We start from the raw sequence: 71,093 nt of genomic DNA on the forward strand, positions 1-71,093 counted from the left end.
CTATCTAATTTAATTTTTATTACATATTTTAAAAATATTTTATTTTATCAAAAAGTTATCAAACTGCATATATAAAACCAATTACTAGCATTATTAATTTTCATGAATAATTTTAGAAATATTTTACTTAGGACCACTGCACTGTATCAAAATCAATCACGCAACTTGACTATCAGAACACAGTACTCCTGACAATCACAGCATAGTAAATTAACACTACTCCCAAATGGGAAGGATCTTGTCTACCCTTGGCTGAGCCTAAAAAAAAAGAAAGAGTTCTGCTATTTACCCCGGGTCAAACCCCGAAATTAATGCAAACGACACCGTTTCGTGAATTTTTATTTTTATTTTTTATCTCCATCAAACGACGTCGTTTGCTATGCTTTTCATCTCCGCATCAGCACTGCATCAATTGAATTTGCTAAGTACTTCTCGGTCCCTTAAGCCAACAAGAAGCTTGAATGAACACTGTACCACAATTTACAGGCCGCGAGAGAGAAAATGAAAAGAGATATATTTCTTTTGCCATTTGCATCTCATATTTACAGAATAATGCCCTCAACTTCCCCTACAAAAATTCTTGATCATCTTTCCCACCCCCTTTGCTATTACACACTACACAGATATAATCATGCGATTTCCTTGAACTTTTCCATTTTTATCTTTGTTTAAGGATGAATCCCCGAGTTCAAGCTTAATCTGCAACCATTCATCTGACGCTGACCAGAGACCAAAAATGGATAGGACAAATTTTTACAATATTTTCTCGTCCACCTTGACAACCTCGAGGACTGTGGTGTTGCAAAAGAAGCATCTCAAGCAATTTAGAAGATGCCGACTTATGCAGCCATGACATGACCGATGGGAACACGGCACAAATTGTGCCTCTGCTTCACTTGCATAACAGATGCAACACATGCCAAGAAAGAGGAATGGGATTTTAAGACTGTTGCGCCAAGACGGGAAGAGAAGCTCGGGTAAAACGAAGAAAGAGGTTTGTGAACGACAGAGAAGAGGGTTTTTTGCAGAGGGGTAAAACGAAGAGGAAGACAGCGCGCTGGGATCTCGTTGCTTTGGCCTTTTTTCTAAACCAAACGGAAGAGAAAGAGAAAGTAATGGTTTTGCCTTAGCCAAAACGGCGTCGTTTAGGGAGAATGAAAGAGGAAAAAAAAAAAAAGATGAAACGGTATCGTTTGGATGAGTTTCGGGGTTTGACCCGGGGAAAGTAGCATTTTCCAAAAAAGAAATGAGGGCATAAGCAGTTACCTGTTACCCTATTAGTTGTCACATCCTCATCACATCAGAGCTAAATCAACCTTGTTAACGCACACATACGCGCGACTATTCATTCAAGGCTGTGGTTATTTTCGAGTTGATTTAAGGCGGTTCCAACATAATCGAACATTTCATTTAATGTTCTCTTACCATTCAAGTTTAGCAGTAAGCGAAGGAAATTAATCAATTCATTTTTCTTTATACCTAAAAAAAAGGAAATTCGAAAAGTCAGAAGGCACGTATTACCTTCTAATTTAATGACAATGTAACATCATCTGAGATATAGACTGTAAAAAATATTAGAAAGTTGAAGGGATAGTAAAGTCAACGGTTGAAAGAGCATTGGTTGCAGTTGCATGCTCCATGGACCTCTCTAGTCTGTAGATGAGAAGATTTGCAAGATTTAAAGCCGAAGCCTACTGAATGATGTAGAAACCGCCCATTTATGTTTGATAAGATAGATTAACGGTCCAATGAATACGCAAATGAGTGAGCTTTGGTGCAATTTTTCCAACCACCACCGCCGACTGCATTGTAAAGCTAACTCTACATCTATGGTATCTGATCTCCTCAATTTTCATGACAACGAATTTGACAAACTTCATTATTATTGTCCACGCAATATAGATTTATTTCAATATAGGTATGCCGTATGCCAGCTGCCCAGTTTGAAGTAAACGCTTTGAATTCAAAAAACTCCAACGAGCTCCAACCCCCATTATAAAAAATTATTGGTAAAACCTCCATCATCCTTCAGGGAAATGGCCAAGAATAAGCTAAAAAATTCAAAGTTGGCATTCAAAAAATATATAAAGCACCAAGGCATACGTTTTTATATACATTTATGTCTACAGACAGTAACATACCTCTTCTGTCTTCTACATTTTTCTAATATAATAAGTATGTCTCAATCTCAAGCTCTTGGTCTTAGGCAGCCTTCTCCTGAAGACCAATCTGCTGAATCCCCGAGCTTACTTATTTCTAGAAATAATGAACCGTCCACAAGACCAAACATGATTATCAGATGAAATCATTCGGCTTGCCTACTTTGATATTCTGCTCACTTAGAAACCCAATAATGGCATTCTTCTGCCAGCCCTTAAAACTCCTGCAACCAGTGATTTGCGTAAGCAGTTGACAAACTAAAGCGTGCTTGGACAAAATTACATCAGTCATGAAAAATCAACATCTAAAGCAAGCAAGATATAACAAATGATGCATTGAATTATTTCAGGAAACCAAAACTCTTAAATGCTAAATTCAACATCAGTTACCACCTTTTCCTTTTTGCTTTCTCTTTCTAAAATTGTTAAATGCCTCACTCAATTCAAGAAATGGCATGAAAAATCAAGAATTTGTTTTGATAATCACTTTGGCTTTCTGTTTTATCCTGAAATTCAGCATTCCATTGTAAATGACTAGCATGAGTCTAAGATAGATTCTAAAGATTGTAAATTGCATAATTTTTTATAGTCTTTATGAGAAACAATCAGATCATTGGAAAACAAAAATGTGTTCCAAAATTTTTTGCCACATCCTAAGCATAATGTGACCCTTAGCCTATCAAGTCGGAGGTGCATATGCAATCTTCTTCCTCATTGTTCAAGTATAAATGGAAATTTTCACACTATTTTAACGAGACTCCGAGGTATCATTCCAGAATAGACAGTATGTGTCTATAAATGTTTTCTAATCTTACTAGAAAAGAATGAAGGTGCCATTAAACTGCTTCTAAACATTATTTTCAATCTCGTTATTCAAGTTCCCTATAATGACCAAAATAGAATTGATTTCACATGTTTTAACATGCAAATGGCAGGTTGAGTTGCATTTAAAGTATTCTTTATAGCTGACTCACTTGTGATCAAGATGTGCCAGAATCTCCCCACCGGGAAAAGCTGATCTGGTAGCCTCGTATGCAGCTTTAATTGCTTCTTTCCAAGTTCCACCAATTTCTTTCGATTCTGAATCCACTTTTGACTGGCTTGGATCTTCCATAGGCAAGGAATATCCAGAAAGTAGGTGAGCTACCCAAACATCATCTTTCCTACGTTTATGTAAACGAATGGTCCATTAAAAAACAAATAAAACTTATTCACTTCTGATCCTTCAAAATTTGGTGAGGAGAGCATCTTTTGGCAAACACAACTTCCTGAGTATAAGATGCTGTGATGCTGAAAGTTAATTATTTGTTGTCCATTAACAGTGTCATGGACACTTATACACACAAATAGAGAACAAGCAATGGATCCAGTATATTTGAGTTCCTCATGGAAGATAATTCTAGAAGCAAATCCCAACACTTTTTGGTAGCGTTGAGAAATGAAAAATGGTGTATATGAGGCAATTGCACTATTGTATAAGTTTTCACTTACCAAGTAAAGTAGAAAATATACATACTCATGTAAATTTAGATGTTTTTGCTTAATCTTAAAATTTAGTAGAACCCAAAATACTATAACATTGTTGGCCAAGCTGGCACATAAAATTTTTTATAAATCAAGTTATCAACTATAGTCATATGTGATAAGAAAGCCGATAGATGACAATCACTTACAGAACTATGTCCATATGCCGAGGTGCATAATGTCCTCCTCCGATTCCAAGAAGAACCTTGTTCTTGTCACTCTCCCTTGGATAACAATAAATCAAGAACCAAGTCAGAAAATCGCCATAAGGTAACTGTAAATATCTGATTACTGCTGGAAGGAGATAAACTTACATGAAAATTAGTTTCTCTGTCAGGTGCAGTGGCTCACAAGCATGGAATTATCAACATTAAAAAAACATCAACAGAAAATGCAGCCAAAAACATAATGAAGAACTTCACATGGTAATGGAGCAAGCATTTAGTGAACATGCTATCTCATGGAAAAATGCAAATTTCATATGAAATAGCCAGGGCACCACAAAAAAGCATATAAACATGCTGGTTTATCAACTTTATTCTGAAATAAGTCTACTTGGGCAGAGAAACAGAGTTTTTCTCTATCAGAGCAAATAGAAACATTGAGCAATGCAGCAATACTACTTGAGAAAATCTTTTGTAAATACATTAGATTAACAATTAATGTCTCAGTTATCATGCTGGTACCTATTCCAGTTTCCTACAGCATCGCCTCCTCCAAGTCCAAGTCCATCCCAAATTAACTGCAAACACAAATACAAAAAGGAAGTTAGAGAACAAAATCACTCATGAGAACCTTCTTAATATACAAATATTTAACCAATAAGTTATCCATATTCAGTTTAAAAAATTGGTGTTTCGTATTAGCAAAGCAGTAGAAGAAACCAACACCAGAAAGGTTAACCCCAGAAGCCAAAATAAAATGAACTTTTATCCTCATACAAATATAGGGAAGCCAAAAAGTTAAGCAAGAACAATAATAATAACAGGGACATGGAATGACTGCTGCAGAATAACAAAAGCATGAAGTTTTACTCAACTAGAGCAATGACTTGAGCAGCGTCCTGTCTCTTCCAGTATTCTTCTGTACTACCTGAAGCAAGCAGAACATTCGCTCAAGTATAAAGAGAAGTTTCAAATACATATTGCCATACAATAAAGACTTTAAGGAGACTCAACATGATGCACTACCAGAGACCAATTTAAAAGATAAAAAGGTATGAAAGTTATTTTTACAGGCAACATTAATTAACCCAATTAATCAAGTCAATTCAAAGCAGTGGAAGCAACATCATAGTGAGATAATTGAACAGAATGGCTATGCCATGTTATCTTATATCTTCTTTATTTCTCTCCAAGAATCATAATCAGAATGGTCTTATCAAAGGATTAACAGTAGCTGCTTCCCAAACTCAAATCTCCTCTTTCCTCTATATTTGCCTATGGTCATATTTGATATTTCAAGATGAGCAAAACTGAATATCAGGACCCGTGTCCTGATATAACCATAAGCAAACTGGAAGGGATGAAATGATTTGTCACTATGAGCCGACAAAGGGTCCCCCCCTTTTCACTTTCAATTACTAATTCTTAAGAAAAAAAAAACTATATATTCGCACGGATGTTGCCATAACAGTAATAGTAGAATGATCAAATATTTGTCAGTCTTGAGAAATAAAGTCAACTTCAGTATTGCTGCTGAAATGAAGCTATTTTGATGAACAATAATTCAAGAAAAAAGAAGTTGATGCAAACTTAGCTTCTAAGACACAACTTCAACTAAGATGTGAATTTCTAATCCCATGATAATATTACCAATACCATGTTTGCAAATCAGAAATAACCATTTAGCTGTAAATCCAAAAACAGTCGTTAAGCATGCAAAGTGAACACGAGGATTGAAATCTGAGTGATATATTTAAAGTCATAAACTTACCAATCTCTAGGAACATAGTTGGCTTACTAGTCACAGGTCCATGGTGAGTACCCTCTAATGTAATCTACATTCATGTAAAACAATTAAAAATAAAAAAAATGCAACTTCACATTACTAAAAGAAATAAAAATATTCCATTTGTTTTTAATCTAGTGAATAAAAAGTTAATTATACCTCAAATTCAGGAACTAAATTATGAGAGAGAGCAATTTTCTTTAAAAGTCTGAGCCACGGGCCTATCCTAGGATTAGGCGGCGCGGCCCAGCCTGGCCTCCCACCTTGTGGCAGCGGCTCTCCTTCACGCAAATGAGGCACTCCTGCCAAATAATAAAGAATAAATGATTAAAGTATATTATTAATATTAAAAAGAGGAAGTTAAAGAAATTAACTAAAGCACGTAAACTGTACCGATTGGATGAACTGTAAGCGCGGGGCGATTCGAAACGGCAGTGTGTTTGCTCAAAAATATAACTTCGCCAACGACTTCGCCGGTAGCCTCCTGCCAACGCTTGTCTAGATCGTCCTCTTCTATGATGCTTTTGTTGTGTTGTAACACTCTCACTTCTTGATTCACGAAGCTCTTCATATCGTCCTGTTGTATGTAGTATTATTATTATATAGATATGATTAAAAATATTAAATAATTAATAATAAATAAAGTTATTATAAGAAAGAATAAGAGTGAAGATCAAATTGGTCGGGTGCTTGCTGGATGAAAGACAATAAATGAGAGACCTGGAAGAAGGGACCGGGTTTCCAGCCGGGCATGGCCAAAAGGGCGTTGGCCGGGTTAATGGAGGCCGGATCGATCGTTGTGGCTACTATTAGGATCACCATTTCGCGTTTCTGCTTTCTGTTGATTTGCTTGTTCGAGTTTAAATCAATAAGGCTTACACAAGTCAGTCGTTCAAATACCAGTGGCGGCAGCCAAGGCTTGTAATATTATATATATATATATATTGTTTGAGGGAAATACTTCGACGAGACCAGACGTGATGAGTAGATATTGGGTAGCAGAGTTCTATGAACATGTGTGTTCTGTAAGAGTTTGGTAGCAGAGGAGCAGCAGCAAGAATATTCTGCTCGTCCACGAATATGCTATTCATGAGGATGAACTCCCGTTAGAGGCATAAGGCCATTCCTGGTAGGAGTCGAGACGAGGAGATCCGGTCAATGACAGTTGGCAAGACGTGCGTTCCTATCCGAGAATCAAGGCACGAAGTCCATCTCCATTCGCCCACAATGAATATAATGGGGCATCCACATCCGAGGGTGGGGAGAATAATGGGCGTGGACTACGGAAGACCGGGATTCAGAGGAAGCCTCTAAAAAGGTAGCCGGCGAAGGTAAAAGGGTTAGACTTTTTGCTATTATAACTAAGAAAAGAAAGTTCCGAGAACGGAGATTAAAAAAAAGTCATAAGATTCGTGGCAAACATTCCCAGAACCCCTATTTCTGACTTGAGCGTCAGAGGGTTTGCGTCGGGAAAACAACCGGCGTATTCTGACCTGTCTATGTGCGCATGAATCTCTGGAGAAAAAGCTTTACAAGGAGAGATCCTGATCGTAGTGAAGTTGATCGAGCAGAAATCCTAATCGTAGAACGAGGACAACCAGAATCTCGCATCAACATATATTTGTCAGAAAAATAAAAAAGGCGTTAAGCGGTTTTGATCCTAGCCGCAGGAATTTGATGCTGCCCAGGATCGAACTGGGGACCTTTAGACTAGCGTGATGACCACAACACCGGAAAGGGCAAAACGGATAAACGGTAAGAAAATATTAACTCAAGAAGAATAAGATAATACAACAAGCTTAAGGGTAGGTGGCAAACGGATAGATGTTTCACGCACCGGCATTGAGGAGCTGGATTTCATCTTCGCGGTCACCCATAATCATGGCTTCCAAATCCAAAACCCACCGCCTCCATCAATGTAAGTGTAAACAAACTTTCTCATCTTTAATTTAATTATTTTAATCAAAGCCAAAAACCCTACCTTAGTCACTAGTCACTAGTACTGAATCAATGAAAACGATAGTGTCAGGGACAGCTCTTCAGAGCATAGCCAAAAGGCCGAGGACTATAACCACTGAATCCTACATGAAGGACGCCTTTGCTAATTATGCCGGCTACCTAAACGAACTCGTATTTTCTCCCTTTCTTTGAATACTTTTTTCTTTTTTAACTATAATGTGGACAGTATAATGAATTTCAGCATGTCTTCACTGTTATGATCATCATCATCATCATCATCACACACACACACACACACACACACACTATGTTAATGTGCTGAAGATTAATGTGCTGAAGATGCTTGGAATAGGATTTGAAATAGTCTTATGCATACCTTTTATTTCTTTTTAATGAATTTTTCAAATCCATCTGTGTGTTTAACTGAAGGCAACGTTATTTTGGGTGCTTGAAGATTATGAGCTTCAGAATCTGCTACTTGATGGATTATTTTTGCTAAGAGACATATACTGTCTGAAGAATTCAACAAACACCTTATGTGAAGTTTATGCAAGGAGAGAGAGAGAGAGAGAGAGAGAGAGATGAAAAGTGAAATATTTTTCACAATCCCCAAACTTGATTGAAAATGGGAACTACTTACAGAGTAATATCAATTTTTTGAAACAGCATATTAGTGCATTCTAGAAGTGGAGCTGGATGTTTAGGTGCTCAAACTTTTACTGACATATTGAATATTGATCTATATACAATGCTTGTTTGTTTGCACGTGTTTGAAATATTTTGCAATTTTTTTTTAATTTCTAGTTATGCACTAACCTACCTGGCATCATTTGTTCCTATCCATGGCTTTGCTTTACATCAATTGAAACTTACTTTCGTCTAATTACCCTTTAAACATTTTTGTGTTTGTAGAATGAAAAGCGGGAAAGAGTGGTGAAAGCAAGTCGAGATATCACAATTAATAGCAAAAAAGTCATTTTCCAGGTGCACAGGTAAAAAGATTTTGCAATTTCTTTTCCTGCTGTCTCGTCTTCTGCTTCTTTTTCTGTTACATGCTTTTTTAGGTTTTCTAGGAGGTCTTTATGGGAAAAATTTTAATGTACTTTTAAAATTTCTCAGTTTCTGTGTAAATGAACGGTGAAGTTTTTTTACTTCGTGCATCTTTTGAATATTGATTTTATTGCAAGGTAATTTGTTGGTTATAAGTGACGATTCTGTATTTTATGCAAATTTAGTACAACTTAGTTCTTTGGCTTTACTTTTAGGATTCTTATATTCCTCATTTTGCTGGTAGGAATTGAAATACAGGAGTTATAATTTCATTTTGATGACAGAATCAGTAGGGACAACAAAGAGGAAGTTTTGAAAAAGGCAGAGGCCGATTTAGTAGCAGTGAAGGATCAGTATATTTCCCGATTGGTGAAAGAACTGCAGGGGACTGATTTTTGGAAACTAAGACGAGCCTACTCTCCTGGGGTAAAGTCCTTTTCACCCGCCCTTTGAGACTATCAACATTCTGTCTAGTTGGCTTATTTATTCTTGTGTTCTTTCAGGTGCAAGAGTATGTTGAAGCTGCAACATTCTGTAAATTCTGCAGGACTGGAACTCTTTTGGATCTTGAAGAGCTAAATGCTGGTTTACTACCACTCAGTGATCCAGCTATCGAGCCTTTGCAAATCAATGTCCTCGACTATCTCCTGGGGGTAATTGCTTAACTTTATTCTAATTTATTGCATGTCAAACAGCTTCATTATTATACTTCCAAAGGAAAGGTGGCAATTGGACTTGACAGATTCCTTGCACATGAAGTCAAATTCTTTTGATATTAGAATGATCTATTTGATCCCAGTTTTTCCATTCTATTGTTTTCACTGACAAGATTAGATGCTACAGTTGAACTGAATGCGCACAGTTGCATGCACAAAATGTGCACTTGTTTATATGTATATGTTTGAGGTGCTTACTTTTCTTTGGATAGCTTGCGGACTTGACAGGAGAACTGATGCGGTTGGCAATTGGTCGAATATCAGACGGGGAGCTTGATTTTGCTGAGAAGATATGCAGGTTTTCACGTGACATCTATAGGGAGCTGACACTTGTTGTTCCACTTATGGATAATAATTCTGACATGAAGACAAAGATGGATACAATGCTTCAGAGTGTGTTGAAAATAGAGAATGGTATGGCATTACTAGTTTCCTCAACCAAAGTTGTGTGCAACATCATGTCTTTTAACTAAAGGATATTTATTGCTAGACTTGAACCTTATAACAAAAATATCTGAACTCTGAGCGGTAGCTATTTCTTTGGTAAATTCTCTTGGGTTGATATGAGAGGTCAGGGGTTTGAACCCCACTCACCTGGGTGAGGAGGGGATTTCATTACCAGTCATGATGAGGGGATTTCATTGCCAGTCATGATACGCTTAGAAAAGAAAGCTAAAATATCTGGACTTTTTTTATCTTTTTCTTGGGAGCTTGTGGAATGGATTGATGCGGTTTTTTCACTTTAATTTTGTCAAATGAAGACAATCTCATAATTTTGAATTTGAGCACCATGCTCATGGACATGTAAAGGTGATCCTTGATTTTTTTGGTGTCTCTTAGTCACTTAGTGGTTGCATGTAGGGGTGGGCAAACTGATGTGGTTTGGGTTGAAGAAACTCAAACCATATGCATTCACGTCACTTAATTCCATTAGTTGGCTGCCTTCTTTTGAAGTTCCATATGGTGAATCAGTGGATTATTAGTAATGTTACATACACACTGCAGCAGCCATGAGGTTGTCCTCAATCTAAAAAGAGCCTCATGGAATGAAAACAACTTCTGTGTCTTGCTTCGAGAATGTTTTTGTGTTTTTGTTTGTAAACTCTGTAATCCTATATCCAAGCAAATATGTAATAAATGAAGGATAAATGTTTTCCAGGTATTGTTGAGGGAGTTAGAGAGCTTATGTTTAATAAATCATATTCTGTTTAACTTGATCTTTCAGACCAATCTTTTTATCTGCAATATTTGTATTCTTTTGGTTGCAAAACTATAAGTTAAATGTAAAATTATTGCTTTATTTTCCTTCTTACATCTGCATAAAAGGATATAATTCCCTGAACGTTTTTCATATTGGATGCCCTAATTGAGTTTCTGGTGCAGCTTGCTTGAGTGTGCATGTGAGAGGATCAGAGTATACACTGCTTGGATCCAGTGATCCAAGTTTCCTAATGGGGGTGCCTGACATGCAGTCATGAGGTACTTTCTATTTCACCCTAGTCATTTTTTGTCACTGGTTCATCAGTATCACTCTAACCCCCTTGTTCTCCCTACAGCTGTTATGTCTGGATACAATTGGAGGATAGATTTACTTGTTTTGTGAAGAGAAGACATTTGCCGACAAAAGAAGTCCATTTGTCTACTGAAGATTCTAGGTGGATATTCTTTCTATGGTTTATTGTAGGCAATACTTTGTAATAGCTGTGCATGCGCAAGAGGTTTTGCTTACTTTTTCCTAGATGGGTCATGTACAGTTCATTTCCTGTAGAAAGCATCAACAGGCCAAAGTAGAATTTGGTGCTACTAACATTCTTAGTGTTAAGACTTTTATGTATTAATATATATTATACAGGTGTTTGGCAACTTGTCAAAATTTTGAACGTGAAGTTTGGTTGTGGGCTTGTAGCGGCACTGGACTGTGAAAGTATTGTACTAGTTTATTAAAACACAAGATTAAATGATACTCTTCAGTGAGCAGAGCAGGTGTTGTTATTTGCCAATGACACGGGAAAATAGCTTACAGAGGCATTGCTTTTTGTTTCTTTGGTGTTTGGTGTGTGTGTGGGTGGGGGGGGGGGGCGGTGTGGGGATGTTGGGAACTTACAGAAGCATTTGATATTTTGCTGTTTGGTTGGTCATGTGTGTGGATTTTTCTACTACTTGGGCAGTAGAACTAGTTGCCATTGTTGTTCTCATTCTTGCATCAACAATTTTTATTTAATCTGTAAATTTATCACCTTTCTTGGTCCATGTTTTGATAGTGTCTTGATCATTTCGATGTGTTTCTTGTTGAAAGCTGTAAGGAGAGGCCTATTAGACAATGTTGATAGACATTTAGATATATTTATAGCATTATTCAATAATATATTATATAAGCGATATGGGTTGGTTTAGTTAATTTTGTAAAATACGCTCGAGAGTTGATACAAAACACAAGGGGCAAGAAACGCCTGTACTCAGCGCACAACTCGGATCTCAATAACATTGTTTTGTGCAATGATAAAAGCCTTGACATTTGCCTTCTAGCCAACCGTTTGCTTTGCGCCATGCCGATCTGCTCACCGACAATCCTCACGAGCTTGTACCCTTCTTGGAGATGAAACTCTTACCTTGAGAATGAGGTTCCTGACCTCACCGCCTTCACCTCTTCAGGGCTCTTTGCAACTCACTTGCCCTTAGTCTCATTGCCTACATCAAGCTTGCAAACTTGTGTGTTCGTTCATGAACCCTATGGGCACTTTTGTGTCACGCTGCTGCCGTCTTACCAACAGCTTAGACCAAAAGAAAATGGTCCAAATTCTCTAGAAGAAACTTTTGTTCAAGTTTTGCAGGGGAATGAATGTATATGGGCCCTTTTGGGATCATGTTTCGGGATACTGGAAGTGGAAAGCAAGCTTGGAAACACCGGACCTGACGAAGTGATTTTCTTTTGAGTGTGAGGAAATGAAAGATCAGCCCGCAATATAATTCATTTGAAGTTGAAGAGGCTAGCACATGACTTCTCGGGGCGCCTATTTTCACCAGGAGGAATTTAGAGAATAATGGCATGGTGGATTATGTTGTTAAATTATGTGGCTTTGATAATTTGAGCGATTTGGAGGTCACCGAAAGTGGAATACTGATCACCTGAGAGGCCGGCGATTGGATGCATCATCTCACACCTGAAAAGTTGCAATGTCTGGACAAATTGCATGGCAGTGGATTGAAGTTCTAATTGTCGTTCTTCTTGTTGTTTATTTGACTTCATTATCATGTTTGTGTGCTTAATGTCTGCATCATGCCTCTTCTTAATGTAATAATTAAGACTGCTAAAATAACCATAAATAATAAATATAACTAAACTGATGAAAATTATAACTAAACTGATTAAATTTCCCAAACCCTCTACTCGAGAATGGATGTGAATTAGAGATGCAATGGATTTACCCGTTCAATCAATCAGTCAAATAAATCATAATGACATCGAGACACTCCCAATATATATATATATATATATATATATATATATTTTAAGTCATTTGGTATCCGGCGACCCCATTGAGTTCCAATTAATCTAAATTCAGAATGTAGTCACAATTAAAGTTCTTTACCCCTTCCAAATAACGTATTTAGTGGAGATCGAACCCGAGAGTTCTTCCCACAAACTCAACCTACGCTACCAACTAAGCCACAACCATTTGGTACTCTTAATTTTTTCAACACAACAGATTCTCAGTATCTTCCGGCTAATAAGCAGCACTTCCTATAATATCAACTATTCTAAATACCGAAAACTTTCGGGAAATTTACGAAAATAACCATAAATATTTTGTTATTTTTGCAACTAATCCTCTGAACTTTTTTCTATCAACATTAGCCAAACACAAGCCTTTCTCCCTAAATTACCCTTCTTTACAGACCAAAACTAATCGGCATCGTGGCATGAGTTATTTTCAAACTTATTGATCTGAGTCGGAGGATGGATCTGATGACAGGGTGCCTGTCGCACCAAAACTTGAAGTTGTTCATGATGATGTTTGTGATTCGTCGGAAACGGTGGCGTTTTGGCCGGAAATTTGAGATAAGTTGTAACTGTTTGGTGATGCTTAGATTCCGGCGATGGGTTGGTCGATCGGAGGTGGGGAATAACGAAAGAGGTTGAGCTCGTGGAGAGGAGTGGATTGATTACGGTGGTGCTGGCTAAATCGCGGCGGAAACCGGTGAATGACGGCACGGTTGGCGCGGCTGTTTTGGTTGTTTTTCCGGCGATCTGTGGCTAATCAACGGTGTTCGATGCTTGGGGTTTGATGGCCGGCGATTTATGATCCGTTTAGTGGTGGTTGCGTCCGAATCGGTGACGGAAAACGAAAGCCGGCAGCCTTGGACGGTGGCCGCGGGCTGAAGCTTTTGTTTCTGTTCTGTTTCGGTTTTTTTTTTTTTAAATAATGAAGCTAAACGGAAGAAAACAAAAAGGTGAAAGGAAAAGCAATCTCTCACCCGCGTCGAAGTCGAGAAAAGTTAGAAGCAATTTGGGCACGAAGATTATGGAAGGGGGAATGAATATCAATGGATTTGCAGGTGAAAGCATTAATAATAATAATGCTGATAGAATACAACTTGACAAATTTTCCATCTTAAAATCATGCAACAAGCCGCAAAAGATTAGATTTTTTTTTTTTAAAAAAAATCAAGCTTTTTGGCCACAGAACAAGTTTTTTGAGGGAGAGATGAAGGAGGGGTATTTTGGTCTCAAAAGTTGTTTTATGGCTAATGTTGATAGAAATATTTTTGAGGGGTTAAGATGAAAAAAATCAAAACTTTAATGGTTATTACTGTAAATTTCCGTAAAACTCACTTTGTTTTCATAATGAATTGTTTTGTCTACAAATGGATATAATCACGTGTCAAAGTTTACCATAGATCGTGACGTGACGATCAAAGATTTTTACATAAAAAATCGTGCATCTCGTGGATTTTTATTCCCCCCCCCTTGTTGTACTTATTTAATAATTAGTATTTGCTTAAACATCACTGAGTCATCATTTGTGAAAGTTTTGGGAAATTTACACTAATAACCAAAAAAACTTTGCTTTTTTTCATCTTAACCCCCCAAAAATATTTCTATCAACATTAGCCATTAAACAACATTTGAGTCCAAAATACCCCTTCCTCATCTCTTCCCCAACACTCCCTTTCTCTCATCTCTCCCAAACCGATCCAACTCCCATCATCGGCGGCGACATCAACCCTCGTCGGCGGCGGCTTCATTTCTCACCGGCATCCGATCTACGATCCACAACCTTCAACAAAACCTAGGTTAGTCATTTTTCTTATTTTCATTAATTTAAAATGAGATTTTAGAATAATAATAGTTATAGCTTGAGATTGATAATGGTGGTTGTTGTGCAAATTTTAATGTACTCGCAAGCGCACGAATCTATTGTAGTATAGATCAATGGTGACGAGTGTCGATCCCACGAGGAGGTGGATTTTAATTGTGTATAGAATTAATTTTGCAAATGGTTGATTGGATCTGTGGTGGAAGTGATTTAAAATATGCTAAAATTGGAATTGCAATGATGAGAATAAATTGTAGAGAAAATCGATTAAATTGACTTACTTGGGTATCTGGATCCGTATCAACATGCATCATGGGCTAAATAATCCGTATTAATGCCAATTAAATCATGAGGGGGGAATCCACACCTCATGAACCACGCTCTAATCAATATGGTGCTAAGGGCTTATCGTGCCAAATAATAATAACCTTGTACTAGAGGGCCGGTGAAACCAAGGCGGTACTAGACAAGATTAGTATTATTTGTCGACGAGAAGTCAAAACATCCACAAAAACTAGAGGGGAAGAGAAAATAAATTTACCAAATTAAGCCCATGACACATGTTGAGACTTCACCTTCAACCCAAGCTTGAAAGAAAATTAGCCACTCATAATTGAACTAGGGATAAAATGAGAATTTATTAAAATACGTAGAAAATACAAGATGGAGAGGGAATTACAGAAAACAGAGTCCAAAAATGGATTTAGAGATATCAAATTAGGGGGGGGGAGGCCCCCTTTTTATAGATACATGGAGTAAATCATGGCCATCGGATTAAAAACAGTTTGGACGCTCAGGATTGCGCCACGTCATCAGTCAACAGTCCACGGTTTGACCACGCGGATGAACAGTAACACGGTTTGACCCGACTTTGAACAGTAACGCGGTTTGACCCGGATGAACAGTAACGCGGTTTGGTTGAAAATAATCCTGTGTGATGCATGCACCGTACGCGCGATTTTTCGTCCACTGATATGCTGCCACGTCACCATCAACAGTACATAAGAATTTTAGTCCAACAGGATCGTGACACCTCATCAGTCAATGCCACATCATCGGTCAATGTCACGTCATCATCCGTCTATGTGAATAGTATCATGAACAGTAGCGTATACAGTACCGTACACGTGATGGTTTTCTCCTTTATAAATATGCATTTTCTAACACTCAACAGTGGTGATGATGTTTGTGGTGGTTGGTGGTGTTTGGGAGTACTGTTTTTGATTTTGGAGTGATTGCGCTTAATTTTGGGGGTGGGAAGGGAGGGGGGCAGGGCGCGCGCCGGCGCCCATCGCTGGGCAGCAGCGCGCGCCCATGCGCGGCCTGCGGTCGCACCAGATTTGGTGCGACAGCAAGCCTCACGCACCAGATTGGTGCGAGAGGCTTGCTGTCGCACCAAATCTGGTGCGACAGGCGCCAATTTTTTGGTGCGAGAGGGCCTGTCGCACCAGTTTTTTGGAGCGACAGGCTTGCCTGTCACACCAGATTTAGTGCGACAGGCGCCTGTTGCACCAGAAAATTAGAGTTTTTTTTTAACGAGTTAATTTTTCATTTCTGTAAATATAATGTAATAATTTTATAAATATTACAAATACATGGCGAAATCAGAATCACCGGATATTGAAGTAGGCAAGATGTATTTTCGTTATGCTGATCACTTTCCTGGTCGAATTTCGAGCATGTGTATGTTATCTTCGGTCGTAAAAGCTATCGAGGAAAAATTAACAAAGCGGCAGTTGAGTATGTTCAAAAAGGATATATTTGGGCATTTCTTGGAGTGTCGAAGTTTTCCATTTAGTGGGGTAATTTTGCATAATCTTTTACTGCGTCAAGTGGCCCATGAAGAAGATAGCCGTGAGGATCAGTTATGGTTTCAAATTGGTAAGCATTTGATTCGCTTGTCAATTGTCGAATGATGCTTGGTTACTGGACTTTCATTTGGTGTTGATACCAATGAAAAAAAATGATGAAATGGAGCAGAGGCTACGGAATACGTATTTTGGTGGTGTGCATCGTAAGATTAATGTGAAGCAATTTGATGCCGTATTTAAGGAGTTGAATTTCGAGGAAATAGACGATATGGACGCATTAAAGATTGCGCTGTTTTATTTTTCGGACAGAGTACTAAATGCAAGAAAAAATCACTGTCAAATTAATTTCGATTGGCTTGACCAAGTTGATGATATTCAGTACTTCCGAAAGCGTCCATGGGGTCTATTGTTGTGTGAAATGATTTACGAGAGTCTTGACAATGCACTGTTCGAAAAAGACGAGAAATTTAAGAAGACTCGGTTGAAAAATCCATATCATAATATTGAAAAATACAATCTTTACGGATTTACGTCTGGGGTGCAGGTGCTTTTTTTTGTTTATTAATAAGTTTTATAGTATTAAATATTTGATAGTTGTTTTATTTGATTTTTCACTTTGGTTGTTGTAGGCTTGGATTTATGAAGCAATCGGAGGGTTACCATCAACATGGGTCGTCAAAACGAAGAGTAAGATTCCCCGCATTCTGCAATGGAAGCCTATGGCGTCTTCGAGAATCAACTTTACGGAGGTTTATTCGTTCTTCAACGAAGAATCTCGTCTTGTAAGTAATATGTATTACTTATTTTTTTAACTTTACTAAATTTAAGTTGGGTATACTTACTTAAATTTTTCAATTAAATTTATGGCAGACGGACGTTTTACAAACTCTTGAGCCAAATTCAAAGGAGAGTAGCAGAAAATATTGGCTCTCTGTGAAGGATTACTTGCCAAGCATTCCAGACTGGGTTCATAAGGTTGGTATACTGTAAGTACAAATTTTTTTTTTATCGAAATTTTTGACTTTTCATTTAGTAATTTTAAATGATACTTTATATAGCACCAACCCTTAATCAACGCGATGCCATCGGTTACAAGACAATCGGACGAGCATGACGATCATGACGACATACCAAATCCAATACCAGAGCAGCGTCATGACACTTTTGAGCAGCGTCATGACACTTTTGAGGATGAGGTGGCTGTTGATGACCACCCGCAGCAAACAGACAACTCTGATGACGCACGGGATTCTGAGGTTATAAATAATATACGATATTTTTCACTTTGGTTGTTATTATTTTTTTATTGTTATTCTAAAGTTTTATTTTTTTCTTTTGTATTAGTCGAGGACAAAGCAGTTTAATGATTACGTACGACGACGGCTGGATAAGATTGATCGTAACGTGTATGAAAAAAATCAGAATTAAAAGATTTTAAAGAAACCGTTGTTGGCTTCATCGACACATTTTCTAAACGTCCAAATAAGGATTCTCCCACTGCACGCTCGTATGCGGTAAGCTAATTTAAATTAAATAATTATGTTCGTTTAACTTTTAATTTGATAATTATTTAATATGTTCTTTTTGGCGATTGTACAGGCCCCGGATGACTATGGAGTGTATACTGACGTGGGCAATGAAAATTTGTCTACGCCCACGTCATTGGTTAGTTTCTACGGGGATGTTAGTGGGGAGAGCGTGCAGGTGTTCACAGAGGTGCCTCCGGGCGTTAGTAAGTTCGGCCGCGCGTACATACCGTCGTATGTTTATAACAGTCCTTACATGATTCCTCCGGTCAGGCGAGGACAGAACCTCCGGAGGTTACCTCGACCCCAAATCATGGAGCATGCGATTGACATGAGTACGAGTGTGGATGTAAATCCACTGAGAGGATTGGAGGACTCTAGTTTGTTTGCTGAGTTTGATCGATGGTTCACTGGTGATATCAGAGTCCGCCGGAACGTCCAGCACCCGCGGTCATTCTTTCAAATAATTTTGGGGACAGCTTCGATGGGATGGCTAGGCGATGAGGTATTTATATTTTCCTCGTGGTGTATACTGTTGTGGATTTGTGTATAATTTTTTTTTAAATCGTAATATTTCTGTTTCTCTACAGCATATTCACGAGTATCTCCGCTTGATTAGCGAGAAACAACGGCAGTATCCAAATGCCTTACTCCAACGTGTCACACATACGGACACATTTTTTTGGGTAACGTGCCGACAAAACTTATAAATACTATTTAATTTCTTTAATTATTGCCTTTAAGTTTTATTAATTTATGCATTTCTTGGTTATCTATGTACTAGGTGTTCTTGAATCAGTTATCGAATAACGTGAATTGTGCAGTCGATTCAATGGTATTCGACGACCGCTTGAATAGTTATCTTTGTGGGCGACAGCACACAATGTCAAAATCAATGACGGATGTCGATATGGTATGTATTTTATTACATTTCACATGTTCTATACTGAAAATATTCGAGGAGTTGTTTTTTCTTTGTTGTATTTCAATTTCATATATAACGAACATGTTTTTTAATTTGTATATGCAGTTACTCATCCCTGTTAACTTGGACGGTGCGCATTGGGTACTAGCACGAGTTGACTTTCGGAAAAATAAAGTCTGGATTTATGACTCATTACTCACATTTCGCGACGACAAAAGGTACAAGTTGAAATTCAAGCCACTTGAAGTTATATTCCCTCGATGGTTGGAATATGTTGGCTTCTACAATATACGACCTGAGTTGCGGAGTGAAGACCCGTGGAAAGTTATCGCAGTTAAGAGCGCGCCGCAACAAGAAAGAGGCACTGGCGATTGCGGTGTTTTTGTATTGATGGTTACATGTATTTAATGTTCGGGCTTAGGTTGGAGTTTAACGCTAGTCATGTCGAGTACTTTAGAAAGAAGATTGCGGTTGATATATTTAATGACGATATTATATTGTAGACCTATGTAGTAATTTCAATGTTGAAATTTATATAATTTTAATGCCTCACATTTTGAACTTTAAAATAAAATAAAGTTTTATGAATAATAACAATTTTAACCAACGAAATACAAAAAACAATAACAGTTTTAACCAACGTAACACAAAAATAATAATAGTTTTAACCAACGAATAACACACAAAATACAACTAACTTCGAGTCGACGCAATAGGATTCTTACATCGCTTACGATTATGGCCAAGTTCATGACACCGGCCGCATCTTACAGTTCGCCGGTCAACGTCCTCGCCAGCCGAGGGTATTCTGCGCTCTTTACGACGTCCAGGTGGCGGTGCCTCAACTGGTGGGTATACCTGCAGCTCTTGAATTTCATCTGGAACTTCCCAATCAGCCACATCACCAACTAGCTCCACTGGTTGTGCATAAGCCATCGCCAACGATTCTGTAGTGTAAAAGTCCGAGCAAAGGTTAATAAAATCCACCCGGTGTGTTAGACACGCCGCAATTGCATGAGCACACACAAGCTGATCAAGCTGAAACACTCTGCAGGAGCAAGTTCTCTTTTGCAAGTCAACCAACCCTTCCTTAAGCCCACCGCCTATAACTTGAAAGCGATGCGGAGACACCGGCCGAACTATCATTCTTTCAGCTATAGTTCTCCTCTCAGTGACTATTTCATCCGCCCATGTTGTTAGCCGAGTAGTCATTGATTCAGCCACAATTTTTCTATCATAAAACCATTGCTGCAATGTTTTCCTGAAGTGATCAACAAGATGAGTAACAGGAAATTTTCGAGGTTCCCTCATGAAAGCATTAACACTCTCCGCGATGTTGGTGGTAAGAATGCTGTACCTCCTACCTTGAAACTGAGACCTTGCCCAATTACACGTACCGACATTATTTTCTAGGTAATCAGCCGCACCCGAGTGGATCATCCACAACCCTTCAAGTTGTCTCTTAAATTCCTCGTGGCCATATGCTTTTGCTGCATTAATAAAGGCAGGTTCAAATTCATCCCAAAGAGCTTTGGACATTCTAAATTGTGACTTAATGTTACCTTTGACGTGGTAAAAACAAACGACATGAGTTGCATTGTGAAATACTTTAAGAACGGCTCTCCTTATGGCAGTGCATCGATAAGAGATAATTACCAACTCAGGTCTATCACCAATCACTCCATGTAACTTCATCATAAACCATTCCCAAGCATCATTATTTTCTGAATCCATGATCCCAATGGCTAACGGATACAATTGATTGTTACCATCAAGACATGTTGCCACGAACATGCTTCCACGATATAATCCCTTCAGATGAGTACCATCTACAGCAATGACAGGCCGAATGTACTGCATAAACCCCTTGATGGAAGATCCGAGTGCTACAAAATAGTACAAGAAATTACCATCTCCATCCTGCTCGAGGTGAGTGACTGTACCCTCATTCGCTGTAGTTAGTACGTGAGAGTATTTAGGGAGCAAGTTGTATGACTCTGCAGGGTTGCCGCGTACTATTTCAAGACCAACTTCTCTCGCCCTATATGCCTGCTGGTATGTTAACTGAACACCGTATTCCTGTTGCATATCTGCTCTTATGTCATTGGGAGTATAAATCCTCTTATCTTGAATATATTTTTCTGCGATAATATGACCGACAACCCGGCTCCTTACTTGATGACGTCCATCAACCAATACCTCATTATGACAAGTGTGTACATTATCAATTCTCTTCACCACCCAAGGAACATGTTGCTCGTTCGAACTTCTAGTTGCTCGAATACGCCATTTACATGATTCTGAACAACAGTGAGCCTCGAAACGTGTCGTAGTAGACCGTGCAATCTTGAAATCAAACTTATCTCTAAAGGCCACCTTGCGTAGTTGTAATATAAGCTCATTCTTCTCAGCAAATAGCTTACCCACGCTGATATCATCTGAGTCACAACTGCTAACAAAGCTTGGAGCAACCATGTTCGAAGGTAAAGTTGGAGCAAGACTTGTAAGGGGGTCAATTCTCCTTCTCGATCGAACCATAGAAGGAATAGGTCTATTGCCTCTGTTATTCACAGGAGTATTGTCTTCACACTCATCCTCATCCTGAAACGACGGAACATTCAAAGGACCGGCTCCTCCATCATCACCATCATTATTGAAACGAGTGCCCCGCCTTGTATTATTAGAAGGTTCTGCACAAATATTATCCCCCTCTGTCTCATTATGAAAATCATCATTGTCCCGAAAATCATTGTTGTGATACGGAGAATATTGTTGCTCCAACGACGTTGTTATTGGAAATACCGTTGCTACAACATCCTGTAACGTAACGCCATTATCATCAATGTTGTCATAATTGTCGTGGATTGGAGAGTAATATTGCTGCAGCGATATTGTCCTTGGCAACACCTCTTCATCATTATCGGGGCCAGACATATTTGCTCTAAACGAAGTTTCTGTATCGACATGTGGCTCAATACCTTCGCTCGGAACTCGAGGTGATGTGGTCACGAATATAGGAATGCATCCAAAATTAGCTACGTCAGATGCCATATGCAACACAACCCTCACCATTTCATCATCACATATATCCATGGGCATTGCACATATACGATATAATGTGTTACTAGACCTCAAAGTTGTCTTCATTGTGATACTATAGTCATTAGGATTTATTTTTAACACCTCGTATACTCTTGCCAATAACTGATCAAACAGGTAATTTTTTCCAACCAAAAAAGCTCGATTTTTACCGTTCACGTACTCCATACAGCCATTCTCTAATGTCTCCCACCAACCATCGTAACACAATTCAAGTACAACTGAATCCATTAAGCCTGAAATTAAAAAAAAAATTATTTCAGTCCTAATTAAAATAATACAATTTTAATAAATCTCCAAGTTTTGCTACGACAGGCAGCCTGTCGCACCAAGTTTTGCTGCGACAGGCAGCCTGTCGCACCAAGTTTTGCTGCGACAGGCAGCCTGTCGCCAGATTCAGATTCACCCGACTGAGTTCAGTAAGTTCAAAAAATAATTCATACCAGTAAGTGATGTCGATTTGTGTTGAATCTGGATAGATTATGATCGGATATCACTTTTACAGTTGTCTTTTGCGGTCGCCGTTGGCTGATGATTCAAGAATGAAAAGCTGCTTTTGGTTTGGCGAGATGGGAGAAACAATGTTGGTTTTGTTTTGTAAAGAAGGGTAATTTGGGAAGAAAGGCTTGTGTTTGGCTAATGTTGATAGAAAAAAATTGAGAGGGTTAATTACGAAAATAATAAAATATTAATGGTTATTTTTGTAAATTTCCCAATCTTATTGTATCAACCCTGATGCATGAATCAAGCATCAAAATCTTCTCACAAGATAAAAATAAAAAGGGATTTAACAACTTCACTTCAAAGACCTCACATCTATGAATTCTTGATGGAAGGCTATTTAAACAGGAGAAGAAAATTAGGATTTTTGGTCATTATTAAAAGGCTATTTAAATTTAAACCTAGGGATATGCAAAATATTACAAGAAAAAATAAATGTACTACAAAGTAACTCACTCTTACAATTTTTGCCGTGAGAGTAAATCCCCAAACTTTTCATGACTTGCTTGAAAAATTTTAAGGAACTGCAACTTTTGTTTTGTTTTTTTCCTGCAGGAATCCCGTGGCCTTAGATTGAAGAAGAATCCATGTAAATACTAAAAAAGAAGTAATTCAGGCTTTCATTTACTATCCATTTGATGATAAAAAGTAAGAATCCTATATCTCATGAGTTGAGCCAGAATTACGAAGAGATGAAAGAGGGCCCCAACACCAGCAAAAGTTTTTTAACGAAAGAGAGAGAGAGAGGGATTGATATAGTATTACATTCAATATATTTTACAGTGACTTAAAATTCACTTATTATCCTACACTGAAAAATTGGATTATAAGTTATATAATAAATGTAATTTAGGAAAACCCTTTAGTCATATGAATTTTCTAATTTTTTTCTTCGAACAATTTTCATAGTATTTTATTATCTTCGTGGTGATAAAATTTAACACAAACAAAAAAGGTAGTGATTTTACGGTTGGAACAAGTTTTTTAGTAAAAATAATTTGTTATCAGAGTGTTAAGAGATTATTAGGAAAACTATAGAAGAAAAGTGGTGAAATCCAGAGTAAAAGAAATATTACTCCCTAAATACATTGCATTTTAATTTTTTTTTTTAAAAATGTCCTAATATTTATTGATATTTAAACAGAAAAATTAAATAGAAAGATGAAAAAAATCCCTACAAAACTATACGGCTTTAACGAAATGATAAAATAATGAAGTAACACTAGCTATAGTACATTTTTCATGCAAATTATTATTATTTTTTTGTTTTGACCACGAGGTATCTTGAGGAAAGTCCCAACTGTGGGAGGCACCTTTAAGCTCGTACCACAACTCAAATTAGAAGTCCCCGCTCGAACCGAGAGACACAGATTCTCCCAACAAATGCGACTTCCCTGCGACTCGAACTGGGGAGCAAACTCAATCAAGCCACTTAAGGGAACTGCATTGTCAGTGGAGCCAACACTTTGTTGGTTTTTTCATGCAAATTATAATATCACATACTGCTGCTTTAGTCTCTTTTTCGTACCAACAACAACCTTGCTGCGCTAGACTTTGATTGAGAGAGAGAGAGAGAGAGAGAGAGAGACATGGACAAGACTGTCGAGGCCTATGCCCCGTCACATGGCACTGTGGCCCCGTCCACCCTTTTCTCACTTCTGACTAACCAAACCACCGTGCAGCCCTCGTGACCGCGTCCCCCCTTTCCATGTCGTCTCTTATTCATATGAATTTTCTATTTTTTTTTCTTCGAACAATTTTCATAGTATTTTATTATCTTCGTGGTGATAAAATTTAACACAAACAAAAAAGGTAGTGATTATACGGTTGGAACAAGTTTTTTAGTAAAAAAATTTGTTATCAGAGATTATTAGGAAAACTATAGAGGAAAAGTGGTGAAATCCAGAGTAAAAGAAATATTACTCTCTAAATACATTACATTTCAATTTTTTTAAAAATAAGTGTCCTAATATTTACTGATATTTAAACAGAAAAACTAAATAGAAAGATGAAAAAAATCCCTACAAAACTATACGGCTTTAACGAAAGGATAAAATAACGAAGTAACACAAGCTATAGTATATTTTTCATGCAAATTATTTTTTTTTTTTGGTTTTGACCATGAGGTATCTTGGGGAGGGTCCCAACTATGGGAGGCACCTTTAAGCTCGTACCACAACTCAGATTAGAAGTCCCCACTCGAACCGAGAGATACAGATTCTCCCAAAAAATGCGACTTCCCTGCGACTCGAACTGGGGAGCAAACTCAATCAAGCCACTTAATGAAACTTCATTGTCAGTGGAGCCAACACTTTGTTGGTTTTTTCATGCAAATTATAATATCACATGCTGCTGCTTTAGTATCTTTTTCGTACCAACAACAACCTCGCTAAGCTAGACTTTGATTGAGAGAGAGAGAGAGAGAGAGAGAGAGAGAGATGGACAAAACTGTCGCGGCCTATGCCCCGTCACATGGCACTGTGGCCCCGTCCACCATTTTCTCACTTTTGACTAACCAAACCACCGTGCAGCCCTCATGACCGCGTCCCCCCTTTCCATGTCGTCTCCTAGTCACCAGTCATCTCTCGCCCTCGTGACCGCGTCCCCCCTTTCCATGTTGTCTCTTAGTCACTAGTCATCTCTCGCCCTCGTGACCCCGTCCCCCCTTTCCATGTCGTCTCTTATTCATATGAATTTTCTAATTTTTTTTCTTCGAACAATTTTCATAGTATTTTATTATCTTCGTGGTGATAAAATTTAACACAAACAAAAAAGGTAGTGATTTTATGGTTGAAACAAGTTTTTTAGTAAAAAAATTTGTTATTAGAGATTATTAGGAAAACTATAGAGGAAAAGTGGTGAAATCCAAAGTAAAAGAAATATTACTCCCTAAATACATTACATTTAAATTTTTTAAAAATAAGTGTCCTAATATTTACTGATATTTAAACAGAAAAATTAAATAGAAAGATGACAAAAATCCCTACAAAACTATACGGCTTTAACGAAAGGATAAAATAACGAAGTAACACTAGCTATAGTCTATTTTTCATGCAAATTATTATTTTTTTTAGTTTTGACCACGAGGTATTTTGGGGAGGGTCCCAACTGTGGGAGGCACCTTTAAGCTCGTACCACAACTCAGATTAGAAGTCCCCGCTTGAACCGAGAGACACAGATTCTCCCAACAAATGCGACTTCCTTGCGACTCGAACTGGGGAGCAAACTCAATCAAGCCACTTAAGGGAACTTCATTGTCAGTGGAGCCAACACTTTGTTGGTTTTTTCATGCAAATTATAATATCACATACTGCTGCTTTAGTCTCTTTTTCGTACCAACAACAACCTCGCTAAGCTAGACTTTAATTGAGAGAGAGAGAGAGAGAGAGAGAGAGAGAGAGAGAGAGAGAGAGACATGGACAAGACTGTCGCGGCCTATGCCCCGTCACATGGCACTGTGGCCCCGTCCACCATTTTCTCACTTCTGACTAGCCAAACCACCGTGCAGCCCTCGTGACCGCGTCCCCCCTTTCCATGTCGTCTCTTAGTCACCAGTCATCTCTCGCCTTCGTGACCGCGTCCCCTTTTCCATGTCGTCTCTTATTCATATGAATTTTCTAATTTTTTTTCTTCGAACAATTTTCATAGTATTTTATTATCTTCGTGGTGATAAAATTTAACAGAAACAAAAAAGGTAGTGATTTTATGGTTGGAACAAATTTTTTAGTAAAAAATTTTGTTATCAGAGATTATTAGGAAAACTATAGAGGAAAAGTGGTGAAATCCAGAGTAAAAGAAATATTACTCCCTAAATACATTGCATTTTAATTTTTTTTTAAAAAGTGTCCTAATATTTATTGATATTTAAACAGAAAAATTAAATAGAAAGATGACAAAAATCCCTACAAAATTATACGGCTTTAATGAAAGGATAAAATAACGAAGTAACACTAGCTATAGTCTATTTTTCATGCAAATTATATTTTTTTTTTTGGTTTTGACCACGAGGTATCTTGGGGAGGGTCCCAACTATGGGAGGTACCTTTAAGCTCGTACCACAACTCAGATTAGAAGTCCCCGCTCGAACCGAGAGATACAGATTCTCCCAACAAATGCGACTCGCCTGCGACTCGAACTGGAGAGCAAACTCAATCAAGCCGCTTAAGGGAACTTCATTCTCAGTAGAGCCAACACTTTGTTGGTTTTTTCATGCAAATTATAATATCACATGCTGCTGCTTTAGTCTCTTTTTCGTACCAACAACAACCTCGCTAAGCTAGACTTTGATTGCGAGAGAGAGAGAGAGAGAGAGAGAGAGACATGGACAAGACTGTCGCGGCCTATGCCCCGTCACATGGCACTGTGGCCCTGTCCACCCTTTTCTCACTTCTGACTAACCAAACCGCCGTGCAGCCCTCATGACCGCGTCCCCCCTTTCCATGTCGTCTCTTAGTCACCAGTCATCTCTCGCCCTCGTGACCGCGTCCCCTCTTTCCATGTCGTCTCTTATTCATATGAATTTTCTAATTTTTTTTCTTCGAACAATTTTCATAGTATTTTATTATCTTCGTGGTGATAAAATTTAACAGAAACAAAAAAGGTAGTGATTTTACGTTTGGAACAAGTTTTTTAGTAAAAAAATTTGTTATCAGAGATTATTAGGAAAACTATAGAGGAAAAGTGGTGAAATCAAAAGTAAAAGAAATATTACTCCCTAAATACATTGCATTTCAATTTTTTTAAAAAAGTGTCCTAATATTTACTGATATTTAAACAGAAAAATTAAATAAAAAGATGACAAAACTATACGGCTTTAACGAAAGGATAAAATAACGAAGTAACACTAGCTATAGTCTATTTTTCATGCCAACACTTTGTTTCCTAGCAAATTATAATATCACATGCTGCTGCTTTAGTCTCTTTTTCATGCCAACAACAACCTCACTAAGCTAGACTTTGATTTAGAGAGAGAGAGAGAGAGAGAGACATGGACAAGACCGTCGCAGCCTATGCCCCGTCACGTGGCACTGTGGCCCCATCCACCCTTTTCTCACTTCTGACTAACCAAACCATCGTGCAGCCCTCGTGACCGCGTCCCCCCGTTCCATGTCGTCTCTTAGTCACCAGTCATCTCTCGCTCTTGCATATTAATAAGCTTCCTGTGTTTTGGCTCATTGAATGATTGAATTGAACGAATCTCCTTCTTGTTTCCGTACGTCGTTCGTAATAATTCTGGCCAAAGGAGTGCTGTCACCAATCAAAGGGAAACGCGTGTTCATTGCGAACTCCACTAATTGTAAGCCATTTGGTATTCGAAGATTGCATTGGGTCCCGACTAATCCGAATTAGGAGTGTAGTCACAATTAAGGCTCTTTACCCCTACCAAATAACGTGTTTAGTGGAAATCGAACTCGAGAGCTCTTCTCACAAACTACTAATCCGAATTCGGAGTGTAGTCACAATTAAGGCTCTTTATCCCTCCCAAATAACGTGTTTAGTGGAGATCGAATCCGAGAACTCTTCCCACAAACTCAGTCTGCGCTGACAACTGAGCTACAACCATTTGGTACTCCCAATTTTTTCAACACAAGAGATTCCCAGTATCTTCCGGCTAATAAGCAGCACTTCCTATGATATCAAATATTCTAAATACCGAAAACTTTCACAAATGATGACTTAGTGATGTTTAAGCAAATACTAATTATTAACAAGGGGGGGGGGGGGGGAATAAAAATCCACGAGATGCACGATTTTTTATGTGAAAATCTTTGATCGTCACGTCACGATCTATGGTAAACTTTGACACGTGATTATATCCATTTGTAGACAAAACAATTCATTATGAAAACAAAGTGAGTTTACAAAGCATCTCACATTCTCACTCGTAAGCGCCTCATGTCTAATCTTATTGTGTCAACCCTGATGCATGAATCAAGCATCAAAATCTTCTCACAAGATAAAAATAAAAAGGGATTTAACAACTTCACTTCAAAGACCTCACATCTATGAATTCTTGATGGAAGACTATTTGAACAGGAGAAGAAAATTAGGATTTTTGGTCATTATTAAAAGGCCATTTAAATTTAAACCTAGGGATATGCAAAATATTATATGAAAAAATAAATGTACTACAAAGTAACTCACTCTTACAATTTTTGCCGTGAGAGTAAATCCCCAAACTTTTCATGACTTGCTTGAAAAATTTTTAAGGAACTGCAACTTTTTTGTGTTTTGTTTTTTTCCTGCAGGAATCCCGTGGCCTTAGATTGAAGAAGAAGCCGTGTAAATACTAAAAAGGAAGTAATTCAGGCTTTTCATTTACTATCCATTTGATGATAAAAAGTAAGAATCCTATATCTCATGAGTCGAGCCAGAATTACGAAGAGATGAAAGAGGGCCCCAACACCAGCAAAAGTTTTTTAACGAAAGAAAGAGAGAGGGGGATTGATATAGTGTCTATCTCCCTAATTCAATATATTTTACAGTGACTTAAAATTCACTTATTATCCTACACTGAAAAACTGGATTATAAGTTATATAATCAATGTAATTTGGGAGAACCCTTTATTCATATGAATTTTCTAATTTTTTTCCTCGAACAATTTTCATAGTATTTTATTATCTTCGTGGTGATAAAATTTAACACAAATAAAAAAGATAGTTATTTTACGGTTGGAACAAGTTTTTTAGTAAAAAAAATTGTTATAAGAGTGTTAAGAGATTATTAGGAAAACTATAGAGGAAAAGTGGTGAAATCCAGAGTAAAAGAAATATTACTCCCTAAATACATTTCATTTCAATTTTTTTTTAAAAAAAGTGTCCTAATATTTACTGATATTTAAATTCAAAAATTAAATAGAAAGATGACAAAACTATACGGCGGCTTTAACGAAATGATAAAATAACGAAGTAATACTAGCTGTAAATTGTAGTATCACATCCTGTAGTCTATTTTTCAATCCAACCTATCCTAGCAAATTATAATATCACATGCTGCTGCTTTAGTCTCTTTTTCATACCAACAACAACCTCGCTAGACTTTGATTCAGAGAGAGAAAGAGAGAGACATGGACAAGACTGTCGCGGCCTATGCCCCGTCACATGGCACTGTGGCCCCGTCCACCCTTTTCTCACTTCTGACTAACCAAACCACCGTGCAGCCCTCGTGACCGCGTCCCCCCTTTTCCATGTTGTCTCTTAGTCACCAGTCATCTCTCGCTCTTGCATATTGAAGCTTCCTGTTTTTTGGCTCATTGAATGATTGAATTGAACGAATTCGTCTCCTTCTTGTTTCCGTACCTCGTTCGCAATAATTCTGGCCAAAGGAGTGCTGTCACCAATCAAAGGGAAACGCGTGTTCATTGCGAACTCCACTAATTGTGGCCGGAAAAGAAGAATCCAATTAGACATCACCGGTCATCACCACAACCGATGGCATGCTGCAAGACTGGCGTTACATGCACTCATTTGATAGAATCATAGAAAAGCTCACGTAATAAATGAAACGACAATTCTATTAAATGATTTAGACAAAACGACTTTAACGAAAGGTTAAAATAATGAAGTAACACTAGCTATAAAATTACATCCTTTAGTCTATTTTTCATACCAACCTATCCTAGGAAATTATAGGAAAATTATCGATGCATAATCTCTATTTTGGCTGATGTTCACGAACTATTATAAAATTTTAACATGTACTTTGTATTAATTTTTTTTTAAATTTGTATCGATTAGTCAATTTTGTATTAACACCGTTAAATAATATAAATAAAATGATAATTTTACCCCTAAATAAATTAAAAAATTATTTTATCTCATAAAAAATTTGAAAAATAAAAAAAATTATAATCATAAAAATACCCTAAATTTAATAAAAAAAATAAATCTCAAATAGAGGTGCTCATCTAACTTTTATTAAATTTAGAATTTGTAAAATTTTAAAAGTTATTTTTATTAAAAAAAACTATAATTTTGTAAAATTTTAATAAAAAATAACTGAGTCTATTTATTAAAAAATTATAATTTTGTAAAGTTTTTTTAAAATAGCTGAATTTATTTATTAAAAATAAATCCCAAAATTGTAACAATTTAGGGGATTTTTATTAAATCCTAAGATTTTGCATTTATTTTTATAATTATAATTTTCTATTAAAATAATTTTTTTAAAAAATAAAAATTCTAATTTTGGGATTTTTTTATTAAATTTAGGGGTATTTTTGTAATTATATTTTTTTTATTTTTCAAAGATTTTATAAGATAAAATGATCTTTTAATTTATTTGGGGTAAAATTGTCATTTTATTTAAATTATTTAATGGTATTAGTGCAAAAATAGTTAATTGATACAAATTCAAAAAGAAAGGAAGTGGAGAGAGTATATTAAAATTTTGTAGTGGTTGGATGAATATAAGATTAAAAAAAAAAGTGATGCAATAAATAAAAATGGTGTAATAATAATTTTCCCAAATTATAATATCACATCCTTTGGTCTCTTTTTCGTACCAACAACCTCGCTAGACTTGCGTGATATAAATGGGCAACACGAAAAAATCAACACTGGATCAAATTCAGCACAAGTAACTCCCCTGCTCAGCGCACAACCAAGACCCCAAGTTCTCAGGTATATTCAGGCTTCGACAATCATGCCCACTTCTTTGCCAACTCAACCTTCAGCTGTTTCCCTTCCTAAATACTTGCAAGAAGACGAACTTACACAAGAATGCAGGGAGTTGATCTCCTCCCTTCCCGCAGAAACGGGTTGGGTTGTCGATCATCTCTATCAATACCAAGGCTTTTGGCACACAAGCAGGGAGTTACAAGGTGTTCTTGCTTGTCAAAAACATTTCCAAGCTCAGGATTCTGATATTCTCCTTGTCACCACTCCAAAAGCAGGCACCACTTGGCTGAAGGCCATAACGTTTGCCATAGTCAACCGTTTGCGTTATGTTGATAATCCCTGTAACCACCCTTTGCTTACCAACAATCCTCATGAGCTTGTACCCTTCATTGAGCTTAAATTATATGTTGATAATCAGGTTCCTGACCTCACCACCTTGACCTCTCCAAGGCTCTTTGCAACCCACTTGCCCTTTGTCTCATTGCCTGCATCTGTTAAAGATTCATCATCAGCTTGCAAACTTGTGTATTTGTGTAGGAACCCTAAGGACATTTTTGTGTCGCTCTGGCACTTTACCAACAAGCTGAGACCCGAAGAAAAGGGTACAAATTCTCTTGAAGAAACTTTTGATAAGTTTTGCAGGGGAGTGAGTTTGTATGGGCCCTTTTGGGATCATATTTTGGGCTACTGGAAGGCAAGCATGGAAAAACCTGATAGGGTTTTCTTCTTAAAGTATGAAGAACTGAAAGAACAGCCCAGTCTTCGTTTGAAGATGCTGGCTGAGTTCTTGGGATGTCCATTTTCGCCAGCAGAAGAAGCGAATGGTCTGGTGGATGATATCTTGAAGTTATGTAGCTTTGATAACTTGAGCAACTTGGAGGTCAACAGAAACGGGAAAATGTCCTCCGGCGAAGGGTACAACACCTTTTTCCGGCGAGGTGTGGTCGGAGATTGGATGAATTACCTGACACCCGAAATGGTAGGACGTTTGGACCAAATCATTGAACAAAAATTGCATGGCTTTGGATTAAAGTTCTAGACTCGTAGACTGGTTAATGTTTCATTGTTTATGTGTTGATGCTGTTGTTCGTCTTTTACAATAATGTTTGTGTGTTTAGATTAATCTACATCGTTTCTCTTGTTTATGTGTTGGTAATATATGTCCTAGGTGTTTTAGGTCTGACTCCCAATTCGTGGTATCAGATCTAAGCCCCAGTAGCTGCATGGAATGTGATGGACTACTTTCACAGAGGCGTGAGTTTAGTGTAAGCGGGTGATTATTGAGTAGTTGAGTTGGCCGCTAGAGAGAAAATAAACAAGCTTACGTATAAGAGGAAGTGAGGAACCACTCCAACTAATGGTTAGTTTTTAAGGTTAATTTGGATACCAAATGTCCTATAGACCTGTCTCTCCACTTGACTAAACTGTAAATTGCTGCAATACTAAAAAAATCTCGACATGTTAATATCAACATTGATACAAAGAATTTTCGAAAAAAGACATTGACATAAAGAGAGTGATCCGTGGTCCTGGTTTCGAGACTTAAAGAATGCAGTTGTCTTCAATACTCATTAAGAGAGCTTTGGTACCTTAAATGTCATACCCTGCTCAAATCAAAATAAGTCCGCCCAATATTATCTTCGAATTCCGTATTGGTATTATAAAAAAAAAAAAAAAAAGCGATGCATGCATTGTCTTCGTCACGTTTTAAATTGAAGATCACATGGTTCGCGTGCTTCTTTTCTTAACATTTAACGGCAACAAGGAAACTGAGTACAAAATATTTAAAAGGCTTAAGTGATTAAAAAAAAACAACTTTAATTAGTAGAAACTATCATGCTCTCTCTTATTATTAATAAAATAGAATGGACGGACGCTTTTTTTATATATTAAATTATTTGGTATCTGAAAATTATATTGGTATTTGACTAATTCATATTCGAGCCGGGTAGGACCGTTAGGGCGGCAAATCTTTTCCAATAAATATTTAATGAATCTACATTCCCAGACCTCGAACGGACGCTACTTTAACTAATCTAATCTACAACATTCGATGGAATGAGTGCATGGAATTTAAATCACAATTTGAAGTCAAAGATTGAGGTTGACAGATTCCAAGTTAATAAAATTGAGAGCTGTCTACTTAAGAATCGTGTGATAAACATTAAACAAACCAAAGTAACTAGGGACGTAGCCCGTCATCAGAAAATAAAAAGTACGTATTTCACAAAGGTGCATAAGTTTCTTAACTCTTAAGCTAGTTTGCTTAATCTTAAACGAGGTATTTGAAATTAAAAAAAAAAAATTACCTAGCTCTATTGTTTAAAGAAAAAAAGATAAAAATGGTTAAAAGAAATAGTTAGCTAATGACGAGAATGAGGGATACAATACTTCATTTGAGGATTTAAATAGAGATTTTTTTTTGGGGGGGGGGGGGGGGGGGGAGCCATGCAAAAGTTACAAGAGTTAGTATTAGATCTTGAGTGCTTTACATCTTCATTCTTAACGTCTCATTTTCATTTTCTTTTTTTTTTAATTGAAGATTCAAGTTCTTTTATATGTATTAGAAAAACTAATTTTCTTCTAAATATTTAAAATTTAAGTTCTTTCATATGTATTAATAAAATTGATTTTCTTTTACATATTAAAAAATAGATTTAACTCGTTCTAGCTCAATATTCAAGTTGCAATTTGATTTAAAATTAAAAAAAAATCTTTTATTCTTTTGAAAAGAAAAAAAAAATTCTCATAATAAGAATAACAGAGAAACAATTAATTTTATTAGGGCCATATTAAAATATGCAATATCACATGTGACAATAATCAATCGTCGGGTCTTAAACTCTTAATTGGGTCCGTATCATGGTGGGTGTGATTCATAAACGATGATGTTGGAAGATCGAACACCGTACATGACAATTTAAAGATGCCAACCATCACTAGCAAAAGCAGACGACTGTACATCAATAAATGGCTGCAGCCTGCAGTTGAGTTACGTACATTAGCTGTAATATTACGCTTTATTAATACGTACATTAGCTGTAATATTAAGCAAATGGTTCACCCGATGAGCACCAGGTCGTCAGCGACATACAGCCGTTTACCCTCAGCCAATGGATTTGAGGTTTGTTTGGCATTGAAGTTGTAGACCGTACGTAGCTTTAAAATATAGTATTAAAGTCCTTCACAAATATTATTACATAATAAGTTGGTGACGATTGTAAGTTAAACTTAAGTTGAATTCAAAAAAAAAAAAGTTTAACTTAAGTTGGTTTGATTTACTGTTTATATAATAAAAAATTAAAATACTTTTATTAAAATTATTATTTAAAAATTATATTTATTACATATTATTAAAACGGCCCTCAAATTTTCAATCCGACGATGAAATAAATGTTTTTTTTTAAAGAGAAACAATAAGATGCATATGCAATTACAAAGGAGGGAAGTAGAGGGCAGAAATTTGAAAATGCTTTTGTCTTTGTTTTCAATAATATGATGTTAAGAGCATGTTTAGAACACTGCATTATATACTATTATGATACAAGTAGTGTTATACATTTTAATTTTTTTTTTATCTCAAATGTGATATTCATCAATTAATTGAATAAAATAATATAATTAATTTACTTAGATTTTATTAAAAAAAATCAACTACCTAATAAATAATATATTATTTAATATAAAATTTAAGATAAAAAAATTTAAGATATCTATCTTGCTCTTAAGATAGTATTCCTCATAAAAGTACTACTATCCCACGTGTAGAATGAAAAAGAAAAAAAAAAACAATTTTATTGTATTAAATTTTGAATTAATGAGGGTACCTAGCATTAAATATACCCGCACCCCAATCTTTAGCTTTCAGTTGTTACTATATTAATTTTCATTAGATCGCTTTCTTTAATTGAAACCACCGCTGACCACCGTTGGGGCCACTATCGGCCACCCGGTTTTTACGTCCGTTGAAGCTTATTTTGATGTCGTTGAAATTCTTATTGCTGGATTTATGTAACGATCAATTCTAGAATATATATGTTATATTATATTAATCATACAACAGTAAATAATGTCGTGACATGTGTGCATTTAGTTTGTAAGCTATTATGTAAGTGGTGGTTGTATTAAACTCAATTACACATGTCATACATGCATTAATTAATTGTAATACAATAATGCTGCGTTTACTTTTTGGATTGGAGTGGGAATCCTTGGATTAGGAGTGTGGAGTGGGAGTGGGAGTAGGGTGTTTACTTAGACTAAATGAAAGTATGGATTGTCAATCAAAATTCCAATTATTTGTTTACTTTGTCTTGGATTGGGAGTAAATTGTTTTAAATTACAATTTTATCCTTATGTACAGAATTATAATTTGTAATTAAAAAATTAATAAAAAATATATTTAAAAAATAAAATAAATATTTTATTATATTTATAAATTAATAATAATTACTAATATTCTTAATTATGTAAATCATAATTTTTTATTAATTTAAATTTAAATTATGTGAATAAAAATTATTAATAATAGCAACACAAATGAAATATTATTATTGATAATATAGTACAAAATTAATATTTTTTTAGAATAAAATATTTATTATTATTAATTAAATAATTAATTAATATTTATTAAAATTAATGTTTAATATTATTAATTTAAATATAATATTTATTTATTTTTATTTTATTAAATTTAATAAAATAAATATGATATAATTATTATTTTTAATAAATATGATATTATTTATTTTATTAAATATTATTTATTTATTTTAATTTTAATTATAAAGATAAAATGGGAAGAGGGGGAGTTGATTCCCACTCCCACCTCCCCCCATGGGAGTGTGAATCCCACTCCCCACTCCAAAATTGAGTGGGACCCACAGATTCTCACTCCCACTCTCCCCTTTTTTAAGGTAAGTAAATACTGGAGTGAGAGGAATCTACACTCCACACTCCCACTCCAACAAGTAAACACAATCTAAATGTATTCTATAATTTCTCCTATGTAACAATACAGGTACTTATGATAACTAAAGCAGGCTCCTAGAGATGGCAAAACCCCGGGCCGGGTCCGGGTATTGCCATGACCGGACCCTGCCCGGATGCAACCGGTCCGGGTTCGGGTCCGGGCCGGGTTTTAATCCGGGTACCCGGATTTTATATTTTTTAATATTTTATGTGTATATATTTTTTATTTTTTGATAATTTTATAAGTTTTAAATTTATTTCTTTAAAATTTGACATGAAAATATAAACTTTAAGTGTTTAAAATTTTATATATGTATAATAAATAAGTCAAATAAATATAAAATATTTAAAATAATATATATTTTATAATTTTTTTTAATAAAATCCGGGTTCCGGATTTATCAAGTGATGCCCAAGACTGACCCGGCTTCATACCCGGGCCGGGTATTACCCGGCCCGCAACACCCGGGTACGGTCCGGGTCCGGACCGGGCGGGTATTTTTGCCACCTCTACAGGCTCCATTGCCGGTAATGCACGTGCTATTAAGTAGCTCTCGGGATGATTGATGAGGACTCTTAGTACCAAAAATGACATCAATGAATACTTCTTTCTTTTTTTTTGAAATAGACATCAATGGATATACTTGAATCCATTGATGCTTCGCGAATTCAAGGATTCAAGCAACATCAATGGATACTTGAATCTTACAACTAGCGGCAATTTATGGTGGTCTACGGTGGCCGCTGGTGATTTGATAAAAATAAATTATAAAGCTTTAAAATATTGATAATCATAAAGATCTAATTTTAATATAAATAGTAATATAACATATTATTATTATATATAATACAATGCATACTAAACCAAAAATGATATTGTATTATAACTTAATGCAATGCAATACTAAGTTATCAAATACATTATAATAAAATACAGTTGATGTAAAAAGTGCCAAACACACTCTTAATTAGATGTTATTCTAATACTTCCAAGTTGTTTGTCCAATGTTTATGTTTAAAAATATAAGAGTTGTAAACTCTCGTATAAATTTGTTTTATACAAATTAATGTTGCATAACTCAATTGGATGGATTAAATATCTCTTAGTTTACATTATTTTATTTTTAATTTTATATGTTCGTCTGGTCAATGAATTTATGTCATATCAATTCAAATAAAACAGGTTTGTATAAAAATTTATGGATATATCATCTGCTGTTTTAATGTCCTCCTAAAACTTTTTTGATTGTTTGCAATTTAATTACTCTTTATTAAAATTACACTTAATCATAAGGTGGGGGGGGGGGGTGGGGTGGGAAGACTACATTACAAACTCTTTACACCTCACTTGTGTATCTTTAAGTTTGAAATTCGTTTAAGAATTTCATAGATTATATTTGTTCATGTTTGATTTTACGGCTATTATTTTCATGTTTAATTTTTCTGCTTGACGATTTCTTATGGTTGCCGAGATCCGTAATCAACACCATATTTTCACAATTCACTTATATTTTACATTAATAGTTGCCAAGTCTGTTAGGGTTAAAACAGCAAACTCCATTCATAATACAAAAACCATGAGAACTGAGAAAGAAATCGGTTAAGCAAGAAATTGGAGTTATTTTCTGCATTTGAAAGGGGTGTTATTAGAAATGATATGATTTTTAAATATTTTAATAAGTATATTGAGAAAATGGGGTTTAAAAGGATTTTTGAGGTGGGGTTAGTAGTATAAAAATTGAGTAATACATCTAACACTATAATTTATCTCACCAACTCTAAAATGAGAGAAATTATAATACATGAAAGATAATACAATCAATTAATACATGTATGACATGCGTAGTTGAATTTCATATAACTAAAATTTACATGCCATTTTTTTTCTAAATAAATACATATATACTATAATATCATTTATTTTTTGTATAACTGACATGATACTTGAGATGTATTGTGAAATTTCTCGTGATATTGAATATCTATCATTAAAAGATTAAATATTTGAATGTACCCTAATAAATTCTACAGTCACCCTTATTACTATTTTTCTCAAATCCTTAGATGCGAATGAATCAATAAACAGCATAACAAAAACATTGCATTCAATGATCCTGCAAGTAAAATCCACGGCTTCCTTCTCTCTCTAGCCCCTTTTTTTCTCTCTTTTTTTCTTTTATATCCAAAATGAAACCATGAAGGAAGAACAATAAAACTCACTTCTTTTTGCCCCCAATTATCTGAATTGACAGAAGTGGATGAGTCCCCAACCTCTTTTTCTTTTCCTTTTTTCCCCCCTCCTTTTTTTTTGAGTCTGAAATCAGACAAATTATCTTGTTATTTTTAAACATTAACCATTCATTCATGATAGATATTCCGTCTAGAAATAACAATAGTTCATAACATCATAGAATAAATTCAGACATGTTTTGGTCCTAGGTTGATTATTCAGTTTGGGTAGAAAATTTTTAGAGATAGATTCACATACAGAGTAGAAAAGCCAGTGAAAATTAGTAGTGAAAATTTGAACTTTCAAATGTGTTTTTGGTTAAATTAAGTCGAAGATAAATTGAAAAAGAGAAGTGCAAAAAAATAATATCATCGGGGTCTGTTGAGATAAGTAGTGGACTAGTGGGGGCTGAATAAAAGACGCATGGAAAAGAGTTCCATCTTTTGGGCCTCTGGACAATGAACACCAGCCAGTTCGTAAGTTTACAAATGAAGTGCGCGGCTGACGGGCCGAGCCTGAGCTGATCTGCGCATTCAAACTTCATTTGCCGTTTCCTATGCGCACTTCTATAATTAACTTCATTAGCTTGATGTAATTTCTTTATTGTATGACCGACATAATATCTTTTATAGGGAGACCCTAAGTTACGTTCAACTTAACTTACGACCCTCTCACAATAACAGTACCACTGGTGGGACAGGACACTGTTGCTGTGTGAAGCGTAAGTTACGTGCAATATAACTTAGCGCCAGCCTCTTTTATATATTCTAAAATTTTTTGTTGATACGAGATGAGGACAGTGAAGGAATCAATAGTTCTTAAGCCACTGTTAATTACAGTCAATTGGTTCTATTCCAACTTCCAAAATACTACCTTCCCAAGAATGTAGGGACCTAATGCTGATGGATTATCACATGGGTAATCATATTTGAATCCTCAATTTATCCCATTTTCAAATTATTTTTGTTTATTCCAAGATAGCCTTCTTAAAAAATAAAAATAATTTTCAAGAATGTTCTTTTTTTTTTCCCTTCTCACTCATCTACGCACACTCTCTCAGCATTACCATCCTGAGTTGATCTGTTCTCCGCTTTCCTGTCAAATTATTTAATTATTTGGCTACGAGTTTCTTTAATTGTTAACTTCTGAATTATTTAATTTTGTTGCTGCCGACGAATTTGGATAATTGACAAAATTCTAGATATTCTAGTTAGTTTTGCTGGCGCTGGCGGAGTTTGCATCAACTTTGAGTTTTTTATTTGTCTTATAACTTATTTTATTCAAAATTAAAAAATACAGCAACCAGAGAAAATCACAACAGGGCATGTAGATGTGATCGATATAAACCGGGGGTGCATTTTTTTTTTTTTGAAACGAAGCCATGGACGTCACATGCTGAAAATAGGTGGAGGTGAACCGTAGTGATGATGATGAGAGAGTAAAAAAAAAATTTTTTTAATTGTTTTTACAAGAGGAATTTTAGAAACTAAGGGCATCTTTACTTACTAACAATAGAATGAGAATTTTGGAAACGAAATTAATAATGCGTTTTCTTGCAGGCTTTGAATTGGAATGAAAATTGTGCACGACCCAAAATTCATTGAGTTATGATTCTCAATGGTTTGGGAATCAAAACCTCATTCCCATGAATGAATTTTTTACCCCCAACTAAAAGTCCTAATTTCCATTTTATCCTTGATTTAGATAATAATTAAAAATAGAAAATAATGAAAATCAAACCAAACCCTAGATTCATCTCTGGCTAATCCAATTCACACAAGCAGCACTTATGGCATCGAGCCACCACTAGCAATGGTCGCATCGAACCAACAGTAGCGATCATGTCGCCAACCGCCACCGGTTTTGATCTAATGACAATAATGATGTCAACGATGATGATGATTTTGATTTTGATGATTATTACTATTATTTTTTTTTTTGATGAATTGGGGCTCTAAGAAGAGCTAGAGAACAACAGAACGGGGGTGAGAAACCCCGTAAGAGTCGTGCAATAACAGAGCCCTAACGCCCAAAGGGGGGGAAGGGTACACAGTAAGGCCTAGCGGAATAGAAAAAGCGAGGTTCGCCATATAATCTGCAGCAAAATTTGCTTCTCTGTAGATGTGAGAGATGGAAACATGCCAATCCAATTTGAGATAATCTTTGATAGCCTGGACCAAGGGAGCATATTCATTGGTCATCACCGAAGGTCTAGCCACCAATTGAGTAACGCAAAGGCTATCCGTTTCAACTTTCAATTTGCGGATACCAGAATTCCATGCAAGCTGGATCCCTTGATATACGCCCCAGAGCTCCGCGACAGTAACAGAGCAAGAACCAATCATCATCCCAAAGCCTGTTAGCCAACGTCCTAAGTGATCTCGAATCAAACCACCTGCAGTAGAATTCCCTTGAGACTTGTGAGCACCATCCGTATCCAGAGTACACCAGGGCCACTCAGGAGGATGCCAAGAGATCCACATGTGAGTCCTAATATTCTTAGAGAGCAACGGGTGGTTATGAAGCTTGTGAATCTCCTCAGCTCTTGTATGGACATCCACCAACAAAGCCAAAGGGTCCAACATCAATTTGTTAAAGAGAAACTGGTTTCGCCAATACCAGATCCTCCATATCGCAACGCCAAAAAAAACAGCCCAGTTCGAAACATTCCCTACCTTACTATTAACAGCCAGATTCGAGCAGAGCCAAAGATGAAGCTGAGAATTAAAGAAACTGTGACGTTTGCTTGTCGGAATAATTTTGAGCCAAAACTGCTTAACCAACCAACAATCACGTAGAGCATGGGTAATATCTTCACACACAGCCCCACAACGATCACAACAAGGAGAGATGGGTAAGTGCCGCCGAGCCAACTCCGCCTTAGTTTTCAAACCAGCGTGAAACACCTGCCACAAGAAGATTCTCACGCTTTGAGGGCCTTTCCACTTCCATACTAACTGTCAATCTCTATCTTCAGACTTTGGATCGTACTCAGAGAGAGCCAAATATGCCGAGCTTGTAGAAAAAGCTCCGTGCTTTGAATGAGCCCAAAAGATAGTGTCCATGCCTTTCACGTGGGAAGGGGGGTGAAGAGCAGCTATTTGTAGAATAATATGGTTGGGAAGATATCGATCAAACCGAGGCCAACACCAAGCCCCATTTGCATCAACAAGATTTGCCACCTTACAATCCAAAATGCCCACAGGTATAGTATTTGTTGCGTAGGCGATTAAGGGGACCGTATCAGTGATCCAAAGATCCTACCAAAAACGAGCAGATTGACCATCACCCAAACTCCAGCGCCTGCTTGCAAGAGCCTCACTCCAAACCTGCCCAAGAGACTTCCACAAGTGAGAACCATAGCGTGTTGGAAGGACGGGAGGCAAGTTGTAAGGATCCACTTTGTACTTCAAAATAAGGACCTGGACCTATAAATTATTCGGAGAGGAGATTATGCCCCAAGCTAGCTTCATGTGTAATGTCCGATTCATCATTGCCAAAGACTTGAAGCCAAGACCGCCAGAAGCTTTAGGCTTGCACACATTCTTCCAACTAACCATGTTGAGCTTCTGCTGATGAGAAGAACCGCTCCAAATAAACCTCCTGCAAGTTCTATCGATTTTCTCACAAACCCCACAAGGAAGGGAAACAGACTGCATAACATAGATGGGAATTGCCTGGAGAACTGACTGAGCTAGAATGATACGGCTAGCCAAGGACAAGTGATAGGCATTCCAACCCGACAGTCGTTTCTCCACCTTATCGATGATCCCCTGATACATATTGGTAGAAACCCTTGAATGATGAAGAGGGATCCCAAGGTATTTACCGAGGTCAGAAGTAACTGAGAAGCCAAGAAGACCCGAAATTGCAGAGACATCTCTGGCACCTATGTTCTTTGAAAAATAAAGCAGAGTTTTACTGGTATTAACTTTGGCATTAGAACAAGCACAAAATTCTGCTAACACTGTTGAAATAACTCTAGCTTGCTCAACTGTAGCCTCTGCAAGCAAAAGAAGATCATCAGCAAAAAAAAGATGAGATAAACATGTTCCATGGCGAGATAAACCGATCGGACGCTATTTTCCAGCACTAATAGCATTGTGAATCCCGTGACTGAGTCGTTCGATGCAAAGGACAAAGAGGTAAGGGGATAATGGGCAGCCTTGACGAATTCCTTGGGAAGGAGAAAATTCATCCGTAGCCTCCCCATTCCACAAGACCCTCATAGTAACCGAAGTGATGCATGCCATAATTACTTGAATAAGATCGGAAGGAATGCGAGCTTCACGCAGAGTATCACTGATAAATTCCCAACTGAGATGGTCATAAGCCTTTTCTAAATCAACTTTAATAGCCATAAAACCAGTAGAGCCAGTCTTCTTGCGCATAGAGTGAACAACCTCTTTAGCAATCACGATGTTCTCCGTGATATGACGACCGGGGACGAAGCTAGTTTGATGGGGGCCAATCAGAGAGGGTAAAATGGATTGAAGGCGATTAGCCAGCAGCTTGGTGATAGTCTTATAGGCAACATTGCAAAGGGAGATAGGACGGTACATTTTCAACGAGGAGGGGCTTTCTGTCTTGGGAATGAGAGCAATCAGCGTGGAATTGAGCCCTAAAGGAAGATATTTGTCATGGAAAACAACTTTCACCAAACGACATAAAGGAGAGCCCACAGTGTTCCACTGCGTCTGATAAAAAATGGCATGGAGACCATCAGGACCCGGGGCTTTCAGAGGGTGCATGCCGAAGATGGTTTGTTGAATTTCAGCATCCTCCACACACTTATTTAAGATATGGAGCAAGTCATCCTCGATAAGAGGAAAACAATTTGGATGGGGGTAGTGCTGAAGGTCAGGAGAATCACAAGAGAATAACGTTGAGTAGAACTGAATGACATGAGCTTTAATTTCCTCATCCTTATAAAGCCTAAGCCCTGCATTGTTTTGGATGGCCGCTATATTATTTTGTCTCCTTCGAGAAAGAGTTTTTTTATGATAGTAAGATGTATTACGATCACCGAGAAGCAGCCAGTCTCTCCGAGATTTCTGATGCCAAATAATTTCCTCTTGGGTGAGCACCTCTTCTAGATCCGCTTTTAATTATTTCTCAAGATTTAATAACCCTTTAGAGTAATAACTTTCTAAAGCCTGCTGAATCCCTCCTAGACGAGCTAATAAACGTTTTTTCTGCCAAAAAATATTCCCAAAACACCGCTTATTCCATTCAGTAACCTTAAGACGAAATTTATTAGCAGCATCTAAGTAATGAAGATTCTGATCCCAGTATTCAGACACGAAATCTTTGAATCCTTCATTGGTAAGCCAAGCCGCTTGAAACCGAAAAGGACGAGAGCTCAGAACTCTCGAAGACAAATCAGTACTTCGCACCAGGATAGGCCTATAATCAGAGTTCAATTTCGGCAGATGGAGCACAGAAGAATTGGAAAAGGTACAAGCCCACTCACTGTTGCAAATAACGCGATCAAGGCATTTCAATAGGCTTCCACGAGACCAAGTAAAACCTGGCCCATGAAATTGAAGATCATGCATGTTGTGAAGGTTGAACCAAGACTGGAAGAGAGTGCAAGCTCCTGTGCCTGTAGGGGAGCCACCTTTCTTTTCCGAATCATACAAAATAGTGTTAAAGTCCCCACCCAAAATCCAGGGACCATAAACCGTTTGAGCTAAATTATCTAGCTCACTCCAAAGATATTTTCTAAGACCGGGGTTAGGGCTCGCATAAATAGCTGTCAACCAAGAGAGAACATTATTGTTGTTGGAAATGCGAAGATGAACAAACTGAGAATGGCTGGCAACAATCTCAACCTGAAAAATATCTTTCCATAGGACCCAAATGCCGCCAGAAAATCCCTCTGCTTCCACCCGGAATGATTTGTCAAAACCACTTCTTTTAATAAAATGATCAGACTTATAACCACTAATACAGGGCTCCATCAACACAACCAGGGAAGGTTTGTAATTCTGAACTAAAACCATAAAGGAACGACGAAAAGACGGTGACGCTGCACCTTGAGAATTCCAAAACATGGTTTTAATAAACATAAGAGATATTGGAAAGGGAAACAAGTAGGGTTACCGGGAGGACTTCAAAGCCTCAGCCTCAATTTCTATGCCAGAATCAGCAACAAAGAAGATATTAGTGGCAGACAAAGGAGAGCCACTCCTGCTTGCAACTGGGGAATCTTCAGGCTCAACAATGGCTGCCATAATGTAAGGGTCATTCGGAATGCCCTTGTCCGGTGGTTCACCAACAAGAGAGGGGTCACCAACAGGTTGAGAGGGGGGATGATTAATTGCCTTCGGGGAAGAAGTCTTGGGGAAAGATACGGCACTATGGTGTAGTGGGTTAAGGGTGATGGATACTGGAAATGGATCTGGATTGTGTTGGCCATAATTATGATAAGCATGCATACCATGCATGGAAGTGGAGGCGGCATTCGATGGAGCAGAAGGAGTGGACGTGGAAAATTTGGGTGGAGCATGCATGCCATGCATGGCTGGGGGTTGGTTATTTTGGTGGGAATAATTAGTGGGAATTTGAATATTGGGGTCAAAATTTTCAGTTACGGGTTGACTTGGAGGAATGGTGATGGAAACTTTGCGAGGGGGGTATTTCCGGGTGAGTTGACTAGGGTTTTTCTTTTTCATACTCCGAGGTTTTGGGGCTAGGATTTGGATGCTTTCCGATATAGGCATCATAGGTTCCCGTTGAGAACCGGGGTCTGTATCATGATCTTGAGAGATCTCACCCTCAATATCAAGGTCTTCCAAAGCACCAAATCGAGACTGGCTAGTTTTTGGCATGTGCTGATCCTTATCTGGAACTTTAGGATTATCCTTAGCTAAGACTTTACGAGGGCGCGACTGGCGGGCCACCACCATCCACGATCCAAATTTAGGCTCTCGGTAGTCAGTTGCTGCAGCCACTACAACGGCTTGCCCCTCAGCCTCCGTAGGAGGGGCTGGAGTGTCCTTGGCCATGATGTTAATGTCAGCACTATCAGGACATGTATCCTTGAAGTGGCCAAATTTGCCACAACCGAAACAAATCGTCGGCAAATTTTCATATTCCACTTTTTGAATCCTTCCTTCAAGATTAAACTGTGAAACTAGAGGCTTCTGAAGATCTAATTCAACAGCAAGGCGAGCAAATTTGCCTCTCTGTGCAGTAATTGTGTTATTGTCAATTTTGATGACTGGACCAATAATGTGCCCTAACCGCCGGATAATACTCTTATGATAAAATTGAATATTCATCTGAGACAGACGAATCCAAGCCACGATGTGGTTGATTTTATTATTAACTACATCGAAGTCTGGAGACCATTTCTGCACTGATAAATAATGCCCCATCACTGTCCATGGTCCCTCAGTAAGGGCATATTCCACATCCTTTTTGTTGTTGAAACGGATCAGGAAATAATCATTAGCTAAATCAATTATTTCAAACCCTGTGGTAGAACTCCAGATCATGTTCAACCGGGAACTGAGAACACGATACCCCAAGTTGCGCCCTAATGTTTTGACCACCACTGAGTTTTCCCAAGGTTCCACTAACCGTTCATGAACTTTGCTTGAGAATGCTATGAATGGCATAGATTCCTCCTCCCTGTACGTCACATCATCCTCCTCCAACTCCCAGTCATCCTTCCGGCCAAACTTCCCACTATCAGATTGTTCTTGCATGTCCATTAACATGTCACGGAAAGACAAAGGAGATGGGTTATCCCCATCCGCCCCTTGAGCCTTAAACTTTGCTTTCTTGGTAGATCGGTCAGCCGCCGGTGGTAATTGAGAGGTTTTGTCAGCGCACATTACCATAGCCCTAAATAAAAAATAATCAAAAATTTTAATGATTATTACTATTATTATTAGTAGTTGTTGTGATAATAGTAGTATTATTATAATTAATTAATATTAACGTTAATAATATTATTATTAACAATAATCACAATCATTAAAATACAAAATAGTATTATGATAATAGTTAATTAAGGACCTTTTGGTAACTTGTACCAATTTATGGTGGGTTCACTTATTGGGAATGAGAATGAGAATCAAAGAATGAGAATGAATAGTGTATTTACTTGCTTAAATAAGAAATGAAATAGGAATAAGAGTGATGAGTCTCACCTAGAATTGAGAATAATTACTAGAGTTCTTATTCTCATGGGGAGAGGCGAGAATGAGAATCTCATTCCCAAAAGTGATCATATTATCCCCACTTAAATCTTATAATTTTTATTTTATCCTTTATTATAATAATAATAATAATACTAAACTAAGGTCAATTTTTATTTTATCCTTTATTATTTTATCCCCACTTAATTATTATTATTATTATTATTATGACAATACTAAACTAAGGTCAATTTAGTAAGTTGTAATTACCCATTTCGATTTCAAGATAAAGTAAACACATCAATGGCAATGCAGTTCATTCCAATTCCAATTCGTACAACTAAAGAGAAACAATGTATTATGATTCCCATTTCTCATTCGGATTTTAGCCCATTTCAATTCCACTATACTCCAATTACAATCCAGTTTATTCCGATTACTGATTAGTAAAGGGGCAAATCCAGTATTTTGGCGGATCCATGATTTTAAAGTACCCCGGGCTAAATTTTTTTAAAAAAAAGTTATATCGTAAAGTGAACATAAAATTTTATAAGAAAAAAATAAAATACACATAATAAGAAGAGGACATTAGAAATTTTAGACCAAATAATAATTTCTTTAAACAAACTAATTATATAAAAATGTAATTCAAAACAAAAATATAACTAAAGTTGTACTTTTCGCGGCTTCAAATATGGAATTCATCAATTATGGATTATGAATCAATAGTATCTAACCACTTGGTAGTTGTTATTGAGGTTTTTAGCCGCAACCAATTCTCTGAAACTTGTTGTGAAGATTGTGCATTCATTCTTTTATCAATATGTTTAAATGGATCTTTTAAATTGCTTCATCTACTTTGGCAGAGAAAGAAAGAAGAGTTTTCCTTATCTTGGATTTATCGGACATTACAACCTATAAATTACCATAACATGAAACTACATAAGAATTAATAAATTAATTAATCATTTCAAGCTCAATTAGCATGCTTAAATAAATTAAACAATTCAATTTTGTTCATCTTTTTCATTTTAAAAAATATTATTAGTGAAAAAATAACAATAATAAATCAACTCAAACTAATAAATCACAAAACTAATTACAAAAAAAAAGCCAATCAAACATTCAAAATAATAAACTAAAATAATATGTAAAATAAATCAATAAAATCTATCTAAGAAAAATAAATAATTTATGCAAGTTCTAAAAGTATAGTAACATACCAATAGAAAAATGTAGAGATTGCAAAGAAATTGGAAAATATGAACCGATGATGAATTATGATTTGTGAAGCAGTGAATGTAAATTGATGAAGAATGAAGAATCGTGAAGGGTTGGAAATTTTTTTGTTTTTTATAATGGTGTCGATAGAAGTAAAAGAAAAGTAATAATGATGGATGATATTTTGTAATTAACAATTGATGGTATTTTCGTAATTAATAATTAATGGTATTTTTCGTAATTTTAATCAAACTAACTAATTTTTTTTATATAGACCACTAACAGATCCGCCCCTGATATTAATGGCGATATAATTTATTCTGATTCCAATTCTTACATCTCAAGTAAATAATTTATTATGATTCTCATTCTCTATTCTGATTCATGCTCATTTCGATTCCAATTTATTATGATTTCAACCCATTTCGACTACTAAGTAAATGCATAATAAAGATTTAATAGAAAAGTGGGGAAGGAGGGTTAAATTAAGGGGTTTAGATATAACCACTCCTTCCTAAAAGATGAGGTGAAGGCTATAAAAGAAAGGCAGCCCAAAGTGCTTGGGCATTGTATTTGATCAAATATACGATGCCCTTGTTTTTCTTTGGATGAATTTTCTAAATGCACCTCACTAGTCTCTTGATTACGCCCATTGCATAAAAATAGATGTGTTAGACGCTGAACAATAGTAGACGGTTACATACCTCCGTCTGCCAAAGAAAATGCATCATTTACAAATTATTTCAGCGAAGGAGAACTTTCGTTTGGAACTTTGAATGAGATAATGAAACATTTTTCTTCTGAAACAGCGCATCTTTAAATGCACAACAGGGCTCTTTAAATTTCGAAAAGATGATACTGATTCAGTATTAGTGAATTGTGAACAGAAGCGTAGCTATTACGGATTACCAAAACATGTTCTCCAATAAACGGGCTTTCAATTGTTTTTTTTCAATATTTTTACCTAGATTTTTCATTAAGTAAATGCTAGATGTCGGCCACCCGAACCAGAATTCACAGAGGCATGGAATAATCAGCAACAAAGTGGCCTGAAATTGGCCACGGCATTGTATCTGCTGAAAATGTAGTTAGCGTAAACATATCAAAGCTGGCAAATGTATAAAAGCCAGCTACAAAAAACTCAATGACATTTCAACAATTTTACCTTCCCTATTAATGGTTTAACGCTTAACATGTCTGAGTCCGACAGCCAATCTTAATTCTATTCATCTCCTCCCCATGCCTAGCCATATGAGTTGCTTTTGAGTCAACTTATTTCAATAGTACCCGCGAACCAAATCAAGAAAACACATTAAGCCATTGGAAATTCTTTGTTCGTTTTGCCGATTGATAACATCGTATGTTGGTGTGCAAGATGAAGCTCATGCTACATTTTAATTTCTCTCGTTACGTTGTCGCGATCATAGCACACGTTTAATGTTCTTTCTTCACTGAATGAAGATCGAGTACCGAAAGTGATGGCTGTTTGATATATATCAGCAGTACACAGTAATTAAAAAGCACGACGCTTCCCTTTAATTCTGAGTGCTGGCGGTGGAAATTAATTTCATGCCGTGAAACCTAACTAGCTACATATATATACACACATCTCGGCGATGTCAAATGCCATGCACGAAGCGTTTCGTTACTTAGTTTTGCTTTTAATAATTATTATGAATTAGCTAGGTAGATCTTATCCTGGCGTTTACCAACCTCTCAACTAACAAATCTTATTAGCAAACGACTATCCATGTGTAGCTTTTATGCCAAGCAAGTTAAATTAAAGTCAGATTTAATTAGTATATTATGTTTTGTTTTAAAAGCTAATTAGGTGGGCACGAAGTTTATAGTTAACTAATATGAATGGTACTCATTATTTGGTTGTTAGTGCTTCCCTATAATTCTGTTGTTGTTGTTGTTGTACGCTGCCTTATGTTTTTCTCGTGGCTGTTGTACAATTGTACTCTTTGAATCTCGAGTGACGTGCTTTTCAATCCACCCCAATTGTTAGTGTGTCTCTCTCTCATCATTAGGGTTCATGATGGTATGTAGTAGGGCTAGCTAAATAGTTTTATAGGGTGAATTATTATGAAGATGAATTGAAGGAAAAGATCAAATTCTTCAACATGTTCATTTAAGTATCTTTTTGAACGTGAATATCACTAGCAGCTTTATCTCAAATTAATGATACTTCCGTCGTTCCATTTTCAGTGGTGCATATTGGGGATTTTTACGGTGTGTTTACTCGTGGGTTTAAAGAATGAAAATGAAGAAATGAAAATGAAATTTATGTTTACTTGGCAAAATGTGATTTGAGAATGTGAATAAAATATGATTTGGGAATGTGAATAAAATATATGAGTCCCACATAATTTGCAAATAAAGAATGAGAATCTCATTCCCGTGAGGGGTCGGGAATGAAAATGTGGGAATAAGAATTAAACATATATTTACTTTTCTATCCTTCTAATTTTTTCATATTTCCTAAATTACCCTTGTTCAAATCACAAATAATTTATTATTTTAAATGTCATTAATAATAATAATTATTATTATTATTATTAAATTTTATTAACTTTATTATTTTAGTTATTATTAATTATTGTTATTTTTATTTTTATTAATATTATCATTATTAACAATAAAAATAATGATAAAAATAATAATTAATAAAAATAATAATAATAATAACAACGACAAAAACAACAATAATGATAATATTGTTAATAATGATAAAATAATTATTTTTATTAATTATTAATACTATGAGTATTGTGGCAAATTAATTCTTATTCTCATTCCTCATTCCCATTTATTTTGCCAAGTAAACAAATCAATGGCATTCCAGCACATTCTCATTCTCATTTATTTTTGCCAAGTAAACATTGAAATCTCATTCTCATTCTCAGCTCATTCCCATTCCAGGAAGTAAACGCACCATTAATCTCTTATGTTGTCGAAAACTCGCAATACAAACTTTACGCCTTACACTACCTTTACATAATATAAATATATGAAAATGGTCATTAATCCAGAAATGCATCAGCAATGATATTAATTGCGAATTAGGGTCCATACACTCACAATCACAGATCCAAGTATCCAACACCTTAAATATATATATTTTTAAAGTGTTTAATTTTATTTTAAAAGCATTTACAACGACCTGAAAAAATGATGTGCGTACATCTTCTTGCACCAAAAAAAAAAAAAAAATTACATGCATGGAGATGTCGTGCCACCTAATTAAAGTTCTATTTAAAATTTAAATTGTAGTTGTTGTGGAAAAAAATTATAACTATGAAACAAAAATTAATAATATGTAATAAATATAAATTTTGATAAAATTATTAAAGATATAATAGATTTTTCATCATACAAATAAAAAATCATATTAATATAACTTTTAATTTACAACATCTAATGTTTACCAAACATTTTAATAAAAGTTACAGCTGTCCAATTTTAATTCCAAACGCACTCTAATTAAGTGAGAAGTAGTTTTATAGGTGGAGCATCAACAAGCAGTCTGCGTGCTCATCTATTGATTGCAACATTACACGCTAACATTTACGAAAACAAAAAATTAAAAAAAATAAAATTGTTTCTTTGTGTGTGTTAGTTAGTTATCTGTATTTTGAAACGGTTTACTGGCTTAGAATCTTAATGAAAAAGATGTAATTTCTTAAATTTAATCGTACAAAACTCAAATATATAAATTTGTCACTAGTTAAATGAGCGCAACATGAACACAAATTTGGTCGTAAATTACACAATTCTGATTGTCAAACACATGGTCACATGGTAACATGTACGTAACGAACTAACGATAGTGTAACTTAGCAGGAGCTATCATTAGAAAATAATAATAATAATAATAATACCCAACTCCTTTTATTTTTTTAATTGCAAACTTTTTTTTTTTGGGGGGGGCGGGGACGGGGGGGGGGGGGGAGAACTTGTTTTTACGTAGAAAGAAAAGCTGAAAAAGAATCTGTGGCCATATCCATAACACTGCAAAAGCTTTATTTAGAGTAGCTACGCCTACGGTCTAGACTAACGCATTTGATTTTGATTTTGATTTTGATTTTTGAAGAGCCGAGGCTCGAGACTCGAAGAGCAAGACCCTGCCAGTACTGCGACGAATCTTGCTACTAGACGACCATGTACTGCGTCTCTGAATAATAAACGAGATTTGGTAAAAGTAAAAAAATTATTTCTTGGAAATTAACAAAACGGAAATCAGCCGTCAAATTAATTAATTAAAAATCAAGCCTCGTTTTCTCGGCCAGCTGTCTACCAGAGAAACCAACTTGCATGCTTTTCAGATTTCAGTGTATCTATCAATCTCCCTATCAATCATACCAATCAACGGATAGAGGATCTTTGGAGAATCAAGATGGCGTGTGGTCGGCGTGGGGACCGACCCGACGCGGGTCGAACTGTCGTTTCATTTATTACGTGGGCGCGTTTTTGAATCTTCTTGATACGGCTGTGGGCGTTTGCGTTTGTGCTGCCGCAGAACCCCGACTCTGTTTGCGTTCGGGGACCCCCCCCACCTTTTGCGTCTCTGTTTCTTCTTCCCCTTTGCCTTCCTTTCGCATCCCAACTAAACACTAATAATTCCAAACGCCGCTGGCTTCTGTCCCAAAAATAAAACTGTCACTCGACTATAAACAACAACTTTTTATTCAATAAATTTGGCGGGAAGCATTGGCTCTTAAGGATTTTAGAGATTTTGAATACTAGTTTTTTTATTATTATTATTATGATTCTCTTTTTTGCCCTGGATTTTATATGTAACCTGTGCCAATGTAAAGTAAAAAAAAAAAAAAAACAAAACAAATGGATAACTAAATTCATACACCTCTAGCAGGTTCCAACAACATTGGGTCCACTATCCGCAAAATGGACCCAGATCCTAAAAAGCGGGTTCCAATCCAAACTGTGCCAAACATCCAAAAATATCTAATTATCTAATATTTTTATACATATAATGAACTAAAAAGAAAAGGGACCATTTGCCAACGTCAAAATCGCACCCCCCACCTTTAAACTTTTTAGCTTTTTCTTACGTGGATGATGAATTGGCAACAAATGAGAACGCCCCTTCGGCTGCTCCATGAGACCTCTGCGACTCTGAGTTCGTATTATTTTGTATATAAAAAAAATATATGTAGTTAATACTTTTTTTTTAATTTTACTATTTAAGTCCAAGAAGAACAAAGAAAAGAAAAGAATATTATGACTCGCACGTGTTACGTGCGTGACTGCCATGCTGGCTCCACATGTAAATCTGATAACTCGTCTGCCGCATGTCACGTGCACCTTTGGCTTGTCCCCAAAAAATTAGTTAAAAATTAATTAAAGAAACACTACCACCTCGCTCTCTGTGACATCGTCAGTCCGGGCCGCTTTGACCGCTGACTGAAAGCTGAAGTAAGGTGTATTAATGAATTTAAAGCTTACAGTTAACCACGATTAGTTGTCTAATTAACTTGTAGCGCTGATGACGCTTTGTGGAAGACAGTTGGAATGGTAGTTATTAGTAGTTAGCCGTGGTTTTGTCAAGCCGATGGGTTCGTCCATTCCAATCGTGGACTGCTGTTGCACGTGGTTTATCGATACTTGAATGATATTTTCTCTTAAAAAAAGAACTCATCAATGTCCGTCAATAATTCTACGTTTTTCAAGTGAATGTCTTAATTAAAAGATTTAATAACAAGTTATGTATAAATTATTAATTAGACGATGAAATTTCCTAACATGTAAAATTATTTATTTAACAATTCTTTTATCTAACGAATGAATGTAATATTATTTATAATGATATATAAAGTTAGTATAAAGAGGAAATCTTGGGTATTTTAGAAGTGTTGTTTAGTTTTCATTCGCTCACTGTTAAATATTACTTCTGTAATATTTATAGGCATGTGATAAGTAATGAATAGATAAGGAGTGAAGATATGTGAACACTAAAGACTCTCACAAATAAAATCAACCACCTCATTATATATATATTAGTGATTCCATTAAAATATCAAATCAAGATAAGTGTTATGATTTTTATTTGGCTGCTTTTCACAAAGTGGGGTTGCGCCCACCGTGCCATCAAAGTTGCCTTATCACTTCTCGTCTTGCTTGGTTTAGTGCAAAAAACATAGACACACAACAAAATGGAACCCTTTTCTTTTCTCAATCCATTATATGTTTCAATTATAAACTCATGATAAAACACCTTTTTATACATGTACTAATCAAAATGAAACGTTTTGGCTATTATAAAGAAATGTCGTTTCCAAGAGGGGCAGCCTAGGGCTAGGTAAGATAATGCGCGCATTACATACATTTTGCTAAAAGATAAAAAGATGGCTGCATATTAGGACGCCACTCGAACGAATGGCCAGGGGGTTACGCTAGCACTGGTGCCCGCGTTGCATATACGAATGTCGCATTAATTTTGCAAATTGCAGTCGCGTTCCACTTGTTTTGTTGTTCGTCAAAGTGCCGAGACAAATTCCGGGAGTTGAGTAATGTGGCTCGTTTGGATTTGCACATGTTAGCACACACGATGTCTTATAATTTGTGCCCCTTGCGTAGATGCAGCACCAACGCCGCCCGCCCCAATCAATCAAATCAATCACTTTAATCGCGCCGACCGAAATATGGGTGGAAGACACCAATTTTACACCAAAATATTCCGACATCAAAGGAGTTTTCGGAAACCGCTGTTGCGTAAATCATGCTTTTTTTTTTTTTTAATAAAAAGTTTATATTTGGATTGATGATTGATCAAAGCAGCACAAACACGTACGTAATGCATACCTAATCCTTAAATAACTTCCCGCATTTTGTCAATACGTACGATTACAAGTACTCTCATTAAACAATTCGACTAGACACTTGTGCCTTATTTTCTCGTTTTGAATCTTTTCATTTGATTTACAACCAATGTATTGTAGGTAGAGTAGAACTGAGGAATAATGATTTACTGAGTGATGTTATAACGAGATGTTATTTGGTTGATCCACAAGTTTAATATTATTTATGATGAGTCATATTTTTCACATAATTGTGCCATACGTATAAATACTTAATTTTATGGTGGGTATAAGGTATTAACATTTAATGCTATATTATTTTTCCCATATATAATCAAAGACCAAAGCAGCAAGTATGAATTTTCTCCAAACATATTACAGCAAATTAAGGAGTACCCAATACAGAAATTGGGAATATAAATATATTAATTAATAAATGAGTAGTAAAAGTTAATTAGCAAGAGATGGGGCCACGTGCAGCGGACATGAGGCCGGCATCCACCGTAAGACACGCGTGTATGCGCTCACACTAATATTGACCCAAGCGGTTCTCGACCACCATGTGCTGGCATTTATATCCACCGTGCCTTAATTACTACACCATTTTGTTTTGTTTTTTTAATTTTTTTTTTTTTAAGTTCAAAGAATAACTTGATAGATTCAAGATTTGAAAGTGCTTTTAGGTTTTTTTTTTTTAATGATTTACGGGGTATATATGCCATCCACCAAAGAAATTGATATAGCGTAACAACAAGTTTAAGAATAATTTGTAATATTTGTTTCATAGTTAATTTTACTTAACAAATATTTTAGCTACTGTATTTTTTTTTTAAATTAAGTAAAAACGCAACGGTTACAAATATACTTAAAATGGGAGCTTTCTGTGACATGAGATTTACAAATCCGTTGCCTGGTCTCGTACATTTGATTCAAACCGACCATAATGTTATACTCTTTCCATATATTTTTTTTTAATTAAAATTTTCGATGAAATTGAGAGAAAGAACAGTTATGTATCTGTTCAATTATTGTACGGGATATAATATCCTCAGAGAAAAAAAGTCAAAGTATTGATACAATAAAAAAAAAAAAAAAAAGAAAGGTACACGATGCCGATCTCAGTTTTGATTGACTGCCAATTCCACTCCGATTCCCTGTTGATTTCACTTGTGATCTCTTTCTAAATTTGTGCTTAACTTATGTTGCGATACTTTTAATTTAAACTGTTTGTGTATTTTTGCCAATTTTATTGCTGTGGTCGTTAATCGTTATATGTATGCAGTATTTTTATCAAAAATGATATTTAAAGGTCACGTTTTAAACAATTAACCGCACATTATATCATTTCATGCAGCTTATATATAAGCTGGCAATAAATTGACATCCTATGGAATTTACAAGTGCCTCGCCTTCTCGATGTGAATGTGACATTACATGGAACAAATAATCCTTTCAACGTGTTTGATTTTATAAATGACAAATTTGCTCAAAAAACTTCAAGTTTCTAGAGAAACATGCATGAGGTTTTGACTTACCAATGAAGATCTTAATTTTTGCAACTAATTTTTTTTTTTTTCAATTGCTATGCACCCCACTCCTCCCACATTATAGTCGATCAATCTAGGTCGGTGCGGGAATTCAAAAATTTGACCTTTTTACTTTCGTGATAAGACAGATCATCGAGAGACAAAATCATTTAGGCTGTCTTCTTAAGACCGAATAAAATCACGTTAAGAACAAGATAGTTAACAAGAATTATATCTCAACATGTCATATTTTAATAATATTTGTTTGAGTTTTGATTGGCAAGTTAAATTCAAATTCCACATAACTAAGATAAAACAATAAAAAAGTATTTGAATTTAAAAAGGACGAAAAAATTTAAAAAAAATTGTGCAACATCTTAAATTTGTCACTAATTATATTATATGTTTCATTTAATCTTATTCATTGAGAAGAAAATTATAACTAGATATTCATTCCAATAGATTAAAAAAATTAAGTTATACAAACTATTGCCCTTTTTTTTAAAGTATGTTATACAGAGATGTTACTGATATTACATCATACATTACAATTAATACTATATAATTGGGACCACCGCCATACATTGACACACTGAAGCACTCGCCTATATATTTTAAATCTTTTTTAATATTCGATGGTTGTCTACTCCACTCACATTTCGTAAGGGAGAGACTGTCTTCATTCAATTATGTTAATAATTAACGGAGTACTGAAATTAAACCATATAAAATTCTTATAGAGGATCGAACCCTTACACTTAATATTATAAGTGTAAAATTTCTCACATTGAATTAAAGGTCCATTAGTAATTATTGCCCATTTATCCTTAACTAAAAATTGACTTTTATTTGAACCATGCATTCATCTCATTAATTGATTAACCAATGCAATTTGTTTTGAATAGTACAAAGTATGAACGAAAAGATAATATTGTTTAAAAACATAGTAACAACCAATAATTAATTGAAAAAGATAATATTTCACAAAATTGACCGGTCTAAATCAGGGACAGCCCCTAAACCACCCTAAAGAGTAGAATCAGAGGCCTAACTTATAGGTGTTAACAGGAAAATGTGCCAATTCGAAAATCTTTAATTAGCCACTCGTAATCTGCCGCCTGTTCCCGAATCCCGCATCCTTAATCGGCCTCTCCAGAAACCGTGGAACATCATAATCCTACCCCCAAGACATTTTCCATCACGTGCCTAATTATCCCACACAAACGCCACGCATCCAGTATACAATAGCATAATCTCGGGAGAGCGGCTAATATACGCCTCGATCGTCTTAGAATTGCTGACATCTACCCGTTTTGGGTACTCGCCAAATATATACTGAAAATAGACAACCGAATACGAAGATTAAAAAAAAAATTAAAAATAAAAATAAGTGTCAGAGTGTGTGTGGTGGGGGTGCTTTTGAATTGATTTTCGGTTTTGGAGCATCGTGTCTGGTGACTGATTAGTAAACGAATGAGTCATCGGGGATATTTTTAATTGATTATGGTAATAAAATATTCATAAAATATTTTAGTTTCCCTAACGAGAGCGGGATCAAGAGAGAGTCCCGGGTACTAATAAGATCTCTTCTAATAGAGTCAGCCCTGTGCCTGCGCGTGTATATATATACATACTTATGTAGTGTTACTTTGTTGATGTTTATATTCATTCAGCAAATATACAATTAGAACAGCAAAGGCTTTTGCGTTGTGTTGTGTTGTTGCAAGAGAGGAAAAGAGAGAAGATAAAAAAAAAAAAAAAACAAAATTCACTTTGAAGAATTGTAATGGGTAGGTGCTAACTTGGTTGTTATCATTGTTTTTGTTTCTCGTGCTTTCTGGGTTTTCTTTATTTTCAGTTTTATTCTTTTTGGTTAATATATCTTGGTTTTTGTGTTTCTGTTAAGTTGGTGGTCTTTGAGGCCTTTAATTGAAAGCTTTGCTCAGACAAATTTTTTTGTGCTTGTGTTCTATTGGTGCTTCCTTGGTATGTGGGTTCTGTTACAGAGTTTTTGAGCTCTTCATTGTGGGTGGGGTGGGTGGGTCAGTTTTCTGAATCCGAAGATGTTTGTAAGAAGTCCTTTTCATGGTTATTTGCTTAAATTTCTCTTCTTTTACTCTTGCCTTTTTAAGTTCAAGTATCTCTTTTTTGATTGGCCGTGACGATTCAGTTGTAAACTTTACTCTCCTTTTGTTCTGTTATTGGTCTGTATTATCCCTGTTTCTGTATCTGAAATAATTCCATTTTCTTTTCTCTCCTCAGAGCTGAGCATGAGCTATTCACATGACAGTGATGATGAATATGAGAAACTCATCAGAAGAATGAATCCACCCAGGTATCAACACAACCTCAAATTCTTTTCTTACAGATAAAGCCACCCTCTCACCCCTCCCACTCTCTTTTTTCAAGTGTGAAAAAATTTATAGACTTTGCGATTTACACCACTTTGTACATGGGCCTTTTGTCAGGGTTGTGATTGATAATGAAGCCTGCAAGAATGCAACTGTCATACGGGTATTAGCTCTTATTCTTTACTTTTTGGGTACTCTTTAAACAACAAATCTTGGCTTTTTGGTACTCATTCCGGTTTGTGGTTCTGCAGGTTGATAGTGCTAACAAACATGGAATACTTCTCGAAGTCGTGCAAGTTCTTACGGATCTTAACCTTATTGTAACTAAAGCCTACATATCTTCTGATGGTTGCTGGTTTATGGATGGTAAGATTCTCCCTGACAAACACCACCCCTCTAAACTTTATAGCTTTTTTCATTTTTCACTATGAAGATAAAGTCTCATGTGTTCTTGTTTTTCTTATTTGAACAGTTTTTAATGTTACTGATGAAGATGGAAACAAGATTACTGATGAAGGGATTCTAGATTATATTAGAAAGGTGAGCTGAGTTGTATGTGGTTTTGTCTTTTATTTTTTTCTTTTCCTGTGGTATGTTTCGCAGGCAACTGATTATTCGGGTATTTTTCCTTTCTCTTTCAGTGTCTTGGGCCAGAAGCTTGCTTTGCATCTTCAATGAAGTCCGTTGGGGTTAAACAATCGATGGACCACACAGCAATAGAATTAACTGGAAGTGACAGGCCAGGGCTACTTTCTGAAGTGACTGCTGTTCTCACTCACCTTAAATGCAATGTAGTGAGTGCAGAGGTGTGGACTCACAACACAAGGGCTGCAGCCCTGATGCAAGTGACTGATGAAGAAACTGGGGGTGCAATCACTGACCCAGAGAGGCTTTCTGTGATTAAGGAGCTTTTATGTAATGTACTTAAGGGGAGCAACAAATCTGGGTTGGCCAAGACTGAGGTTTCACAAGATGTCACCCACACTGAGAGGAGGCTTCACCAAATGATGTTTGCTGATAGGGACTATGAACGTACTGGCACCGGTGATGATTCCTTGGATGAAAAGCAAAGGCCTAATGTGAATGTTGTTAATTGTTATGACAAAGATTACTCAGTGGTTACAATTACGAGTAAAGATAGGCCAAAGCTTGTCTTTGATACAGTTTGCACTTTGACAGATATGCAGTATGTTGTTTTTCACGCCAATATTGATGCTGAGGGACCAGAAGCATATCAGGTATTTTTTTTTTTTTAAATTTACGTGTTGATGTCTGTGATTCTACGGATAAAGAAATGTGTTGGATCTCTATTAGTTTCGTTATTTCTAATTTTTGAATGGGATGATTTTGTAGGAATACTTTATCAGGCATATAGATGGATCCCCTGTGAAATCGGATGCAGAGAGAGAGAGAGTGATACAGTGTCTAAAAGCAGCTATTGAGAGAAGAGTTTCTGAGGTCAGCGCAAAATCACATACTTGAATTTGGGAGTTACAGTTTTAAATTTTACGCAGAGAAGTTCCATTGATTTACTGAATGGTGCTTTTTTTTTTTTAAACAAACTAATTATCTAGCCTCATCTCTTACTGAATTTCAAGTCGCCCTTCATTTAGAAATTGGGAGGATTTTGAGAATAACTGTATAATAAATATAATTTTTTTTTTGTGATTATCATTTTCTGTTGTCATAATCCAACCATGCCTGCAGACACTCTGTAGGCAAGAATCTTTCATCTTTGTCAACAGCTTCTGTGTCTTATTATGTTCTTTTACGTGTATCTGCCAATGACAATGTGCTTTGACAAGTTAACATGAATTTTTCTGCTTAACGAATACAACTCAAGAAAACAGCCCAATGAAAGTATGAAACATAATCTTTCTGAACATTCCCATTGATTAGTTTGTTCCATGTTCAGGGATTGAAGCTAGAATTATGCACCACAGACAGAGTTGGACTGCTATCCAATGTTACACGCATCTTCCGGGAAAATAGCCTCACGGTAACTAGAGCAGAAGTTGCAACTAAATCAGGCAAAGCTGTCAATACTTTCTATGTTGGTGGTGCATCCGGGTATCCTGTTGATGCTAAAATAATTGATTCCATCCGACAGTCAATTGGCCAGACTATACTTAAGGTGAAGGGCAACCCCGAAGACCTAAAACCAGCATCACAAGATTCTCCTACTAGATTCCTTTTTGGTGGTCTATTCAAGTCCAGATCTTTTGTTAACTTTGGCTTGGTTAGATCCTGTTCCTGAGGAATGATGAACTTTATTTAGCTCACCTCGATGTACATAGAAACCACCCCCACCTAGGTTAATTTCACAATATTCTTGCCTTTTAACCTTGATCTGACTGAAGAATAACTTAAACTTAGGAGCCCTGTCATTTCTCAAAGGTGGTATATGGAAGAAGCCGTTGAGGCAGCTCAAAGTTCTTGTAAATTCCCCCATTTGCCCCTTTTAAACATCTATTTCTTTTCTGAGGATCCAATCTGATGTTGGAGACCTGAAAGCAGAGAAGGAAATTTATGTGTAATGACGCCCTGGAATAGTCAGCTTTAACTTGTGTACATAGTTTACTTAATGCTGTATTCAATCTTCTGGCATCTTTATCAATCTCTTTCCAATTAGCTCCTTGAATCTATTTTATGTTGGTCACACACGACTTGGAAATTATGTTTGACATTTATTTTGGACTGGCGTCCACAAATATAAAGCAACTACTCTCCAACAATCAACAGAACTAAACAAAAGGGCCAAATAATAAGTCAGAAACCTAGTTGGAAGAACTATTTTATCATTGAATTGTTTACTTGCTTTTGATTGGTGAGTGAAGGTACCAACCTTGACTCTTAAATTCCTCCGTTTAAGCAGAAGGACCCGCAGCATTGGCGACAGCTTATTTGTAGGTAATCATGACTTAATTTTTCCACATTCAACCAGATTTGGATGTGAATGAATTTTGAACTTCATTTCAGATGGAGACGTGCATTAAAAAGATGGGTTTGGTTTTTGAAAATCCCATTTAGTATTTTGTTGAACGTCGTGGTTTTTTGAAGTTAGACAACTCATTTACACATGTGAAAGAAACTGTTGGGAGCTTCTTCATTTGGTTCTCTGGTCCCATTCAGAACCCAAATGGGAAATAGACTATTCGGGGATTGATGATGTGGTTTTTCCAACTAAAAACGACTGTGATATGTGGACCAGCAAAGCCAATCCACCTATTTCTTTCCCATTGGAAACGGTCCAACCAAAATCTCGTTCTAATAATCTAAATGAAAGTGATTTGATCCTTCTTTTTGACCAAATGCTGAGAGGATGATGTCGTATTGAAATCCTAAAGCAAGGAACTCAAATGGGAATGGAAAGAGATAAAGGCAAGACAAAATGCGTTTCCTTTTTCAGAATTATATGCTCGTACTCCATGACTCCAATATCATCTTCAACACCTACATGATTGGCTTTATAATTATTGGTTGGTGGGGCAGTAGTTTTTCAGGGTACTGCCACGTGGCTTTTCGTCCCGGTAAAGGATCATGGAGTCCCACATTAGTAACTAATCCCATCCTATGTACAAGACTGTATCTTTTGAACTCTATGTTGCTGATGTACATTGAATTATGTATTTCAATCTGCTTCGGTGACACTGAAAACTGGACTTGCCAGGAGCATGAGCTATGATGCAAACTTCACATTAGCTAATAGTCATCATCTTCATAAGATCAGCCCCGTAGGCTAAGCATTTAACCTATTAAATAGTTTTGCATACGTGTATCTTGCGATAAACACAGGGACTGATGCACCATCACTGTTTTTTTTTTTCTGCTACTTGGACATGCCAACAGTCAATGTTCTGCCCTTAACACGTCGAGAACGCAATGGAAATTTATATGATATCCACCAGAAAAGAATATATTAATGGTATTTTTTAGTGATATTGAAGTTCAAGATTACTGGAACCGCCAAGTTGGCTTTACTATCATAACAAAATTATGACCATCCATTTTGAAATATAAAAAATCGGCTCTGATTGTAAATGTTTATCTAATTGAATAGCTGTGTAATCTACATGATAGCTACCATAAACTTTTTTGAAAAGTTGAATACCTTGGTCTTAAGGAAACTTGCTTTCTGTAACTTCATTTAACTATTATATTAATAAAGAGTCATGTGGCTTCTGAGGATCTTGTCACTGAAAACTTTGGGGTTCTTTAAATGCGTGCACTGATTCCTTCCTCACATGGAGGATGATCAGCAAATGCAGGTTTCTTAAGGCAGCGGCAACTGCGCAACCTCATCTCATCACATGAATGGTTTACTAAGAGCTATGCATATCTTATATTTTATTGTACTTCTCGTATTATCCAGTATTTCTAGGTCTTACCGTGCTTCATGATGTGTCGTTCTGCCGCTGGCTGATGGTGGGGGCATGAACGGTTGATTGGTTGATTAGGATTAGCACCCATTTGTTGATCGGAGGATTTATGTATGCTGTATGGTATAGCAGCATTTGTCCAAAACTTGTGAATATTTTTCATAATGAGAATCAACAAAGAGTAAGCCTGATTGCCTCTTGTATTAAATGCTCAAGTTTTCTCTTATCTCAAACAATGCCTAAGGCGAGTACATAAGGAGATTAAAGAACATTAAAAAATAAAGACAGGACAATGGAGGACTCTGGTGCTGAGTTCCCCGGCTTCCAAATTTGTGTTCACAAAGAAGAGTATGCGTTTCAAAGGCCATTGAGCCGGTTGCAAAAAAGAGCTCCATGTCCTCTTCAGCTAATTAAGCCTAATAATAAGGCTTCTTCTCTTGAATGCAAGAGTGCATCAAAAGCAATGGGGTACAACATGAATTCATCATCAGCAGCAGCTGCTGCTGCAAAATCTTCTTCTTCTTCATTCAGTTCATTCAGTCAAAATAAAGATCCCATTCCTCTACTTTCTCCTCTTGTATTACCCTCTATGCTTGAATCCTCATATAATATCCAAGAAGGAAATACTTAAAAATCCCATTGAATTTTCTTGCAAGCAGTGTGTCAATCAATGTAAATGTGAGAAATCCTATTTGCTGTATCATCGTTGGCTATGTATATTTAGTAGATTTTTCTTCTATATCACTGAAAATTGTACCATTGTATTGCAATTTCGTACTTTTAAATTGTTTCTGCCACTATCCAAAAAAATTGCAATAAGCAACATCTAACCTTTGTAATAGCATCATCACTGAGGGATGCATCAACTTACACGTGGAGGTTGATTGACTACAAAATGGGGCTAATGATGTAATTAATGGTTTGTTTGATATCGATGTATTGTGGCTTAAAAGTTTTAGTGGCTATGAAACGGAAGTTCTAAACTTCAAATTTTAAAATAAAAGTTGGTAAAAGTTGATAACTGTAAATTTTAAAATTTTAAAAATAATAATTTTAATAAATTAGCTAGAGCAATAGATGTTTTTCACCAAAATATAATCATATTGGCTTTAATGTCATAACTAAAAGTGTTTAACAAATATTTTGTAATTGTGATTTAAAAACAACAGTACCTTAAATCACCTTATCCCTAATTTGAGTATCGTCATATGATCAAAAAATTAATAAAAAATTAAAAAAATTGATCATTTGACAGTATTTAGAACGTGAAACATGATACTTTAAAAGTGACGAACCTTCATGACAATCTTAAAAGCGATTAAAAATCTAAAAATCAGTTTCTCATAAAATAATATTTGTGAAAAAAAGACCAGGGGAGTTTTGTTGATCATTCATCATCATGGATTCTTACTTATTATGAAGAACGCTTTGGATGAATGCCACGTAAAACCAAAAGCCATGGCTTCATATATCTTGTTGGGTGGAAGACAAACTATAGTACTATTTGTAAATTGTAAATTGTAAATTATGTTTAAATGAGAAAAAATAGAATCGGAGTTTATAATTTGATGATAGGTGCTTGCTGAAAAGAAACCCCATGACTATGCGTAACACACCGAGAATCAAGTATGTTGACCGAGCCAGCGTGAAAACTTTTGTAACCTCTCACTACAAATTGTCATTATTGGGCTTCGAAACTGAGTTCATTTCAACATCCAAAACTAACCCATATTTTGAAATAGGCCTATTATCTAGGATGGGCCTCCGCTTTAACTTTATGAAGGCCTTTGATGGTCCAAAACCTAAGTTTTTTTTTTTTTTTGGCAAAACCAAATTCGTTATCATATATATATATATATATATATAATATCTGTTCGAAATGGATTTTTTTGTTTTTAGAAGTCTGTTATACAGAGATGTTATTGACATTACTTCAGACATTATAATTAATATTTACAATCATATTATATAATTGGAACCATCGCCATACATTGACACACTGAAGCACTTGTCCATATATTTTAAACCCTCTCTAATATTCGAAGGGTGCCTACTTTACTCACATTTCATAAGGGAGATACTGTTTCCACTCAATTATATTGATAATTGAGGGAGTACTGAAATTAACCCCCATAAAGCTCTTATGGAGGCTCAAACCCTTGCACTCAATATTGTAAGTGCAAGTCTTCTCCCATTAGACCAAAGGCTCATTGGTCTGTTCGAATTGGATTGAATGTTCAATTTCAGTATAATTAATGTTTACATGTCTGAAGTGGTTGCTTATTTGGTCCATATGTAACCGTATGCTTATTTCTTTCTTCATATATTCCATGACCACTTCGCTACTCCAAAGTCTCTAGTGCAAATAGTAATCATCGTATTCAATGCCAAACTGATTATTAGTTCTAAATGGCATTAAAATGCAATAAAATAAAATAAAAACAGAGAAATATATATGTGATCAAAGAAACATAAAAAATATTTAAGTTTACATGATCAAATTGTATTAGGAAGAAGGTTTTGTAGTTAGAACACGCATCATGATTGTATTAATTGGAAGTATTAGCATTTTTTAAATCTAGGGATGTCAGAAATCCCTGTGAGCAGGGTCTTTAGAGGATTTTCCCCATTTGGGACGGTACAATAATGATTTTATACCCAATTTCTTATTCAAAAAAAGAATGATGATGATTTTTTTACCAATTTTTTTCTTGGAAAAGGGACAAGAATGAGCTGGAATCCCCAACCTCTCTTCAATTCTCTATTTTCCCATTTTAAATTTAAAATTAATTTTATTTTTAGAATTATTAATGAATAAACAATAAAATTTAAATTATAAAATATTAAATATTAGTATAAATAACAAATATTAAAGTATTTATACAGATATACCATGAAACTTTAAGGCATAGTTAGACTAATGATACAACCACAAACTCTTGTACAAACTTATTTTGTACAAACTGACGTGGCATTAATTCATTAGTTGAATGAAAATATAAATTAATAAAAACAAATCATATGGGTTAAGTGATATTTAATTCAACCAATCTTATCATGCCACATCAATTTGTACAAAATAAATTTGTACAAGAGTTTGTGGTTGGATCATTACTCAGCATAGTTAACTAATTGTAGTTCTAAATTACTACTCAATCAGGTTTTATTCGGAAGGCCTTGGCCCAAAATATTTGTTTTAAACTTTTATCTAATAAAACGAAAGTTAAATAAAAAACTAAAGCTATAACATCCAAACTTTACAAAGATATATTGTAAAATTTACTTTTATTTAATTTTTTCTTTTAAAATGATTAAATCAAATTCAGAAACTAAAAACTTATCGGTTATTTGAAGGTTATTGGGGGGGATCAAAGACCCTCGGGGATTCTCTGTTATTATTCGGGGAGAAGACTAGAATCCCCTTAAATAATTATGACGGAGATGGAGAGGGAACAGAGACATATGTAATCAGGGATGGATACATGAATATCAGTCTCCTCCCCTCCTCACCCCATTGCCATTCCTATTAAAATCATATTTAGGGCCAGTTTGAGAATGTTGTATTTTTAAAATAATTGTTGTTAGCTGTGCTGTAAAAATAATAAATTGTGAAGAGAATCAGTTAAGTGTTTGGTAAATTTTGTTTTCAGAAGTACTGTGAGTTTTAAAAGCACTTATAGACGTTTGGTAAATTTTACTATTAAACTGCTAAGAGAAAATAAATGATTAAAATATAAATAATGTAGGATAAAATTTACTTATATATATATAAACATGTACATACAATATTTTTTATTGCGTACTATACTAATTTTAACTAAAAATAAAATTTATAATATATTGATTTTTTATTTTTTTGTCTTAAAACGACTGATAATTAAATTTATAATATAGTGAAAGAAATTTAATAATAATTCGACCAACAATTGATATTAATAAATTTATATTGATGAATTATAACAAAAATTTATTAAAATATTAATTTTATTTCCAATTTAAATAATAATAATTTTGAGTTTAGGTAATAATTTTAAAGATATTATAGAATTGTATTAAAGGATAAAATTAATTTTCAAAATTAAAATATAAAAACTACTCATTCTCTACTTTTCAAAATTAGTCGTAAAATAGGTTAATTATGAGAAAAGTGATTTTGATTTTTGTTTACTAAACAGTAAAATTAAATTTTAAAATTTTAAAATCACCTCAATCCCAAAGAGGCCTTAATTATAAGTTTTCTTACATTTCTGCATCATACTTCATATTAAAGAAGTAAAATTATTGAATATAAACGGAAACATATGTATACGAAGATACATGGAAAATGCTGAATAATTTCCTAGTTGTTGTTAGCTTTTAAGCTTTAGTCAATCCCTTCGGGGGTAATGACGCACACACCATTGACTTGTACCTGATTAAAATAACACAAAATTAATAAAAGAATTTGGTTGGAAAAAAATTACCGTCACGCGACTGTCAGAAAATCCAATCACAGACCAAGGAAAATAGTTAGCAACTACGCATCTTATTCGTCCGTCATGTGCTGTCACTCTCACGCCACATGACAATGCACCCAAATTGATAAGTTGAGTTTAGCGTACGTAATAGCGTATCTCGGATTACATGACAATGAGCGGCGCCACCACAAATTTGATAATTTCATCACCATCACCTCTGGGACCAAAAATTTTGCCCTGTTTCAATTTTCAAAACTCTCACGTGCCATATATTATTAAAAGTAGAAGCGTCCCCAAATCTCTTCCTTTTGAAACTCTGATTCGATCACCCACCGTAAAATATGTAAGTTCGTTTGCTTGATTTTAATGTCTATTTTCCTTTATTTAAAAATTTCTTTTTTTTTTTAATTATCGCTTTTAAATTATTGGCGATGGTTGTTTTCATTCCAAGTTCTGGCTTTTCTCTATTGGGAATTTCAGGAATCTTATCATTTTCGCGTTCAGTAATCTGTATTCGAAAATTAGGGTTTCTTGATTGTGTTGCGATTGGTTCGGGGTTATTAACTTTTGATTAAATTCTTGCTTTTTTAATGCGTGTTTCTTGTTTTATGTTTCTTTAAACTAGATTATATTTTGTCTCTCATAGCGTGGCGAATGAAAATGAGAGGGGAAGGAGGGTTGAGAGATCATTCTCTACCCAAAACTTGGCCGAGGAAGCGAACTCTAAATGGCTGTGAGAGGAAAAGGAATCTTGATAATGTTGTTCTCATTGATGTTGACAGTGAGAGATTAGATAATGTTATTCTTATCGACGTTCCGGAGTCTTTGCAACATAAAATTGGGAGTTCTAGTGCTCGGATGAAGGGCAAAAAGTTTCAGTTTCGAGGTATAATTAGCATTGACGATGATGAAGATGTGGGGTGTTCTGAAATGGATAGTGATTCCTCTTCTAGCAAAAGTTGTCCTGCTCCTGACCATGCTAATAAATTTGAGGACTTGGGCGATGATGAATGTCGGGTTGTTAAGGAAAGGAATTATGCATTCGGGATATCAAAGTGCAAGCAAGCATCTGATAAATATCCCTGTAGTAATCGTTATGGTTTGTTTGAGAGTAGTTCATCTGATACCGATGGTTCTGATTGTGAGGTCATGGAAGGCTCTTTTGGAAAGCTTCATAAAGAGTGGGAGAAAGCTTACCTTAAGAGAAAATTTCATGTCCATCAAGGTAAAGCTGCTGTACAGGATCAGGCTAGTCCTTCCTCTTTGAATAATGATCCTCGTCCGGATGTTGATGTTGAAGCAGGGAAAAGCAGTGAAGAGCGCTCAAAAACTTCCTTTTGCTGTAATTCAAGCAACACTGGTTACAAAAGCCAAAATTCCCATCCCTTTGTTCCAACGGATGATACAAATTTGGACACTGCTTCTCTCAATCCTGGAATGGAACGTCCTTCGGTGCAATCTGATAAAAAAGTTGGCCAGGAGATAAACTCATCTTCCAAGGAAGCTGATTTTCAGTTCAGAAGAGAAACAGTTATGGAAGATCCTTTTTCATTCTCTTCGTGGTGGCAAAGTTATAAACATAAGAATAATGGCAGTGGTAGTAGTTTCCTTGATGGGCAAAGTCCTCCACGGCCCTTTTTTTGGTACAACAGAGGAGAGGAAGACAAGCAACATCATCATACAAGTGAAACACATGATAAGAACACTAGTTTTCAGGGGGTTAACCAAAATTTTCATCATAAGAACACTAGTTTTCAGGATAAAGAGGCTTCTTTATGCAAGAGCCAACAATCAAGTGAAAGACACGATAACACTGAGCAAGTTGTTCCAAGTGAGAATTACAAAGAATTTTCTCAGGCAACTTCTAGTTGCACCTCATCACCTGGAAAATCACATCGTACAAGGACTGTATTTATGGAAAAAGCAATTTCTGGAGATCCGCCAGTGTCAAGTTCTCAACCATCTTGTGATAAAAGAGCTGAATGTAGTGTTGCATCTTCTGAATGTAATGCCGGGGCTATATTTGAAGAATCTGTCTCATTCAAGATTCCCTCATCAGGCATGCCAGAAGTTTGTAACGATAAATCCGATCAACAAGATGCCGAGAAACCAGATTCAGAGGGGATTTCTTCTTGTGAAACACAATGTGCTGATCGGGAAAGTAAGCAAGAGCGTCCTTGTTCGACAGAAGTAAAGCAGCAGGTTATTGGTTCAATGTCAAACTATCAACTAGATGCTGGAGCAGATGCCAGACGTACTCAAGGTGTTAGTCTCACCTCAGCTTTTGCGGATGATATAATTAATGAACGAGAAAAGCTCAAGGAGACTGATGAATACAAACGAGCAATGGAAGAAGAATGGGCATCCAGACAGCGGCAGTTACAAATTCAGGTACATTTATCAGGTTCCGTATCAATGGGTGATGCAATGTTTGATATTTCTCTCCCCTGTAATAGTTTGTATCCTGCAGTGATGGTTTTAATTAGTGGATTTCAAAAGTTGATTCGGGTTTGGCGCATATATAACAAGTTCCATGTTTTGGTACAGACCTGAAGTGGAAGTGTTCCGTATCAATACCTATGAACCCTTAATTGTTTAGACCGCAGATAAGAACATATATCTGTTAATTTCGTGAAATTAATCATCCATAGCTAGTTATAATTTATTGTTTGTTGGCTTGTAGTAGAACCGTTACTGATTGTGAAAGGAAAAGAGCCACAAGTGGAAGTTTCTCGACGGAGAAGCATTCATCTCTAATATTATGTGTTTTTCGTTTTAGGTGGATGCATTCATGAAAGTAAACTATGTGCATACACAGTGGTGGTATTGGTGATCTATGCTGGTTTGTCGTAAAGTATCCACAATGTCATTTTCAATAGAACTATCCTAGAAATCATAGTTCCCCTTTTCTGTGTCTGCAGTGTCTACAATTCACATGCCTATGGATTATGTTGCTTAAGTACTTTATTATATTGTAGTTATTGTTTTTTGCTGCTTCCTCTGGATTATGTCAGTTAAGTTTTCTATTATCTTCATGTAATTATTGTTTGTGCTGCATTGTGTTTGTGCATTTCAAGGAAATTGAACTAAGGCATAGTTTGTTTGTTGTATTATTTGACATAAATATGCTAGCACTTTTACAGGCAGAAGAGGCTCAGCGTTTACGTAAGAAAAAAAGAGCAGAAAGTATGCGTTTATTGGACATGGAGAGAAGGCAAAAACAACGACTTGAAGAAATTAGGGAGACGCAAAAGAAGGTTCAATTTTATTTTGTCAACTTGCATGTCATTGTCTTCTATTTAAAATGCTATACTTTTGTGGGTTTTTTTCCCCTTTTTTTTGATAAATATGCTAACTAGTGGTGCCAAATTCAGGATGAGGAAAATATGAACTTAAAAGAGAAAATCCGTATTGAAGTGAGAAAGGAGCTTTGTAAATTGGAAACCACATGCATAGATATGGCCTCATTACTTCGTGCCTTGGGAATACATGTGGGAGGCAGCTTTCGTCCCTTGTCACAGGAGGTAAGTTAGATTTTATTTATTTTTAAATTTTATTGTGATTGATTACTTTTGGTGAAATTTGGGTGAAGTCTTAGTGTGTTAGGAAAAGGTGTTGGTTATGTGGCCACAAATTAAAAAAGTGCTCTTTTAAAGTGTTTTGTGCATTTAAAAAATTTTAGTTAAGGGGTGTGATAAGAAATTTTTATTTTGCTATGAACTTAAAGAAGCTTTCTCCTTAGATACCCAAAAATAACTTAAGTACCTTCTGTTATGAGCTCCAGACTTAAACATGGTTAATCTAATTGCTTTGTATATTTCATGGAT

General features: G+C 35.9%; 8 protein-coding genes across 12 annotated transcripts in view; 6 read left to right on the forward strand and 2 right to left on the reverse strand.

Annotated features, from left to right (window-relative positions):
- Positions 1-1,386: 1,386 nt before the first annotated feature.
- Positions 1,387-6,577, reverse strand: LOC102624797 (D-aminoacyl-tRNA deacylase). Of its 2 annotated transcripts, XR_003066357.2 has the most exons (10): positions 6,354-6,577; positions 6,027-6,210; positions 5,793-5,935; positions 5,619-5,682; positions 4,723-4,775; positions 4,370-4,425; positions 3,833-3,907; positions 3,134-3,322; positions 2,142-2,383; positions 1,387-2,026 (listed from the first exon to the last, which is right to left on the reverse strand). XR_003066357.2 is itself a non-coding variant. In XM_006484192.3 (9 exons), exons 1-9 carry the CDS (start codon positions 6,453-6,455, stop codon positions 2,296-2,298), a joined length of 954 nt encoding a protein of 317 aa, XP_006484255.1. In that variant the 5' UTR covers positions 6,456-6,577; the 3' UTR covers positions 2,048-2,295. The 2 variants fall into 2 exon arrangements, 1 of the variants encoding a protein (XP_006484255.1); XM_006484192.3 differs by lacking the exon at positions 1,387-2,026 and having other exon boundaries at positions 2,048-2,383.
- A 900-nt stretch (positions 6,578-7,477) lies between these two features.
- Positions 7,478-11,335, forward strand: TRAX (translin-associated factor X). Its single transcript, NM_001288903.1, is given in 8 exon segments — positions 7,478-7,551; positions 7,657-7,763; positions 8,505-8,584; positions 8,927-9,068; positions 9,146-9,295; positions 9,571-9,772; positions 10,742-10,837; positions 10,915-11,335. Coding segments are annotated over 7 exon segments (813 nt in total). The 5' UTR covers positions 7,478-7,514; the 3' UTR covers position 10,837; positions 10,915-11,335.
- Positions 11,336-17,904: 6,569 nt separating this feature from the next.
- LOC127901920 (uncharacterized) lies at positions 17,905-18,749 on the forward strand. Its single transcript, XM_052440110.1, has 3 exons — positions 17,905-18,001; positions 18,087-18,518; positions 18,604-18,749. Exons 2-3 carry the CDS (start codon positions 18,270-18,272, stop codon positions 18,721-18,723), a joined length of 369 nt encoding a protein of 122 aa, XP_052296070.1. The 5' UTR covers positions 17,905-18,001; positions 18,087-18,269; the 3' UTR covers positions 18,724-18,749.
- An 882-nt stretch (positions 18,750-19,631) lies between these two features.
- On the reverse strand, positions 19,632-22,010 carry LOC127901890 (uncharacterized). The gene has a single exon (XM_052439929.1). The coding sequence runs from the start codon at positions 22,008-22,010 to the stop codon at positions 19,632-19,634; it is 2,379 nt and encodes a 792-aa protein (XP_052295889.1).
- Positions 22,011-31,058: 9,048 nt separating this feature from the next.
- On the forward strand, positions 31,059-32,302 carry LOC102624044 (cytosolic sulfotransferase 12-like). The gene has a single exon (XM_006484190.4). It carries the CDS (start codon positions 31,183-31,185, stop codon positions 32,194-32,196), a length of 1,014 nt encoding a protein of 337 aa, XP_006484253.1. The 5' UTR covers positions 31,059-31,182; the 3' UTR covers positions 32,197-32,302.
- Positions 32,303-57,443: 25,141 nt separating this feature from the next.
- Positions 57,444-61,047, forward strand: LOC102622082 (ACT domain-containing protein ACR4-like). Of its 2 annotated transcripts, none has more exons than XM_006484184.4 (8): positions 57,444-57,869; positions 58,342-58,414; positions 58,548-58,593; positions 58,682-58,796; positions 58,903-58,970; positions 59,072-59,668; positions 59,784-59,888; positions 60,346-61,047. In XM_006484184.4, exons 1-8 carry the CDS (start codon positions 57,866-57,868, stop codon positions 60,685-60,687), a joined length of 1,350 nt encoding a protein of 449 aa, XP_006484247.1. In that variant the 5' UTR covers positions 57,444-57,865; the 3' UTR covers positions 60,688-61,047. The 2 variants fall into 2 exon arrangements, with proteins under 2 accessions (XP_006484247.1, XP_052295428.1); XM_052439468.1 differs by lacking the exon at positions 57,444-57,869 and adding an exon at positions 58,149-58,167.
- Positions 61,048-63,002: 1,955 nt separating this feature from the next.
- Positions 63,003-63,727, forward strand: LOC102628753 (uncharacterized). The gene has a single exon (XM_006484292.3). The coding sequence runs from the start codon at positions 63,102-63,104 to the stop codon at positions 63,438-63,440; it is 339 nt and encodes a 112-aa protein (XP_006484355.1). The 5' UTR covers positions 63,003-63,101; the 3' UTR covers positions 63,441-63,727.
- A 3,687-nt stretch (positions 63,728-67,414) lies between these two features.
- Positions 67,415-71,093, forward strand: part of LOC102622387 (uncharacterized) — a 4,465-nt gene continuing 786 nt past the window's right edge. Inside the window, exons 1-4 of one of the 3 annotated variants that reach the window (XM_052439467.1) lie at positions 67,415-67,609; positions 67,892-69,657; positions 70,410-70,523; positions 70,641-70,790. In XM_052439467.1, coding sequence (XP_052295427.1) covers positions 67,921-69,657; positions 70,410-70,523; positions 70,641-70,790 — 2,001 coding nt within the window. In that variant the 5' untranslated portion in view covers positions 67,415-67,609; positions 67,892-67,920. The remainder of the gene's footprint in view (positions 67,610-67,891; positions 69,658-70,409; positions 70,524-70,640; positions 70,791-71,093) is intronic. The other 2 variants (XM_006484185.4, XM_006484186.4) reach the window with 2 other exon arrangements.

This window comes from Citrus sinensis, chromosome 4 (assembly GCF_022201045.2).
Source record: "Citrus sinensis cultivar Valencia sweet orange chromosome 4, DVS_A1.0, whole genome shotgun sequence".
Classification (NCBI taxonomy): Eukaryota; Viridiplantae; Streptophyta; class Magnoliopsida; order Sapindales; family Rutaceae; genus Citrus; species Citrus sinensis.

What these genes read in the sequence shown, in the direction of transcription:
- LOC102624044 (XM_006484190.4), top strand. Translation starts at nt 31,183, where the DNA reads ATGCCCACTTCTTTGCCAACTCAACCTTCAGCTGTTTCCCTTCCTAAA.
- LOC102628753 (XM_006484292.3), top strand. Translation starts at nt 63,102, where the DNA reads ATGGAGGACTCTGGTGCTGAGTTCCCCGGCTTCCAAATTTGTGTTCAC.
- LOC102624797 (XM_006484192.3), bottom strand. Translation starts at nt 6,455, where the DNA reads ATGGTGATCCTAATAGTAGCCACAACGATCGATCCGGCCTCCATTAAC. An exon ending in AACTATGTTCCTAGAGATTG is followed by an intron (nt 4,776 to 5,618) that starts GTAAGTTTATGA and finishes TGCTTGCTTCAG; the next exon opens with GTAGTACAGAAGAATACTGG. An exon ending in CTGGCACATCTTGATCACAA is followed by an intron (nt 2,384 to 3,133) that starts GTGAGTCAGCTA and finishes CACTGGTTGCAG; the next exon opens with GAGTTTTAAGGGCTGGCAGA.
- LOC102622082 (XM_006484184.4), top strand. An exon ending in AGAAGAATGAATCCACCCAG is followed by an intron (nt 58,415 to 58,547) that starts GTATCAACACAA and finishes GCCTTTTGTCAG; the next exon opens with GGTTGTGATTGATAATGAAG. An exon ending in TTGAGAGAAGAGTTTCTGAG is followed by an intron (nt 59,889 to 60,345) that starts GTCAGCGCAAAA and finishes TTCCATGTTCAG; the next exon opens with GGATTGAAGCTAGAATTATG.
- LOC127901890 (XM_052439929.1), bottom strand. Translation starts at nt 22,010, where the DNA reads ATGGTGAGGGTTGTGTTGCATATGGCATCTGACGTAGCTAATTTTGGA.
- LOC127901920 (XM_052440110.1), top strand. Translation starts at nt 18,270, where the DNA reads ATGATTCCTCCGGTCAGGCGAGGACAGAACCTCCGGAGGTTACCTCGA. An exon ending in TGGGATGGCTAGGCGATGAG is followed by an intron (nt 18,519 to 18,603) that starts GTATTTATATTT and finishes GTTTCTCTACAG; the next exon opens with CATATTCACGAGTATCTCCG.